This window comes from Nicotiana sylvestris, chromosome 5 (assembly GCF_000393655.2).
Source record: "Nicotiana sylvestris chromosome 5, ASM39365v2, whole genome shotgun sequence".
Classification (NCBI taxonomy): Eukaryota; Viridiplantae; Streptophyta; class Magnoliopsida; order Solanales; family Solanaceae; genus Nicotiana; species Nicotiana sylvestris.
Window position 1 is genome coordinate 1,539,332 of NC_091061.1, and position 70,529 is coordinate 1,609,860.

At 33.8% G+C, this 70,529-nt stretch overlaps 9 protein-coding genes and 1 non-coding gene across 14 annotated transcripts in view; 3 read left to right on the forward strand and 7 right to left on the reverse strand.

The window, feature by feature from the left end:
• The window catches only part of LOC104236751 (pyridoxine/pyridoxamine 5'-phosphate oxidase 2), a 3,692-nt gene extending 1,163 nt beyond the window's left edge, over nt 1-2,529 (reverse strand). Inside the window, exons 1-7 of the mRNA XM_009790742.2 lie at nt 2,377-2,529; nt 2,224-2,273; nt 2,074-2,131; nt 1,528-1,560; nt 1,221-1,316; nt 388-552; nt 243-306 (exon numbers count right to left, since the gene is read on the reverse strand). Of these exons, the coding sequence (XP_009789044.1) occupies nt 243-306; nt 388-552; nt 1,221-1,316; nt 1,528-1,560; nt 2,074-2,131; nt 2,224-2,273; nt 2,377-2,469 (559 nt within the window). The 5' untranslated portion in view covers nt 2,470-2,529. The remainder of the gene's footprint in view (nt 1-242; nt 307-387; nt 553-1,220; nt 1,317-1,527; nt 1,561-2,073; nt 2,132-2,223; nt 2,274-2,376) is intronic.
• Nucleotides 2,530-15,388: 12,859 nt separating this feature from the next.
• On the reverse strand, nt 15,389-17,217 carry LOC104223890 (protein LEAD-SENSITIVE 1-like). Its single transcript, XM_009775417.2, has 2 exons — nt 17,053-17,217; nt 15,389-16,293 (listed from the first exon to the last, which is right to left on the reverse strand). Exons 1-2 carry the CDS (start codon nt 17,147-17,149, stop codon nt 15,623-15,625), a joined length of 768 nt encoding a protein of 255 aa, XP_009773719.1. The 5' UTR covers nt 17,150-17,217; the 3' UTR covers nt 15,389-15,622.
• Nucleotides 17,218-18,684: 1,467 nt separating this feature from the next.
• On the reverse strand, nt 18,685-21,096 carry LOC104223889 (protein LEAD-SENSITIVE 1-like). Its single transcript, XM_009775416.2, has 2 exons — nt 20,932-21,096; nt 18,685-19,547 (listed from the first exon to the last, which is right to left on the reverse strand). The coding sequence occupies exons 1-2, from the start codon at nt 21,023-21,025 to the stop codon at nt 18,862-18,864; spliced, it is 780 nt and encodes a 259-aa protein (XP_009773718.1). The 5' UTR covers nt 21,026-21,096; the 3' UTR covers nt 18,685-18,861.
• Nucleotides 21,097-26,122: 5,026 nt separating this feature from the next.
• Nucleotides 26,123-30,783, reverse strand: LOC104223887 (ATP synthase subunit delta, chloroplastic). Of its 3 annotated transcripts, none has more exons than XM_009775414.2 (3): nt 30,041-30,782; nt 29,237-29,342; nt 26,123-26,145 (listed from the first exon to the last, which is right to left on the reverse strand). In XM_009775414.2, the coding sequence occupies exons 1-3, from the start codon at nt 30,686-30,688 to the stop codon at nt 26,138-26,140; spliced, it is 762 nt and encodes a 253-aa protein (XP_009773716.2). In that variant the 5' UTR covers nt 30,689-30,782; the 3' UTR covers nt 26,123-26,137. The 3 variants fall into 3 exon arrangements, with proteins under 3 accessions (XP_009773716.2, XP_070030266.1, XP_070030265.1); XM_070174165.1 differs by lacking the exon at nt 26,123-26,145 and adding an exon at nt 26,495-26,864 and having other exon boundaries at nt 30,041-30,783; XM_070174164.1 differs by lacking the exon at nt 26,123-26,145 and adding an exon at nt 26,495-26,870 and having other exon boundaries at nt 30,041-30,783.
• TRNAF-GAA (transfer RNA phenylalanine (anticodon GAA)) lies at nt 27,416-27,488 on the forward strand. Its single transcript has one exon. It is a non-coding gene; the product is annotated as a tRNA-Phe (tRNA).
• LOC104223888 (protein yippee-like At4g27745) lies at nt 27,860-29,221 on the forward strand. The gene is made up of 2 exons (XM_009775415.2): nt 27,860-28,132; nt 28,871-29,221. Exons 1-2 carry the CDS (start codon nt 28,037-28,039, stop codon nt 29,096-29,098), a joined length of 324 nt encoding a protein of 107 aa, XP_009773717.1. The 5' UTR covers nt 27,860-28,036; the 3' UTR covers nt 29,099-29,221.
• A 1,035-nt stretch (nt 30,784-31,818) lies between the features above and the next one.
• On the reverse strand, nt 31,819-37,604 carry LOC104223886 (ATPase GET3A-like). Of its 3 annotated transcripts, XM_009775413.2 has the most exons (8): nt 37,148-37,604; nt 35,293-35,414; nt 33,968-34,118; nt 33,438-33,548; nt 32,809-32,947; nt 32,556-32,671; nt 32,288-32,327; nt 32,094-32,197 (listed from the first exon to the last, which is right to left on the reverse strand). In XM_009775413.2, exons 1-8 carry the CDS (start codon nt 37,412-37,414, stop codon nt 32,184-32,186), a joined length of 960 nt encoding a protein of 319 aa, XP_009773715.1. In that variant the 5' UTR covers nt 37,415-37,604; the 3' UTR covers nt 32,094-32,183. The 3 variants fall into 3 exon arrangements, with proteins under 3 accessions (XP_009773714.1, XP_009773715.1, XP_070001854.1); XM_009775412.2 differs by lacking the exon at nt 32,288-32,327 and having other exon boundaries at nt 31,819-32,197; XM_070145753.1 differs by lacking the exons at nt 32,094-32,197; nt 32,288-32,327 and having other exon boundaries at nt 32,550-32,671.
• An 867-nt stretch (nt 37,605-38,471) lies between these two features.
• Nucleotides 38,472-41,226, reverse strand: LOC104223885 (serine/threonine-protein kinase BLUS1-like). Its single transcript, XM_009775410.2, has 2 exons — nt 40,603-41,226; nt 38,472-39,319 (listed from the first exon to the last, which is right to left on the reverse strand). The coding sequence occupies exons 1-2, from the start codon at nt 41,203-41,205 to the stop codon at nt 38,672-38,674; spliced, it is 1,251 nt and encodes a 416-aa protein (XP_009773712.1). The 5' UTR covers nt 41,206-41,226; the 3' UTR covers nt 38,472-38,671.
• A 1,701-nt stretch (nt 41,227-42,927) lies between these two features.
• Nucleotides 42,928-46,250, reverse strand: LOC104223884 (F-box protein PP2-A13-like). The gene is made up of 3 exons (XM_009775409.2): nt 45,896-46,250; nt 45,079-45,197; nt 42,928-44,181 (listed from the first exon to the last, which is right to left on the reverse strand). The coding sequence occupies exons 1-3, from the start codon at nt 46,211-46,213 to the stop codon at nt 43,758-43,760; spliced, it is 861 nt and encodes a 286-aa protein (XP_009773711.1). The 5' UTR covers nt 46,214-46,250; the 3' UTR covers nt 42,928-43,757.
• Nucleotides 46,251-69,449: 23,199 nt separating this feature from the next.
• LOC104223883 (shaggy-related protein kinase epsilon-like) overlaps nt 69,450-70,529 on the forward strand; it is a 4,371-nt gene continuing 3,291 nt past the window's right edge. Inside the window, exons 1-2 of the mRNA XM_009775408.2 lie at nt 69,450-69,794; nt 70,340-70,529. The exon at nt 70,340-70,529 is cut by the window's right edge and continues 65 nt beyond it. Of these exons, the coding sequence (XP_009773710.1) occupies nt 69,735-69,794; nt 70,340-70,529 (250 nt within the window). The 5' untranslated portion in view covers nt 69,450-69,734. The remainder of the gene's footprint in view (nt 69,795-70,339) is intronic.

Genomic DNA, 70,529 nt, shown 5'->3' on the forward strand with positions numbered 1-70,529 from the left:
CATCAAATTTCTATAATGTAATGGTAGATCGTATTACATATGAAACGCTGTATTTTAGTTTATTTAGTCAAATAGAACAACGTTCCTCTCAGAATGATGTCAATAGTACTAAAAAGATTCATTACGGTCCATATGCCAATAGTATGATTGGGGTTTTGAACCAGCAATAGTTCAAGCATAATCCATGGGATGACAAATCAAATATCATGGGTTGACTCTATTTTGTGTCCAAAAGTTCTCACCATTGACACTTTGTCCGGCCGTAAATGACAGCCTGTCATTACTCTTCAAATTCAGATAATCAACCTGTAAATAACACAAATACGAAAAAGTTACAGAGGTGATATTCTCGTCTGTGCGAATTACATGAACAGGGAAAACCCGCACCTTCTCAGGGTCCAAAATTAGAAGGCAGAATGCATCAACTGGACCAGCCGAGGGATCCAATGAATCGTGTGATGGTTGTTCATCTAGAGAAGGAATCCCTGGAGTAAGCCCCAAATACTGTAGTCTTGATCTCACCGAACCAGCAAACCAAGCTGCCTCTCTTTGCTGAATTGTTCTTATCAGAATATAAAGAAGAAAATATACTATTTACTAATAGAAAAATTGAGGCAGAAAGTTTAATTACTGTGTCAAGTTGATGAGTCAGTTCTCTATTTTATAGAGATCAACACCACATATAGTGAGATCTCTGCTTTATACTATCAAAATCTTTACATATACATCGCATCTCATTACTTGACCGGTTATGAAGCTAATGTCGTTTGAAGTAACTGGCATTGTCGATCACTTTCTAAAATATCCAGGACTGATGAAGTAACTTGCTTTTATGCAGTCTTGTACCCGGTTATGCTGATTATATTCTTAACATTTGGAATTAACGACAGAATTAAATGCATAAACTGAACAATGAGTTTTGCAGATAATTCAAGGATATCTAGCGCTGAAGTATGCAAACAATAAATTTTGTTGAAAGCGCCGCTACTATTCCACGGTGAAACGAAAGAAATCTTAATACAATCAGAAAGGCATGGTAATTCGACATAGCCAAGTTCTGAATGCATTGGAGCTTTAGCACAGCTTAAAACCGGAGAATTAGGCCTTACTCCAGATAGAGGCATGTTTTAGGTATATTACTTGCAGAACAAAAACAAATTCATGAACTCTCATAGGAATAGGTAAAAATGCACGACATGGTAAAGATTTGCTGGAATTACCTTGAGCTTATCTGGGTCAGAATTTGATGCATCAATCATATCTACTCGTCCATGAATTCGGAATTGTTCCCAAGTTTCAGTGAAATACCAGCATACCTAAGTCATTACCAGATTTTGTTCAAACGACGTTGGAGTAATTACAGAACATTTCAGTTTTTGCAAAAGGTCGGAAGGGAAGCAACTCTGTTGTGCATTTACAAATCAAGCACTAAGGCCAAATTGACAAGCCATAAGAAAAGAAGGAGCTGAATCATATTATATTTATCCTCAGTAACACTGAATTAAAAATGTTCAAAACTTCAAATACCTCTGCGAATGGGCAATGCTTAAGTTCTTCAATCTGCACTGGTTCAAGTAAACTGGCATCAGTTCTAAGCAAGATTCACAACTTAAATTGAAAAAAGAAACTAAACAATCATTTATACTCCTTCCGTCCCATTTTATGTGACGATTGTTTGTATGACCATGGACTATAAGATATTTATGTGATTTATGTTAAATTAATGATAGTAGAAGATAATATTAAAATTTACCGAAAAGCTAGTTTGACAGAGATGACATCATGTTAACAACAACAACTATTATGTCCCAGTCCCAAACAAATTGGGGTCGGCTATATAAATCCTCACAACCATGTTCCCTAAACTCCGCCAGTGAGAGCTTGCTCGCATTCCCAGTAGGCTGACAGCCAGCGTAAAACTAGATAATTCATAATTAATCCTCACAATACAGATACCATCATATTAAAGAGTTTTAAACTTTGAATAGTTTATATGAATTCTTGAAAGTAGCAAAAGTTTATAATAAAAAAAATTAAAAAGGGTGTCAAAATTTTAAACTTTTTAATACAGACCTTGCGGCTTCGTGAGTCAGTATTAATTTGAATCTTGTTAGTACCATCTTGAAACCCTCTGCAAATAAATAAAAAAAAAAAAAAACTCAATGGAATGGAAAAAATCTCTGAATTTAGCATTATTATAAGCTTAAAAGGCTGAAAACGGACCTGAAGACAACAGTTCGATTAGAGGGTCGGCCATTGGATCCAACAGTTGCCTAATAATAACAGAAGCAAAATTAGATCATAAAGAACTGATTTTTTGGTAAATTCTATTTAAATAATTAAGTAAAATTTGGAACAAAAATGAAGGGATTTTACGAGCTGAAAGTAGGTGGAATGCTTAAGATGGGAATTGGAGCTGAGGGACTTGAGAAGAAGCTGCTTCCATGGCGCTGTTGCAGAGCTACTCATTTTCGGATTATTTTTCCAAATTCTGAGGAGAATTTTGTATTTTTCAGGGAAAAAGAAAATGGTAAGAAGCAAAAATATTATCCGGCTATTTTTTTAATTGTAGCATTCAATGTAAAATAATTACTCCAAGATGGGTTATTTTTGAATTATTATATAATAAACTAATATTCTTATAGGATTTTTTATTTAAATATTTATATAGGATATGGCTTTCTATTTCTTTTATTGGATATGGCATAATACTCATTTCAATTTTTTTTTAAAAATTTATATCTTTTATGGAGTATAACTTTTTAAATTTATTTAAAGTTTTTTCTTGGCATATTTTTTATTTAGCTTAATCATGAATACGTACAGTATATTTATTAGTTTAGTACATTTGAGGGAGTGAATTATGGTCTGTTAAAAATTAGTCGACTAACGATGATTTTAATTGACTAGATCGAGAGAAGAATATAAAATAACAATGAAATGAAAGAGAATGACAAACAGCGATTTTATACTGGTTCGGTACCGGTGTGGTACTTACATCCAGTATCCCTTGGGTCACAAGGGTTCCCTTTAGGTCTTGATAATATTACACCAAGGATGGTTTTGATTCGTTCACCGCCAACGAAGTATAGCAACAATGAAACTCTAATAGTGACACAACTCTCTTTTATATTCTAGCTCTTCCTATCTTTTGAGACACTGGTAAACTAAAGATTACAGTGTGTAGGCTAAGAAGTAGACAGACTTAGAAAACAGTGTGTGTAGTTGCGCAAGTCTTCCATTTGAACTTAGCAAACTTCTTATAGGAGAGAAAAGAGTCGTTGATTCTTGATCAAAAATAGAGGCACGAGATCTTTAAAAGGATTTTGACCTAAAGGGTGCCTCTTCGAATCCTGCTCTTGGGAAGGACCGGATTCGATCGTGAATTTCCTTATCACAACTTTCATTCACGAGACAATCAAGCCTTTGATTGAGCTTAATCAAGGATACTGAATATTTGCTGGCAATAGCTCCTTGATTTGTAATCTGATTTCCTTGATTAAGGCCGAATATATCTGCAGATTTTTTATTCCTTCTTCAGATCCATTGATTTAGCAATCACATCTTTCGATAGCTTCTCATTGGTTTTCTTTCCTTTTGATGATTCCTGCAAAACAAAGTAAGTGAACATTATCATCATTGAAACCTTGTAATCTATATTATATTAAAAGGAGAATAGTATGCATTGTGGTTAAGCCAAGTGGCAAGCTAAAATAAAGCCACTTGACAATTGTAGGACAACATTAATTATTAGAAATTATAAATGGAAACATAATTAAAGGAAGTAATTTAATGAATCTTATACATAATCCAAATATATCTTAGACAAATCTAATCTCTCTCTCTCTTTATATATATATATCCATATATATATATATATATATATATATATATATATATTGATCCACTCATAGATTTTCTTCTAAATTAGCTAGAAATATGGAGGTAAAAAATTAATTAAAAAACTGAAATATAAAAAAATAAAAATATAGAAAGACGTAAATTGAGATAACTTATGACTATTTATACTTTGAAGTAAGTTTAAATATAAAATAAAACTTATTTAAGATATTAAAGATTTATTGACTTCAAAAATTAAAAAAAATCTATATTATATTAAAAGGAGAGTAGTATGCATTGTGGTTAAGTTAAGTGGCAAGCTAAAATGAAGCCACTTGGCAATTGTAGGACAACATTAATTATTAGAAATTATAAATGGAAACATAATTAAAGGAAGTTGTTTAATGAATCTTATACATAATCCAAATATATCTTAGACAAATCTAATCTCTCTCTCTTTATACATACATACATATATATATATATATATATATATATATATATATATATATATATATATATATATATATATATATATATATATTGATCCACTCATAGATTTTCTTCTAAATTAGCTAGAAATATGGAGGTAAAAAATTAATTAAAAAACTAAAATAGAAAAAAATAAAAAATATAGAAAGACGTAAATTGAGATAACCTATGACTATTTATACTTTGAAGTAAGTTTAAATATTAAATAAAACTTACTTAAGATATTAAAGATTTATTGACTTCAAAATTAAAAAAATTCTAGCAGTAAAATAAGATCTTACGTAAAGTATAAAGTTATTTATAAGATAAGAAAAAACTTAAATATTATATATATATATATATATATATATATATATATATATAGATACCATTTACACCAGGATCAGGGTAGGCGGGCGGTAGACCGCACGGCCATCCAGATCTAGTTGCTTTAGTACCTTTAAAGGTTGGCGGTAGTCCGCACGACCAATAAGGATTCGAAATATACAGCAATTCTATTATAGTTTAATGACTGTATGGAAGGATCTATATCCTTTTACCCAAGCAAGGGGCTTGTCTAGGTCCAATACATACTCTTATTGAGCCCATGTGTCTAGCAGTTTTAACTATGAAAGGGATAACCCTTTTGACAACTTCAACGGGCTTTAATGTCACAGCTGGGTAGACGTAGCCACTAAGGCAAAACCAATAAGAGCAGTACCAGAACCGATTGTACCACCATCTTGGAACCAAGCCAAGAAACTATATTAAAATTCCTTTATATTTTGAAAGAGTCTAGATTCTTCATGGTTAATATGCAAGAGAAATTAGTTCTTCAACATAGATATGAATTCGTTTAGCTGGACATAGTCACGGCTAGGGAGAGAAACTAAGTATTTCAAATACTAAAAAGAAAATAAATATGTACCTTGAAGACCGAGAAGCAAGGCCCTGAAGATGAACTGAACTTCAAAACTTTTATTAATCTTCAACTGATTTACAAACTAATAAGCTAAACTTTACAAAGGGAGTTGAGAGAGAGAGAGAGAGAGAGAGGAGATAAAGTAGAGAGAGAGGGGGGGTTTCGACTCTTCCTTCTTCAAATGAAGAAGTCGTCTTATATAACAAAAAAAAAGGAATCTAAAATAGTAAATTGGGTCCCACATCTGGGTCCCTACACAGTGTTTCTACTGTTTTTGAACAGTGTTTCTACTGTGGATGAACAGTGTATCTACTGTTGAGTGGGTCCTGGCGGCTGGTAAGCTGTCAAGTCTTCTTCTTGTCCAAATTGTGCATTTGTTGGAGGAAATCTTCCACCTTTTCTATATCTCTGTCAGATAATATTATCTCTGGCTGTATTGGTTGTGTATCTTCTACGAGGTCATCACCACTTGTTTCACTTCGCATTGAAGTGTCTGATTTTTCGCACTGATCCAGTGACTGAAGCAAGTTTCTTTTCACTTCTTCTAAGTATTGATTTATCAAATCAATTTTATCTCCTTCTTGAATCGAGATTCTTCGAGCAATATGTTTAACTGTGCTCTCTTCTATTATCCTTTTTTGAGGGGTCGTTATATATAATTGGATTTGTGTTTTGATAGAATCCAATAATTCTTGTCCATATTTTGTTTTGGGATCAGTCTTCATCAATTTGTCCCAAAAATTATTGTAAAATACCCTATATAAACAAGGGATTTGTTCTTCTGTATAACCTAATTCAGGAGTCCATTTATGAATCCAGGGGATAGAGAATTCAATAAAGAAGTAGATTTGATCAATTTTTTTCTAGATAACAGATATGATCTGTGTGATATAACTCGGTTAGGAACGACGAAACTTTTGCCCATTCTTTGTATAACTTAAGGAATGGTTCAGACAGAATTTTTGTTGTGGGACCGTGGTATGACCACCAGTTTAAAAACCAGTTAGGGATAGGTCCTGTAAAAACCTTTGCACATACTTTGATAAACCAAGTATGTTTATGTCTCTCATCATTATAATAAAGCACCCTATCAAATGCTTGGATATAATCCCAATAAGTAAAATTCATACGTGATTTATTAAGACTTATCTGTCTTTCTTTCATTGTTGAAATCCCCCATTCTTCAACAGATATAATTTGTTTGATAATGACTTTTGAAAAGTTATAAACGTTTTCATTTGTGTTATAACCCGAAAAGTGCTGAAATTCTGCACTTCCTGTACTGATTAAGATAGTCTCATAATAAGTGCGGGTTTTATATGATTCACCCGGGTAGTATAATCCATTAATCAGATATCTCTAGAATATTTTCCATGGTTCTTCTTTTCTCTGAATCTCAGAGTTTTCAAGGAGAAATATCATTTCTTTCTTTGGTAATTTCTCGTATGACTTGATATCATCGTTGTCTTCTTCTTTAGCAATTGAAGCAAAAGTATCACTTTGCTTTTTGGATGTCAAATAAGCCTGCAAATGTCCATATAAAGGACTATCTTCTGGAATATCTTCCAGATGTATAGAATGTCCTGATGATTCACCTGTATGAGGTACCTTTGAGTTTATCAAACTCTTTTTTCCTCTTTGTATTACTGGAGAATTTGATGAGGATCCGTATGACGATCCTTGAGAGTAAGTCCTACTAGGGGAAGATCTTCCCCTACCTCTGCCCCTGGTGGCCCATGAAGGGTCCATTCTGCAGAAATAGCAAGTCATTATTAATTAAAAAAGATATCATAATTCTATCGCCGATATAATCTTGATTGGGAAACTCATTTTCAATTAACTGAAGAATATTAGTAACTTCATTAGAATTAGAGTAATCTTCTTCAATATTATGAATAGTGTCAGCCATAACTTTATCAAGTATGAGTTCCTTTAAGTCTCTGTTTAAATTAATCACTTTAAGAATAGTGATCAATACCTTATCATCAAATAACATGGTATAATAATTCATAATTTATTCTAAATATTCCCGGGATAGAAAATCCGGAAGGGAATTATCAATTCCTTTTTTGTATTGTATTTCAAAATCAAAAGGCGCCAGCTGAGCCTGTCATCTAGCAAATATTAATTTAGAAGCATCGTGCTTAAAATCTTTGTCAAACATATATTTAACAGATTGAGCATCAGTTTTTATCAAAAACCTTTGGTTATATAAGTCGTCTTGAAATTTTAATACACATTTAACAATTGTTAACATTTCATGTGCCACAGTAGCGTATTTCTTCTGGGCTTCGGTCCATTTACCAGAGTGAAATCTTATTAGGTATTCACTCTTATTGTTGGGATTTACTTGTTTTAAAATCCCTCCATAGCTAATATTAAACGCATCTGTCTCGATAATCTTTTGCCAAGTAGGATTAGCAAGGGTTAAACAAGGTAGAGATTTAACATGCTGGTTAATACTTTATACTAACTCAGTATGTTGGTTAGTCCAAGGGTGTCTATGATCCTTCTTCAGCCTATCGTATAGAGGAGCTAGATCTCGTGATAAATTTTTATAGAAAGGGGATATATAATTCAGACTTCCCAAAAATCTTTGTAATTGAGTCCTGTCAGTAATAACATTAGGAAATTTCGAGGCAAAATCAATTGATCTTTGTATTGGGGTAATTTTTCCCTGGCAAATATTATGACCTTAAAAACGAACATTCGCTTGGAATAGACTCATCTTTGGTTTAGAAATTACTAAACCGTTTTGTATAACAATTTTCTTGAAAATATCAAGATGCTTAATATGCATCTCCAAAGTTTTAGAAAATACTAATATGTCGTCAATATAAACGATGATAAAATCTAAATAAGGGTTAAAAATATCATTCATAATTTTTTGAAATTCAGAAGGGGCATTTTTCAAGCCAAATGGCATAACATTCCATTCATATTGTCCAAATGGAACATTGAAAGTAGTTCTATAAGTATGCTCTTTAAAGATTTGAATTTGCCAATAACCAGATTTTAAATCAAATTTTGAAAATATATTGGCGTCATATAACCTAGATAGCAAGTCCCTTTTATTGGGGATAGGGTATCTAATCCATTTTAGATGTTTATTTAATGGTTTATAATTTATAACTAAGCGAGGAATACCTCTTTCCTTTTCTGCCGCATTATTAACATAAAAGGTAGAACATGACCGAGGAGATTTTGAGGGTTTTATCAAACCCTTTTGTAACAAATTATCAATCTCGTTTTTGCAGAATTCAACTAGTTCAGCATTCATCTGGCAAGGTCGAGATTTAGTAGGAATATCATCCTCAAAGAAGTTTTCTTCGTAAGGAAGAGTTACAATATGCCTTTTCCGGTTCCAAAAGGCACTAGGGTGATCAACGCAAACATCAACAACCATCTTTTCAGCAATCAATTTAATCTTTTGCTGAACTTTAGTAGACTGTAAAGTGTCGAATATATTCATGCTAAGAATTTCTAATTGTAATGAATCAACATGCCTTTGTTTCATATTAATCAAGGCATTAATATCTCTAGTTACGGGATCTGTAACAAAAGAATAACTTATCCTTTTATCTTGATAAGTAGCAGAAAAACCATGTTCATCTATATTAGTGAACGGATAAATAGCATTAATAAAAGGGGTTCCAAGTATAATTGGAGGGTATAACTGGTTTTTAACCAAAAAGAAGAAATGAGGAATACAGACTTTATTTTGGCAAATATGAGTATTTGGCAGTTTGTACTCTATATCTAAAGCATGACCAGAAGCGGATTTAACCAAATGAGTGGTCTTTTGAAAATATTTAGTTGGAATTAATCCTTCCTAAATGCAGCTTACATCTGCACCACTATCAATCATAACTATATCAGTTATAGAAAAATTATTATCGATCAAAATAGTACATTTAATATACCATTTATGTGCAGTAATAATTTGCATCATATCTAAAAACAAATCAGATTTTTCTTTAGTTAAATCAGAAATTTCTTTTCCTTTATTATTTGAAAATTCAGAAATTTCTTTAGTCGAAAATTCAGGTAGAGAATTATTTTTCTCAATTTGAGTAATTCGGTGATCGCAAATCATTTGATTTTGCTTAAGAGACTTAATATCCCTTTTCAACTTCTCAATTTCTTCTTTTAAATCATCAAAAGAAGTATCTCTACTAGGCGTACTGGACTTTTGAAGTCGTCTATTAATTTCAGATAAAGAATAAGGTGCAAAATGTTCAAATTCGTTTTTGTATTTTTCAACAGATTTTGAACTACTAGAACTAGAACTTGCGGCTAAATTAATAATTTTTTCACGAAGTTTTTCATTAGTAACTTCTTTTAAAAGTTCTATTACATTATCAGATGTAATAGTTTTTATATTTAGATTATCAAATTGTGATTGCAATTTATAAAATTCGTCACTATCACAAGTACAAATATCACCTTTGCAAGTAGTGCAGGAAGTATCAGCATTATTATTATTATCAGAAAAATCAATTAACTCAACTTCACCTTCAGATTCAGTCTCCGAGTAATAGTCAGATTCTGATCCTGAAGTGTATAACAAGCCATAAACCTTGTCGTGTAACTCATCATCGAGTTCAAAGGTTTTTAGCTTTTGAAGCTTGCAATTTGGAGAAATATGACCAAACTTTCCACACTTATAACACTTAATATCAGCGAGATCTCGTTTAGATCTATTCTTCGCAAATCGAGTGGATTTCCGATGCGCTTTTCTAGTATCACATTCTTCCTTAGGCCTATATCTAGACATCTTTTTCTTATACGGGCTATCCGGGTAAGGATACCTAGATACCTGTTTTTCTTCTTCCTACTTTGAGTAGAAGTTCCTGGTAAACTGAACTGGGTACATAAGTCACCTAATTGGGATTTTTCTTTAAGCTTATCAATCTTAAGCTGTCTAGAAAGCCTTAGATCATTACACAATTTCAATCCTTCTTGTGTACAAACTCCTATAAGCTTACCATAGGTATAATTATTATACAGAATCTCACCGCAACTACCCTTTAACACATCCGTTACTCTTTCAGCAAATAAGGAAGGGAGACCGTCTATAAACTTGGCTTTCCAATGCTCAAATTTATTGTCGGGTAGTTCCATAACTCTACTCATAAAAGTGTCTTTATATCATCTAAATTCACTAAAGGTCTTACATCTAAGTCCATTAAGTAAGGTTCGGATGGTCTGATGATTTGAGGTAAATCTACCATTGAAATGTTCTAAGATTGTAAGGATAAGGGTATAAACTGCATCTTCTCTACCCATTACTAGAGCCATACCTATGTTATCAACACCTTCGTCGGTTGCCGTAGCATTAATAATGAAAGCTTTTTCCTCTACAGATAAATGATTATCCCACCAACCACGAAGTTGGCCAGTAAATCCTGCAATTATCATTTTACAAATGTTTCTATCTGTATTTTTAACACTTTTACAGATAGTCGAATACATAAGCATTCTATGTACGAGAATGGTTAATTGTCTATCAGTAATACCATCAAGATTCCATTCATAAATTTCGGAACCGTTATAAGACGTATTAGTCTGATTCCAATCTCGTTCCTCAATCAACACATCTTGAGGAGTAGGACGGGGATAATAATAAGTCTGCATCCTTGGTTTGTCAGCATACCTATGATTTTGTTTAACAACTCCTTTGAGTTTATTAAACTCTGACCATGTCTCGGTTTTATAATCAGAAACGGTTTCAATTTTATCAGCAAAAGTTTTCGATAAATCAATAGGCCTAATATTTAAACCAGAAAGCTTTTTATCTAAAAGCTGAGCTAAGTCATCAAGAGATTTAAATTTAAAATCCTGAATCTCAGGAGGTCTTTGAATATGAGTAGGAATAGCTTGATCAACTGTTTTACTTCCTGAAGTGGAGGCAATATCAGTTGGTCCTTTCTTAGTACCCATTTCTTTTATTAAAATAGTCAAATCATCAAGTTTTTTATCAAGAGAACCAATATGTTCTCCTAAAATTTTTACATATAAACCCAAATAATTGTTTTGAGAAATCAATTTATTAATTTCTGCAATACTAATAGCTGCCACATTATCATCAATAAATTTTTGAAAGGCAGTGAAAGTAATACCAGTATTATTAGGTAAAATAAAGGGAGCCTGAGGAGGATAAATTGCTTTAGTAATATTACCACTCCCGTCTTTATAAGATCTTTCTAATACCTTTATATAAAGAGGTAAATAAGTTGTTATAAACCAAGGAACAAAATACATAATTTGATTATGCAAGGCACAAGTTTCATAAAATTCTTGAAATATATTATATTAAAAGGACTATAGTGAGGCATGACATTAAGCCAAGTGGCATATTTAGAAAATGTCACTTAGAAATAGTACATGGAGAAATACTCTAAATAGAAATATTTTTACTTAGTATTTTTAAGACATAATCTAAATAGATTTTAGACAAATTTAATAAGGATTAAAACAACTTAGATTTGATCAAATTTAATTTATGGTAGAAATCAATTAAAATTGACTCACATTCTTATACTAAATAAATTTGGATAGCTTTCCAAATATAATTATTAACTAACCACTTGATCTGCTTTCTTTCATTTCATAATTTTATTATTTTTAGAAATAGTACATGGAGAAATAAAATGATAGTGAAAATATTATCATTAGATATAATGTGTTCAAACAAATAAGAAATTAACTTTTATGATTAATAATAAAATGAGTGTGGTAGAAATAGATATTAAATTAAACAAGCTAATGAAAGCCACATAACAATGTAATAATATTATGTATTGAATAATAGAATAGCAAAAATAAGGAATAAATAGAGAGAAATTAATCAAAACTTTCATCATAAAGAAAAATGATAAAAATTATTTAAATTTGAGATGAGAAAGTTGTTATTTATCTATTAAGAATAAGAAAGATGATATTGTGGATAATACCACACAACTTATGTCTAACAGATAAAATAAGAACTTAAAAATATTAAAAATAGTGTGAGAATATTTATGCTAAGAATTAGTTTAGAAAATAAAATAAAGTGAAATAAAATACTTAAAAATACTATTGATAAATTTAAAAAAATTAAGAATTCAAGCAATATTTTTAAAATAAAATAGATATTTATTTTAAGATTAAAATATTTCTAAATTTATCTATATTATATTAAAGGATAGTAATTGATAATAATACTAAATAAAGTGGCAAATTAATTAAAAGTCGTATAAAACTGTGATAATATCATATATTTGATAACATAATAGCAAAAGTAAAAAAATAATTAAAAATTAAATATTAGAAATGAAAGGAAAAGACTATTTTGCTTAATATTAGAAAGTTCTTAAATTGATGATGAGAATGCTCAAACTATGGATATGACCACCAAAAATTAAAGTCTTACTAGATAAGAATTAAAATTTTAAAAATATAAAATAAATATCTAATATAAGTAATTTTATTGACTAAAATTAAAAGTCAAATTTTGTATCTTGAAACTAAAAGAGATTTTTTTTATTGCATGTAATACAAGAAATAAATATAAAAAAACTTAATAGATTTGGAATATAATAATCAAGGAACTTATATATTAATATTTTATACTAATCAAAGTTACAACTTAAAGTCAAATATGATATTATTTTGATTACAGGTAAAATATTAATTAAAAATTTCTTAGTAGGGAAGAGACTGTATAAAGAAAATAAAATAGATATAACGTGAGAATATATTAAATTAATTTAAAATAAAATAAATTAAATAATTGAATAATATTCCAAAGTATTATTTATAGATTTAAATAGTAAAATAGTTTCGAGTAAGAGGATAAAAGCGTGAAATATTTTAAATTTCAAGAATAAAAAAATAATATTTATCGATAATTATTAAAAGGATAATAATTAAAATATTAAGTCAATTAGTAAGCCGAAAAACTCAAATGAAAGTATAATAATATTAAATAATAAATAATTTAATAATTATAAGCAAAGAACAAAAACAATTGTGTAAAATTTAAAAGAATAAGACTTATTTAAGCTTTAGACCAAAAAAAACTAATACTGAGAATTTTATTAAAATAATATAATTTAATATGTTTAAACGAGACAAATCACCACATGACATAGTTAGTAATTTTTAATATTGATAACGAAATGAAATTCAAGTACTAAAATTAACCTATTGGATTATATAAATATAGAAAAAGAAAACAGGTTATCCAATATGAGATTTGCGAAATGGTTTCATGTCTTGCTTCTTAATTAATATCTAATGATTATCTATAAATTTTATCTAGAAGGTTTGTATTTTAAAGTTATTTATACATAATCCAAATCACAATCCGACATGATTTGTGCAATCCGACAACATTCACCAAGTGCAAAAAAAATCTTTTGATACATTACTATTCTTAAATGTGCATAATTATGAAAATCTTGAGTTTTATACCCATGAATCATGATGCCAAAGTTTAAGGCTGCTCTGATTCTTAAAATAAAACAGCAGACGTAATTCATTTTTAGTAACTTTATTCTCCAATCATCGTAAAACAGTGGAAGAATTTCTTTTTATTTTATGGTGGAAGAATTAAAATCAAAATAATGTTGTAACCTGTAGTGCAGCAGGTGATCATAAATATTACATGAACAATTTGTAGGTAATACATAAGTAATATATGTTTACAACAGGATCTCCAACTTTAAACAAAAAAGGATCCTGCTAATAACTAATAAGCGATCAATCGAAGATCACTTACGCGATCATAAATAATACATGGATAATTTTTAGGTAATGCATAAGCGATTTATGATTGCATTAGGATCTTTCGCTTTCCAAAAAAATAATTCTGATAATAACTAATAAGCCACGTACCTGAGATTATTCGGCGATCATAAATAGTATGGGCAATTTCTGAATAACATATAGGCGATCTATGATTTCACCATAAACCCCCACTTTATAAAAAAATAATCCTGGTAAAAACTAGTAAGTGATCAACTGGAAATCGCTTAGGCGATCATAAATAATACATGGGTCACTTCTAGATAACACATGGGCGATTTATGGTTTCTCCATAATTTCTTACTTTATAAAAAAACGATCTTGATAATAACTAATAACTGATTAATCGTAGATCACTTAGCCGATCATAAATAATATACATGCCGATTTAGATAACATATAGATGATCTATGATTTCATCAAGATCTCTCACTTATAAACAAATAATCTTGGTAACTAATATACGATTTACCGAAGATCACTTAGGCGATTATAAATAATACATAAGTTATATTTAGATAACGCATAAACGATCTATAATTTCTCAAAGATCTCCCACTTTACAAAAAGCTATCCCAATAAAGCAAATAAACGATCAACCGGGGAGATCACTTAGGCGACAATAAATAATACATGAGTGATTTCTAGATAACATATATGTGATCTATGATTTCACCTGGATCTTCCAATTTATAAAAAATGATCAAGGTAATAACTAATGAGCAATCAACCAAAGATTACTTGGGCGATCATAAATAATATATGGCGATTTCTATATAACACATAGGCGATCTATGATTTCATTAGGATCTCCCACATTATAAACAATTGATCCTGGTAATAACTAATCAGCGATCAAACCGGAGATCACTTGAGTGATCCACTACACCAAACTTAAGAAAATCAGAAGTACACTCATCTTCCATATTTTTACCTACTGAAACCAGAAAAAAATAATATACTAATCAAATGTACATTCACCCAAAACGTCAACAATGAATTACTCTAAAGTTATAAGTATGAATATCCAAATATATATATTTACATATATACTTGAAGAAATATTTCTTAATACTTGCCAGAACAATGGAGAATTGGTTCACACACTTGCTTCTGCACACTAGAAGATGTTGAGGAGCTAAAATCACTACAACCAAATTGTTGAATTTAACGATCAAACTCAAAAGAGTAAAGATCACTAAAACAAATAATAACTATCAACTTAGAGCAAGATCATTACCTTTTACACATGTATAACCAAAGAGTAGTTTGTGGATAGTATGTATGATAAGAAAACTACACATTATATATATAAAAAATATAAAAAATGTAGCCCGGTGCATTAAGTTCTTGCTATGCGCGAGGTGCGGGGAAATATCGGATCATAAGGGTCTATTGTACGCAGTCTTACCCTGCATTTCTACAAGATGCTGTTTCTATGGCTCGATCCTGTGACCTCCTGGTCATATGGTAATAACATTACCTGTTACGCCAAGGCTCCCATTCAAAACTACACACTATATGTTACACAATACTGACTTTATCATGAAGTGATACAATATCAAGAATACTTTATATGTTAAGACAATGAGACTGATGTCAGCTTGCAGTTCCCCTATTATAAGCCTCATGTTCTACAATCTCATTGCTGCTTCTGCAGCCAAGTTTTACTGCAAGTTCTTCAACTGCTACTTTGACAACATCACTTCGAACGCCAATGTCAGTCGCGTATCTGCTCATACAATACATTCCTGCTGTTACTGTGGCAACACCAACAGGACTAGGAATTAGCAACTTCAGAGGTGAGGAAAGAAGCGCGGCTAAAGGAGCGCCAACAACAGAAGAAGCTTGTCCGCTGCTTCCAACACCGAGTCTATCAACTGTCACAAGACCTGTTTTGCAATACAACGCAAAGTCCTCACAATTATTTTGGAACACATCATAGTTTCCGAATCCATTTTGAAGAAGATACATTGCTCGGTGTATGACTGTCTCCCGAGGGTCTGATGCTGCAGTAGTGCAAGTGCCTCCTCGCACTTTGGTAAGGAAAACGGATGGGCTTACTCCATACTCGAAGATGTAGAGTGAACCATTGCGGAGAAAGCAATCCAGACAAGAAAGAACGACGCCACTGTTAGGTAGCTTAAATCCACAATCAGGAAAAGTTGGACATGAAGAAGAAATGTCTGATATTTCCTCAGCAACATCAGAAGAGCCAGAAGTCTCGATACGGTTAAAATGGACCACTTTGCTTCCACCAACAAAAATGCCTATGAATACAATCAGATTTCTCAGAAGACTTAAGAGTTGAAAAAACAGTACTGGTATTCAGCAGAAAATTTGACCTCACTATTCAACACTGGTTCAAGTAGTGCGATAAGTAAAATCAATATAAACAACATGGACTTGTACATTTAGTAATTGCAAAGAACCACTTGGAAAATATTTTCTTCCCCTTTTCTTGCAAATTTAGGGGAGGGAGGAGTGACTACTTTTCTGATCAACTAAGAAACAACAACAACAACTACTACTACTACGCGAGGGGAGCTAGCACAGGAGTTACGGGTTCGTTCGAACTCAGTAACTTTGTTCCAAATCCGATATTTGTCTTAAGAAATCCATTGAATATGTACAAATTTTTAATTTATAACCCAATAACTTAGACGGATTAGAATACCGAACTCATAAGCTTCAAACTCTAGGTCCGCCTTTGATCACTCAGTCCTAAATAAAGTTGGGATCGGCGATATGAATCATCACTTCTTTCTTTTTAAATTCAACTCATATCATCATCGCGCCAAAATAAAATAAAAGTGGTTGTGAAAATGAGGTAGCGTTTTCCTAATTTGAGGGCCAAAAAATCCAAAATAAACAAGCATATCAGGAGCTACTTAACTTAACAATCCCAAATCAATCAAATTAAGTGCAATACAGTAGTAATATTTATGAGAAAAGATAAATCTTGACTGTCAAAAACCAAATGAAACATTAAAAAGAAGAAATCAAAGATGGGGTAAACACTGCATTACCATGGTGGGAATAAGCAAAAACAGCTCTGTAAGTGTAAATATGATCTCCTGCTTTGATCTCATTCTTCTCCACTCTATTTGTCAACAACCCCATCATCTCTACTCAACTACTCTGTTCTTGAAAATACAATGTACTATTTTGCAAATGTTAAATTATACATGCAAATGGACACATTTCACCGTTTCTTTATCCCTGTATAATAATAACAAAATAGAGAAAATGTGTCTGAAACTGAGTGGTTCACCGAATGATTTGCTCAACAACAGTTACCAATGAAAAAAAATTCTGTCTTTTTCATTTATTAAATATTTGTTTTCACCTTCCCTGGCTGGGAGTTTGACATTGATCCCTAACTAATAGTAGTAAAAGAAGTATTCTTTCCGTATCAATTTATATGACACACTTTAACTCGACACACAATTTAATATAAAAAAAAAGATGTTTGCGACTTATGGTCTTTTAAAACATAAATGGTAAAAACTTTGTCGGGCCATAACCTTTGTGCGGCTATAACTCTCATTAAGTATAAAATAGGTGAAATAAAAAGTTTAAAGTTAAATTATTTTCAAACATATTGTTCTTTTTGGAACGAACTAATAAGAAAAGTGTGTTAGTCGAACAACTTGCTAAAGATGATTAAATTAGCCAAACCATAGTATTAGGGGGATGGGTTTGTAGGAAAATAAATTACCATACACCTATGATAGGAACAAAGGCGGAGCTAGGATTTCAAGCTTATGAGTTCGGAATTTTAATTTTTTTAAGTTACTGGGTTCTAAATTAATATTTATACATAATTATTAATGAAATTTTAAAAGGCGAATACAAGGTTTGAACCAAAGCTACTGGGTTGAACTTGTAGCCGGCTTTGTGGCTCCGCCCCTGGATAGGAGGACTTCTATTTACAGTCGGTCCTATTATCTTCTAGCTCCAGATTGAAGCAAATATCATAATATGATTTGTGATTTTCTTTTTCTTTCTTTTTTCACCTTTTCATGGTTGATGCATCATGATGTTCTTGCACCATTGGGCAAATCATCATTTATTTTATATTCTTCCACCGCCACTAGAGACGGGATGGTCTCAAGGATCTCATACTCGCACATGTTCCACATATGACTATCTCGAGTTATCTGGCTTGAGTTAGACAAAGAGAAAAATAGCTTATGTCACATGTGGCCGACGTGCTCCACATATGACTATCTCGAGCTATTTGGCTTGAGTTAGACAAGCAGAAAAATAGCTTATGCCACATGTGGCCGACATGTTCCACATATGACTATCTCGAGCTATCTGGCTTGAGTTAAACAAGCCGAGAAATAGCTATTGCCACATTTGGCCACATATGGCTATCTCAAGCTATCTAGCTTGAGTTAGACAAGCGCAGAAAAATAGCTTATGCCACATGTGGCCACATATGACTATCTCGAGCTATCTAGCTTGAGTTAGACAAGCTTAGAAAAATAGCTTATGCCACATGTGGCCAATGTGTTTGAAATATGATTATCTCGAGCTATCTGGCTTGAGTTAGACAAGCAGAAAAGTATCTTATGCAACCCGTGGTCAGTCTGTCTATTGCTTGCTTTGGGGGGGGGGGGGGTTCCTCGATCACAACTTCTCGCTAAGATAGATGAATGTAAAAGTTCAGATTTCCTGCACTATATCCTTAGAACAAGATCATTATCCTTACACACATAAATAACCAAAAAGCAGTTTCTGGTTATTTATACGCTATACGCTAATTAAATACGCAACTTTCATCATAAATGTACAATATCAAGAACATTTTATATGTAATACTACTGATGTCATCTAGCAGTTCCCGAATTAGACGCCACATGTTCTGCCATCGCTCTTTCGTTGCTGCTACCAAAGCCAAGCTTCAATGCAAGTTCTTCAACTGCTACTTTGACAACATCTTTTCGAACACCAAAATCAGTTTTATATCTGTTCATAAAATACATCCCCGTCGTTACTGTGGCCACACCAACAGGAGGAATTAGCAACTTCAGAGGGGAGGAAAGTAGTGCAGCTAAAGGAGCGCCAACGACAGAAGAAGAAGCTAGTCCGCTACCTCCAACACCGAGTCTATCAACTGTTAGAAGTCCTGTTTTGCAGTACAGAGCAAAGTCCTCACAATTGTTTTTGAACACAAGATAGTTCCCAAATCCCTTCTGAAGTAGATACATTGCTCGGTGTAGGACTGTTTCTGGAGGATCCGACACTGCAGTAGAGCAAGTTCCCCCTCTTACTTTGGCAAGGAAAACAGGTGAGCTAACTCCATATTCGAATCTGTGGAGTGAATCGTTGCGAAGAAAGCAATCCAGACAAGACAGAACGACGCCACTGTTAGGTAGCTTAAATCCACAATCAGGAAAAGTTGGACATGATGAAGAAATGTCTGATGTTTCCTCAGCCGCAGCATCAGAAGAGGCAGAGGCAGAGGCAGAGACATTGTTAAAATGGACCACTTTGCTTCCACCAACAAAAATACCTATGAATACCATATTTTCAGAAGATTTAATACATAGAGGAGTGATACATAAGTTTTATTGTACCACCAAGAAAGATAGAAAAGTGCGTGGTAGAACAACAGTAACAACAACAAACCCAGTAGAATCCCACAAGTGAGGTCTGGGGAGGGTAGTGTGTACGCTGACCTTACTCCTACCCTAGTAAGATAGAAATCTGTTCCGATAGACCCTCGGTTGTGGTAGAGCAACAATAATAATAACAAACCCAATCGAACCCCACAAGTGGAGTCAGGGGAGATAGTGTGTATGCAGACTTTACCTCTTACCCTGAGATGGTAGAGAGGCTGTTTTCGATAGACTCTCGGCGGTGGTAGAGCAACAGTAACAACAACAAACGCAGTGGAACCTCACTAGTGGAGTTTGGGGAAGATAGTGTGTACGTAGACCTTACTCTTATCTGGGAAGGTAGAGAGGCCGTTTCCAATAGACTCATGCTGTGGTAGAGCAAGCAACAATACTTAATTAATTAAAATCATAGCTTAAGGCTGCATTTATAAGATGAAGTGGATTCTCGTATGGTTAATCATGTTACTTTGATCAGCTAGATTTCAGTGTGTAATTAAATGATTTTCATGCTTTCACATGTAGTGCACGACCTATATAAACTGAATGCCAATGAAAGTACTGAATTTATATATATAGCCGACCCCAACTAGTTTGGGACTGACGCTTGTTGTTGCAGTACACATATGAACCTCCATACATAGAAAGTCGGCTACTCAGGGCTCAAACACTAGAATTTTCATGCTGATTTCAATAACTATATCAAAATTCCCATGCAAGACATCAATTTAAGCCAGATATACGTATGAACCTCTATATATACAAGTGAGCTACTACCGAGTTCAATATTGTTTGAAACTTTGAATCCAAAATCACACACAGGCCATTGAATCAAGCTATTATAAACATATGCTATGTTTGCTCCGATTCTTTAAAAATGCCACAGTGCGTGTCGGATCCTCCAGTAGTAGTGTATTTTTGGAGTATCTGATACGGGTGCGGCAACATTTTTGGAGAGTCCAAGACTCCAAGCAACATAGCACATATGAGCCTCCATACATATAAATTAAGCTACTTGTTCCTCAAAACTATCGCGTCTAGACTTTAAGGGCGTGGTGGCCTAACCATCAAGATCAAGTCGGGGCCTAAAAGATCAAATGGAACAATATATAAACAAGTAAATCCCTGATGCAGGTAAAATGTTGCCAATTTGAGCGCCAAAAAATCCAAATAAAACATATCATGAGCGCCTATTCCACGAGAAAAGACAAATATTGACTGTCAAAACCAAATGAAACATTAAAAATGAAATATTACTGCAGCCTGTTATGATCATATTACCATGGTTTGTGTAAGCAAAGGCAGTTCTGTAAGTGTAAATATGGTCTCCCGGTTTGATTTCACTCCTCTCAACTATGTTTGTCAACAACCCCATCTTCTCTGCTCAACTGTTCTATTCCTAAAGACAATGTACTTAGTAAAAAGTCATTAGTATCTTTTATAATTTCCACTGCAAATCTTTTGATTAATAATATATGCAAGTCAACACATTTCAAAGTCTCTTAATAATAACAAAATAGAGATATATACGTGTCCGAAACTGATGGTTTAACGAACGATTTGCTCAACAACTATTGGACAGTCCGGTGCACAAAGCATTCCATATTCACAGAAGTTTCGAAAAGGGCCGCACCCCGAAGGGTGTGATGTAGACAGCCTACCCTACCACAACCATTGTTGGCTGCTTCCACGGCTCGAACTCGTGACCTATAGGTTACATGCAGACAACTTTATGGTTGCTCCAAGACTCACCTTATAATGAAAAGGATGGTTACGTTTATCCTAATGATTGCTCAACAACTGTTACCAATGGAAAAAGATTGATATATTTATACTAATGAAATCCGTGACATGAAGATAAGTATGTATGTTTGGTCTTTTTTATTTTTAAAATTTAGCTATATATTCTATGTCTGTGATTACATGGATTCCAAGCTACTAGTAGTATTAAACTTTTTCAGAGGTTTTCTAATGGGGAAGTAGGTAGCCTTCTAGCCTTGACAAATTCAATCTTATTGCTCCATTTAGCAAAGCAGTATTATACTACACAGTGTGCATCTTACATTTTTTATATATGTAAAATGAGAGGATTAAGCGATCATATTCGCCAAAAGATGCAAATAGCGCACATTAAGTATAAAATAAGAGAGATTCTTGAGATGGTTTAGTCATGTCTTGCGTCGACCTTCAGATGCATTGGTCGAAAGGTGAAACCATGGTCAGTGAAAGTGTTAACATAGAAAAGATAGACGTAAAATCACATGAAAAAAGTTTCGAGAAACCTATAATCTCTTGGAATCCATCTAGACATAGTAAAAGATTGGACACAATAGAAGAAAAAGATTTATATAGACGATAACAATTAGTTGAGAATATATTTTACTTATCTAGTACATTTACTTTAGGTCCTATGCTTTCTAAAGTAGAGTCTTTTAACTATCTTAGAGATTTTTGTGCAAGTAGAAAATATATAAAAAAAAATTAGTACTTTTATTTTCATTTTTATTTTGTATAAAGTTGTCCCGAGATGAATTTAAATGGAGAATGCGGTCATTGAGAATTCATATATCCGTCTTTAATTTATTTGGGATTGAGGCATAGTAATAGTAATTGTTGTATTTCCTTTTCCAAATGATTCTCCAATAATTTAATACATACTTCTCTACTAAATGTAAGGGCCAAAAAATACAAAATAAACATTGAAAGCATATAAGTAATAGGTTTAACAATCTCAAAACCAAATGAAAAAAATAAAAAGAGGAAATTAAAGATTACAGCAGCAGCCTATTGTGAATTTTACCTGTCGACTCTGTTTGTATGGACGTTTCAACAACTGTTACCAATGGAAAAAAGATGTACTATATATTATACTAACGGAAAATACATAAGTGCCTCTGACCTATACCTAGATTACTAACTACACACTCTATTTTTGCGGGGATTTTTGTTACCCCTAAATTATTTTAAAGTAAATTATTTGCACCCTTAAAGCTGACGTGACAGAGTGTGTATTTCACTTTCCGAGAGAAGTAAAAAAAAATGATTTTCAGATTTTTACTTTTACTTTATTACCATTTTTTCTTACCTTTTTTTTTCCTTTTCCTTTTCCTTTTTCTTTGTCTTTTTCTTTTACTTTCTTTTTTCGTTTCTTCTCTAATTCCGACGAATATTCATTCACCGGTGACTTTGTCTAACCATTTTTCTTCCATTTATTTTGTTTTTCTTTTTCCTTTTTTTATCCTTTTCACACACAAATTAAACTCTCAAAAAGATCTATTCATAAGCAAAGCAAAATACACTCAGATTTGGCGAAAAAATTCATTATCAGAAAACCTTCTTCCCCGCTGAAAAAAATTGAGGTATTGAAATATTAACTGGAAAAAGTCTTCTCAGCTTATATTCGTTTTTCTTTCTTTTGCTCTTTCTCCCACACATAAATTACACCTACAACAAAAAAATCTATATATATAGCACACTTAGATCGGGATAAAAATTTGTTGCCGTAAAAAATAATCTCCTTGAAATTTCAACGACCACCATTTTATGTCGTCAATGACCAAAACAAAAAGAAAAAAAATGAAATAACAAAAAAAGTGATAATAATAAGAAATAAGAAAAAGAATAAAAAAAGTACTTATTAAATATACACGTGGTGGTACTGCGTGTAATTCACCACTTGTCAAGAGTTTGGTTGTCTAATTTTAGGGTGGTATTTATTCCATTTAAAAAAAGTTTAGAAGGCTAATAAGATTCCCGTAAAGATAAAATGTGTAATTGAAAATCCGAGTATAGGTCGGGTTACTTATGGCATTTTCCCTTATACTAATAAAGTTCTTTTTCTTTTTCAGCTTTAGCTATTGTGAGAGACTGTTAATTTTGGAGGAAATATGTTAAGGGGTGAAGACAAATTACTGTAGTAGAGTAAAAATGGCTGGAATTTATACTGGTTTGGTTTCTGACTTTGTGGGGCTATGATTTTTAGTCTTCTCGGTCATAATTAAATTAATAGCAAAATTAGAAAGGAGTTTCTAATAGGTTGCTTATGTTGGGGAGTTAGGTTTATTTTATTTGATCCTACTTGTTTTAATGCAAAGTAAATATCATATCTGGTTTATTGATCTGATCTATTTTAACCCCGTCAAAATTTGACCAATACGACTATTTGTCACCTCTATATTTCTTTTTTTCAATTTAAACCTTTAAACTTCTCATTTTACCTTTATTAAGACGACTTATAGCTATACAATAAATTTTTTTATGAAATAGGATTATGAAAGTATTATTCTAACAAAACTGTGTTGCTAGCATAAGTTGCAAGTCAACCACATTAGTTCAGATAATATGGGTTTTAAGCTACTAGTATTAAAATTTCAGAAAATGACATTGTGTAGCCGCAGTAAAAATAATAGCCGAAAAAATATATATAAAATTTATATTGTTTTGTATATATATACATTTTGTATGTTATATACAAAAATTATACAAGTTTTATACATTTTTCGCCTACCAAATATAAATAGTTTTTGGCTCGGGCTAAAAGTGATAATACCCCTTAAAATTTTGAGTAAAAAACATAAATAGGCAAAATTTAAGAAAGTTTTTCACAAACCTAGCGGCATCACGTATTTTACATACATACCATTAAATAATTCATTCCCTAGCAGATAGCTTTAAATCTTGCACCTAAAATCACGCAGCCAAAGCATTTTATTACCTTAAGAAAGGTTAATTAAGTTACATTATTCAAAAAAGACTTTGTACTTAATTATTACTCATATTACATTATTTGGTTATTCCCATTTACAAAAAAATAAACTAACAAATCTGGAATATAACATGTATAATAATATACATATGGAAGCCTAGAATATAATCTCATAATTGTGATAATATACGTTGTATAAGTCATGTATAAATTGTAATAAACTATGTACAAATTCTAGATAATTTATATACAATATAAACCATGTATAAATTAAACCAGATAATATACCAAGTAAAAATCACGTATATATTTATATATTTTAACATAAATTCTCCAACCATTGTATATCTTTATTGTGTATTAACATTAATAATAATGAATATATATATATATATATATATATATATATATATGTATGTATATATATATATATATATATATGTATATACACACACGTATACGTGATTATGTATATATGTGTATATGCATGATATAATGATGATATTTAATAGTATATGAATTCAATAAAAATTCTAATATGTTAATAAACACAACATAATAACAATATTTAATAGCGTATAAATCACAATGGTATTCTTTTAGAAGAAATATGGCATAAATCAACGAAACAGAGGGAAATTTCTTTGAGATTTTTGGTATATTTTGGTTTATGGAAAGAGAGAGAAAATCTGGAATTTTGTTTTTTGTTTTTTGGAAGAATCTAAAATATTATTAGTCTTGTCTCTAAAGTGTTTCCTTAAATATAGGATATTTAAGACTGTTTAATGGAAACAGTTTCTTTAATACTGGCCTTTTGGCTTTTAAATGGGATTCCCATTGTAGCGGCATTTAAGCCGTTATATATATATTTGAATAATGTTATATGTGTAATAAAATTTGCTATTATTGCAATAAATAAGAAATACTATTAGTTGTGAGAATAATTTTTGTAAAGAGATTATTCAGGTAAAAAACTCTAAAATTTTCGAAGGTTTTTAAATTGAAAGTAGATATATTCCCAAGTCATCCATGACCTCAGGAAAAGGGAAGCAGGTAACTAGCCTTTTGGCCTTGACAAATTCAAAGCAATATTATACTACATAAATTTTTTGCATCTTAAATTTTTTTAAAATGTATTCATGAGAAGGCCAAAATGAGAGTAGCTTGAAGTGATTTGGTCATATCTTATGTCAACTTTCATATGCATTGGTGCGTAAGCCGTGGGGAAGCCAGAAATATTTCTAAGTGTGTTCAAATTTAAAAGAAATGAAAGAAATTCTCCGACAAAAGGTATTTAATATATGTAATATATCTCTAAAACCTAATATTTTACTTATATACACAATGTAATTTTTCAACAAAGAATGGTCAACTGGCCACCCTTAAGGTAATGTAACTTCGTCCATGCGCGTAAGGGTGAAATCATGATGAATGAAGGTATTAAAAAGATAAAGTAAATTAAAAATTATATGAAAGGAAGTTGTTTTGAAATACTTATAATCTCTTGAATCCATATAAATTTAGCCCAAATATATATAGTAAATGAAAGAAAAGTAAAAATTGCACGGGGTGCCCTATTTGATCGCCCTCATTTAACTCATACCTATTTTTTTTAAAAGTTTTAATTTGTACCCACTTTTTAAACAACTTCAGCCCCTTTTCTCCTTCTCATTCTCCTCCTTCGTTTTCTTCTTCTTCTTCTTCTTCTTCTTCTTCTTCTTCTTCTTCTTCTTCTTCTTCTTCTTCTTCTTCTTCTTCTTTCTTCTGTTGTTGTTGATGCTGCTATAAAACTTCAGTTCATGGGGATGATTGCCATAAGTATGTTTATCAGATTATTTAAAAATAAATTATAAATAATTACGTAAGTTAGTAGACAATAATTTGTGAATATTTCCACGTACGGAAAGTTTAAGGTCACACTTAGTGATACTTTTTATGATAATTCTGTTTATTATTAGTATGGGATTAAATTTTCATTCGGTTATTGTATAGGTTAAATATATATAAATGCATTTTAACCTGTTGTGCTAAATCATTTATCTAGTTTTTTAAGTTACTAATTCTACTTATGATAAACTTATTATCTGTATAAAAAATCAATTACATCATAGCATAAAACATGCTGAAGTTCAGCAAATATAGAACAAAATTTCAGCTAAAACATGTTGAAGTTCAGCAAATAGAGAACAAAACTTCAGCTACTAGAATGCTTAAGTTCAGCAATTACAAACAAAAACTTCAGCAAATAGAGAACAAAACTTCAGCTACTATGCTTAAGTTCAGCAATTACAAACAAAAACTCCAGCAAATAGAGAATAAAACTTCAGCTACTATGCTTAAGTTCAGCAATTATAAACAAAAACTTCAGCATACTTGGTTCAGCAATTTTTGCTATTTCAGGCCCGTCTACTAGAATGCTGAAGTTTGCGTGATTACCTTTGCTACTTCAGGTCCGCCTACTAGAATGTTGAAGTTTGCGTGATTGTTTTTGCTACTTCAGGCCCGCATGCTGAAGCTACGTGAAAAAGTGAGTATGCTTGTAATTTTTTTTGCAAAGCGGACATAAGTTAAAACGTGACCCAAAAAACGGGTATAGATACAAATGTCCCGAAAGAAAAAGACGGTATCAATTAGTTGGGAATATGGTTTAATCATGTTAGTACATTTACTTTAGGTCATATGTTTTCTAAGAGTATCTTAACCCTATCAGATTCAGTAGCAAATATACAAAGAGTTTCGAGTATTTTGATTTTGTACAATATTAGTGTGAGATGATTTTAAAAGGAGAAACATGGTTTATAAGAATTCATATAGCGGTTTGAACTTGTTTGAGATTAAGGTGTACTTATTATTGTTGTTGTATCTCCTTTTTTTAAAATGGTACTCCAATAAGTTAGTTCATAGTTTCTTTTTTGAGTTTTAGAAAATAAATAATATTAATAATTATTTAATATTCAGATTCAGAGACAATATCTTAATATTTCATCTTTAAAAAGACAAAGGTCTTGGTATTCTCAGTTGTCCATAACAAATTTAAATTTTGTGCAGACTGCAATATCAGCGGGGATAGCTCAGTTGGGAGAGCGTCAGACTGAAGATCTGAAGGTCACGTGTTCGATCCACGTTCACCGCAATTCATTTTTGCCTATACTTACAGGCGGAATTTTAATCGTTTTCTACTTAAATTTTGTCATTATTTCAATTAATTAGACTAGAGGAGATTAAATATAAAAGTTGTTATGAAGAGAAATATACAAATATAACTTTTTAATGATTTAAAAGTTCACAATAGCAACGTCATGGTGCTATTTTTATAAAAGAAATTAAAGTTTATGTACGTACTTGTTAAGGGAAATTAAATATTGATTACTGAATCCTATCCTTATCAGCACCTAATTATTTTATCTAATGTTGGTTGATTACAATCTACTAGTTAATTAAGAAATCTTCAATCAAGCATTTCAATATCTTATTAATTCTTTCATTTTCATTTCATTTTCAGTCTAATTATTGATGCCAGCAACTTGAAGAAAGCTTTTGCTTCAAGCAAACAACAAATCTTTCTACAAACAAATTCATTAACTATTAATCACACTTTTTTTTTTAGTTAATCAGACTTATTACTTGATCCCAATTCCAAGATCCTCCATTTTTGAGAGACCACTTAATTTTTTCTTACAAATGGAAGAAGGATTAATCGGTCCACGGATATATAGTTGCTGTAAATGTCGAAATCATATTGCTCTTCATGATGATATTGTCTCCAAAAAATTTCAGGTTATGAATTTTCTTTCACTTAATCTCAAGCTTTTCTTCTTCTTTTTTTTCCTTTTTTCTGTTTGAACTTGACGGTTCAACCTTTAAAGCTCTTGTGCTCTAAAACCATTAAACTTTTGAAATTTATGAGTTTAGAAGTTAATATTTTTTAAAATTTTAGTGATCATTCACATTTGGCTATTGTTATTGTTTTGTTGTTTCGGCTTTCTTTTTTATCTTTTCTTGAGCCGATGGTCAATCGAAAATAGCCTTTCTACCTTCACAAGATAGTGATAAGGTCGGCTTACAAACTGTCCTCTTCAGACCCCACTTTGTGGTATTACACTGGGTTTGTTGTTGTTGTCGGCAGTGGCAAAGTCAAAGTTTTACCAAGAAGATTCAACGTTCAATATATATATACATAAAACAAACTTTTGATAAATATGGTGTGATTTTCTGGCGAAGGTAGTAAAGGTGAACCTCGTACTCCCCTGTCATTGGGTTCAGTTGAACACATTAAACCTATGTTACATCTGTCTTTGTTTATGATGAGGTTCACTCTTTTAGGTTCTTATGCTGGTTCAATTACAATTTTGAAATTACGAGTTCAACATTTGAAATTTTTTATAATTTTAGTAAGTAATTTTTTTCACGTATATATCACTATGTTTTGTGCAAAAAAATATTGAGTTCAGTCGAACTTATTGGACTCGTGTTATGTCCGTCTTTATTTATGACACAATATTTTGTAAAAGACAGGCAAGAACAGGGAGAGCTTATTTGTTTACACATGCCATGAATGTAGTAATAGGGCAGAAGGAAGATCGACAACTAATGACTGGTTTGCATACTGTGGCAGATGTTAAGTGTTCTGATTGTGGAGAAGTTTTAGGATGGAAATATGAAAGAGCATATGATGAAAGCCAGAAATACAAAGAAGGAAAATTTGTTTTCGAAAGATTTAAGATTGTAAAGGATAATTGGTAGCTTAGGTGGGGAATTTTGATGTTGATTTCACATATTTTAAGTGTAATTATGTGCCTAATTGGAAAATTTGTACAAAGAATCTGAACATTATTTGTTTGATAAATAAACTTTTTTTGTTTCCTACTCGGTGTTCGGTACCTGCATTGGGGTCGACTAAATCCAGATTCGCGTCAGCATGTCCCACATTGGGGGTAAAACGCTCCCTAACAAAGGCGACTTCATACCCAGGGCCCGAACCCGAGACCTATCATTAACGATGAAAGAGTATTTACCACTCCACCACAACCTCGTTGGTTAAAAAGCATAGGTAGAACACTTTACACAAATTCTTTTAACACATCCCAATTTCATGAGCAACTCTTTACATGACATGCCTCTTCAATGTTTGATCACTTTTCTCGAACATAGTGTATCGAATTAACCTAAATAATCACTTACTCAATCACTTAAAATTAAAAATAGTCGGCAGATGTATAATATATGTATAATTGTGTATGATCAGCACATAATTTATGTATACCGACCAGAAAAAGTAAATGGCGAATTCAGCCGACTACTTGTGTAAAGTTTTCATTCTAAGCAAAATACTATAATTGTACATTTTTCATAACTATACAGTAACTAGAATCAAAATATTACACTTGACCATAGTTTAGAGCATTTGTTCATAAATAAATGGCGGATTTAGATTAGACGCCACATATTCAACACAAAAAAAGCAGTCCGACGCACAAGACATCTCACGTCGATGTAGGGTTCGGGAAAGGACTGCGCATGCTACATATTCAACACATACACCAAAAAAACTGACATGCATGTAAAGAGCGGAATTCACTGACTTTAAATCTTGAATTTATTAATATAGAAGAAAATTAGAAAGTTAATTAATTATAGAGCAAAGGAACGTGACCTTTTCTTATTATCAACAACCAAATGTCTTACCTTAACCTTCACTTTTTCAGCCCCACTAAGTTCTTGTACTTTCTTAGCTATTCCAAAAACTTTATCTTTCTCCATTTTCACATCTGATGAAACCAAAACCACTTGTGTCCCACAAATCTGATCATAAATTCTTTCAAATTCCATCAACACTTCATTTACTATCCCCACTTTATTCTTCTCCACTAAAAGCTTCAACAAGCCCACCAAGTGTTTGTGAAATTTCCCCTTAGACAATATCTCCTTAAGAACATACCCTTTTTCTTTATCTTCCAAGAAAACAAAAGGGACTTTTCTTAGCCATTTGGACAGCTTAATAACGTCCCTTTCAAGTGTTTCTAATGAGTTGTTGGACTTAGCTATATCGACTAGTGCTGCAGCATAACCACTTGAAGCTCTAGTATGAGTTGTTTGATGTCTTGAGGAGGATTGTTTGAGTGATAGATTTCTAGATGGAACAGTAGTTGGGATATTGAAAGTCTTGGTCTGGATAAAAGAGTTGGTTTTGTTTAAGATTTTTGAACTTGGTTTAGTGAAAGTAGGGAATAAGTGGTGATTTGGAAAGTTGAAATGAGATGAGTAGAGGTCAGCAGAGTTCCTACGCAGAGTTGGAACTTTGAGTGAAGAAACTGAGGTGGAGAGAGTATCCATTGGAATTAATTTGGTAAGGAATTTTTTGGAAAGGGAATGAAGAATAGGTGAAGAAGTGGAGCAGAGTTTCTTAAAATTGTGGTGGGAATTAATGCACGAGACACACAAAAGAAACAGGATAATTTCTCAGCCACCAGTTGACCAAATGTCAAAGCTAGCTTCTCTTGGGCTTTGTAATTCCAGGCTATGAATTGTACTTGTCTTGCCCAACAATAATTTTGCTCAGCCCATCTATAATCTGAAGATTGATAGTTATGGCCTGATATGAGACTTACCAAATGCCAAATCTTTGGGTGGGCGTGTTAGGACCGAAATAATAAGGTGTCATGCGGGAGCTAGTAAAGCAAATCTTGAACGATGATAAATCGGACAGTAAAAGATAACCAAAAGAGACATAAATATTTAACGTGGTTCGATCAATTGATCTATGTCCACGGCGGAGATGAGCAATCCACGATATACCAGAGAAAACAAAATATCGATAGAACAACCTCACGAAGAGGCAAACACAAGTGACACACTAACACTTGTCCGGTAAAGTTCTCCCCCTAAACACGACTCTCAAACCCCATATGGCTACATTGTGAATACTACTGAATGAGAAGGAAGAATCTTTAATTTATAGAAATTCAAACATTTTCCTAAAAAAAGGACTAGCCAAACATGGAAGAATTGTAATTTTTTTCTACAAAAAGGAAAACCCAATTATGGTAAATATATTGTCCTTTCATTAAAGAAATAGGAAAACTAAATATGATAAGAAAATTAGGACAACACCTAACAGGGGAGGGGGAGCTAGGGGCGAAAGGGGGTTTGGGCAACTCCCTTTGCCTGAAAATGACATTATTTATATATATATATATATATATATATATATTAGATGTTGAATTCCCTTGGCATCTTCACGTGTTTACTTTTTTTATTTTTTGAATTCCCTTGATGAAAATCCTGCCTCTGTCACGGCCTCACGAGTGGGGGTAGGGGGTGTGTTGGGGGGGAGGGGTTGACACCAAGTTGCTGTGGAGATTGTGTGCAGAGTGTAAAATATCATTGGATTACATAGAAAGAATTTTCCTATTGTGTATTTGGGATGCCCAGCTCTGGTCGTATGAGTTTGCTCACATTGTCGGTGTCAAGCTTGGATAAAGGTTACGACGGGCTAACAACTAACATAAGACTAGCCAATTCATGTAAGCTAGATTCATTGGCTTCTGAAAGGCACATAAGAACTTTTCTAAAAAAAATGAAACAATTATATATCATGATCCTCTCAAAGAACACAATAATTTGTTCAATGACACTATTTCCCTAACATTGAAAAGTCATTCTAGATTAAACCTGATTTTTCCCTTTCCTAATTCTTTCATATTCTGCTTCAGCATCTTTCAACTGTTCTTTCAGTTTAGCTATCCCACTCTCCAGTTCTTCCGCTGAAGCTCGGACACGAGAAGGTCTGTACGGTGTTAGAAAATGATACTTGAATGCTTTCAGCGCTTCAACACCACAAACCTATCAACAAAAGAACTTAGTAATGTGAGTTACAATTGGTTTGACAAGAAATGTACTATGTACGCAGACCTTATTCTCCCCTCCCCCTACCTTTAAGAATGCAGAGGAGCTGTTTCCGGTAGACCCTCGCCTCAAAAACAAAAGGGAGAATAGAATCACTTAAATATCATCAACTTTTATTTCAGGAATAAATCAGGAATATATGATCTAACATGGTCATTATCCTCTTCGAATGCATCAAAATAAAAATGAAAAGAAAAAGAGAGGTACGTTAACAGAGACGAATCCAAAATTTAAACTTGATGGCTTCAAAACTCGTACTTTTGAAGTTGTAATATCTACATGAGTATCTTCATACCTCTTGCGGAAGTAAAGGCAGCTTGGTAATATTGAAGTCGTCATATAACGTGTAGAATTGATCCAAGTATTTTTGTTGCATCCGCATTCTAGCTTTCAGCAACTGGGATTCAACAACTGAAAACAGTCATAAGTCCATGAATTATGTTTTTTCTTGAACAGGAACAAGTTATCATAAATAAAGTAAGATAGAAGAAGAAAAACAGATAGAGAGAAACAATGGAGGAATCACAAGATGAATGAGACTTGTGTACCTTCTACATCAAAGAGGACTTGGTTAATTATGATGTTGTGTGTATCAATCTCAAACCTAGTGAGTTCTTGAACAAGTCTTTCAGTCTCATATAGAGAGAGGAATTCCGGAATGCAAACACAAACAAACGTCGTCATTTCCTATAAGAAAAGTTGTGTTAAACTCATAAGCAGAACTCAAAAGTTAACAAAGAACATTCAGGAAAGTTAGTATTTAGCCATTAGTAAGAATCACTATAAGGAACTTTACCTAGCCCTGCACAGGACAACAAATGGTCTTACATAAACTGTTATTGAAACAATAAGGTTCAGATACTACATGACCCTCTGAACTCAAATTTTCCCTGATTTGTTAATTTCCGCAGGCCTATAAAAATGCATGATGCTATGAACTCTCGACTAGTTTTTGTCACTATCGTACCCACCCAGTATAATCCCACAAGTGGGGTCTGGAGAGGGTAGTGCGTACGCAGATCTTACTCCTACTTGAAAGGTAGAGAGGCGGTTTCCGATAGACCTTTGGCTTAAGGAAAGATGGAAATAAAGCAGTAGCACAACCCACCCAATAGTTAGTGAATATAAAAACAAGTTAATCGTAATAACAAATGACTATTACAAGGAAAACTCTTACCGGATCCTTAAATTGTCTGTTCACTTGTTCAATAATATCTCTCATGGCTTCAAGCTTGCCTAGAATTGCATCCTCACCAAATTCATCGTCAACACCAAAGAGACGAGTCATCTGCAATAGACAGTACTTTGTATTAATAATAGACATACAAAAGCATATCATCCACTTCCTACAATCCGGGTTGAACTTTTAGGCTTGCAGACAGAGGTGGACCTATGTGTTATGTTGAGGGGTCACCAGACCCTGTAAACTTCGGCAAAAATCTTGTATATATGTGTGTATACCTTAAAAATGGTTAATATGAATCACTTGGCACCCTGAACGCTGAAAGCGTTTAGGGGGCACTGATTGAACAGAATATTGTACCCCGTCGTATTAAAATTCTAGGTCCGCCTCTGCTTGCAGATGAAATGAACAATCATTTTGCACACATTTCCAGTAACCCCTTATAACCCAAAAAAATCATCTCTATAGATCTTTTCAGCTGCTTAAAAGGGGAAAAAGTGGAATAGGAACAGGTGGGGTGTTACCTGACTCAGCATACCACCAAATTTGCTCTTCAAACTCATTATTTTGGCGAGCCCTTTCTCTAGTGTCGATGGGAACTGTAATAACCGGAGAGTGTGTCCCGTTGGTGCTGTATCAAACACTATTACAGAGTAATCCATTGTTTGCACCAATCTACAAGGGAGCAAATCAAACGAAATTCAAGTCCAGATGATAAAGAAAACACCAGAACTGTAAATATAACCAGAAAACAGTATATCTATCATAGAATAATAGTTTAAAAGCACTATCAATGTACCATAACAAGATGTAAGTTAGCAATGAAAAATGTTAGAAAGATGATTAGCTGTATAGGATTCTGATGTCCAGGAAAAGAAAAGGCAATAATAATCCAGTTTCACTTATAAATAGTAACATGTATTATTCCGAAGTGGAACCTCCTTCTGCGACTCAAAATATCTTTACTTTGAACCACTGCCATTGCCCTGGTTTTAGTCATAGTTTTGCCTGATAAGCGACAGACAACTTGACCCCATTTAGTGAGAAAAATACAAGTAATCTCCGTCATCTCTACTTCTAAAGATTCAATATATGATTCTACTTAATGAAGTAGCTCAAATGAGCTGCCCGACAGAGGAAAGTTGGCTATTTTTGACTAATATACTCTAAAAAACTCGAATTCAAAGCTATATTGTGGACTTCCTTGTATCTTTCTGCAAAGTAACTGAAATTATGAAAAATAAGGAAAAAGGGTCACGCAGCTAAGAGACACTATAAATTGAGAAAGAAGCAAATGTTTAAACGAGTTAAGACTTGGGCACAAAATCAACCAGTTTACAAGCTGCACGAAAGATCAACCAAGACAAAATTCAAATCAATCTCAAAGTTTGAAATTGAGTGTTTCTTATGGAATGCATCACCAAAGAAAGAATTTTTCGCAGCTCATGTAGTAATGTAAGGTGTAGCATTAACTTGCTGATACAGCTTTCGACCTCATAATTGTGGAGGTGATATCTTAGTCCTGTCCTTAATCTAGATTAAGATCTAATGCTGAAAGTTTAAACTCAAGCCAAATGCCTAAACTCCTCTTAACATCAGTTGAAATGAGTCTAAAAGAAACGAGAAACCTGAATCTTTAGAAAACGAAAAAATTAGTTGCAATGATCCTCTTCAAGTTGCTTGATATACTTTGTATTATCTCCAAACATCCTTTTTTCTTCCCATACGTTCAATCGACTATACCACATTGTATATTATCGTTTAGGAATCACATAAGACTTAACTTATTTTTTAACATCTTTTGGGGGGAGAGGAAGCTATAATCTGATTTATGTGCCCTGTCACTTACTTTAGCATCTCTGCGAAACTCATAGCTTCATCAATTCCTGGAACTGCATTGGCCAAATCCGAGAAAAAACCGTCCACTCCTTCTGAACCACCTTCTTCATTCTCTATAGTTGGATCAACTTCCTAAAGAACACAACTTCAATCATAAAAATCATTACCCCATAACAGCACATCAGAACAGAATTGACCATAAACTGAAAATGCCACAAAATTAGATTATCATACAAATAGTGAAGATCGCTCTTTGTAATCACTGAAATATAATTTAAACACATTATACTCAGTAACAACGAGTATTGATCAAAATTTAAAAAGGTCAAACTTCAAGTCCAGATGAATACTTCCTTTACTTCCCCTCTTTCCCACACACCACACACCTCCGCACTCAAAAAGAAGTAAAAAGAGAAATCAATCTTTGGATACCATTTTCTGTTGTTTGGTTGAGTATAAAAGCAGGTAACAAATGGTAATGGTACAAGGTGCATGATACTCTATACGCCGTTAGCGTAAGAGAATTTCGACATCATCATTGTTATCTAAAAGATAAGTACATGTAGCTACCCATACTAAGTGATATAGTTACCAGAACAAAAAAGGGGTACAAAAACAACTTAGGCAACCAGCTATAACATGTTTAATTACATGGATAATGTAAAAAAATCTTTACACTATCTGTCAGTGGTGGAGGTAGAAGCCGAGCTACGGGTTCGGCCGCACCCAATAACTTTTGCTCAAACACTATATCTGTGTTAAGAAAAACATTAAATGCGCATAAATATTAAATTTAGAACCTAGTCATTAGCACTTGAAGTCGTCATTCTAAAATACAGAACCCATAAGGTCGAAAACCTAGCCCAGCCTCTGCTATCTATATGTATAAGTTAAATTCTAAAGTCTAACGTCAATGTTTGGATAATAATTCCGAGTATTTAAAGTTGGAGTATTTTCAATCCATAAGTGAAAAAGTCATGTTTGATGGAACAAAAAAATTCTTCTACAATAGAGGTAGATCCAAAATTTTGAACTTTATGCGTTCGAGTTCGGGATTCTATCACAGCTCAACAACAACAACATACCCAATATTATACCACACCATGGGGTTTGGGGGTAGTGTGTACACAGACTTTACCCCTACAGGTCTGTGTACTTATTTATCCCACACCGTGGGGTCGGGATTCTATCACAGCTCAACAACAAAAACATAACCAATATTATCCCACATCGTAGGGTTTGGGATGGTAATGTGTATGCAGACTTTACCCCTACTGGTCTGCATATTTATTTATCCCACACCGTGGGTTCGGGTTTCTATCACAGCTCAATTACAACAAATCCAATATTATCCCACACCGTGAGGTATGGGAATGGTAGTGTGCATGCAGACTTTACCACTACAGGTCTACGTACTTATTTATCCCACACCATGGGGTCGGGATTCTATCACAACTCAACAACAATAACATACCCAATATTATCCCACACCGTGAGGTCTAGGGAGGGTAGTGTATACGCAGACCTTACCCCTGCAGGCTGCCTACTTATTTATCCCACACTGTGTGGTCGGGATTCTATCACAGCTCATTTGATTTAAATGTACTTATTTAGTGAATTTTTTAACACATAAGCCAAAGCTACTTGTGGTATGGGTACACTTTGCCCTCCCCATACCCCACTTGTGTGATTTTAGTAGGTTGTTGTTGTTGTTGTTGTAAGCCAAAGCTACTGGTTCGGCCTAATCCACGAGTCAGGTAACAAAACACCAAAAAATGTTATGATCAAGTGAAAACATTATACCAAACACACCTAATTCAACAAATAAACAAGATCCATAGGAACAGGGAGTGAGAGCAAATTACCATGGCGTATAAATTGGTGAAGCCATTAACGACGGTAGGAGTTTTTGCAAAACGCTGTTGAAAAGCATCGCTGAGATTGTGAGCTGGATCAGTAGAAATTATGAGAACAGAAGATCGGACCTGAGAAAGAAGGATTCCAAGAACAGAACTGCATGTTGTTTTCCCAACACCACCTTTTCCACCTACAAATACCCATTTTAATGTATCTTGTTCCATTAAATTCCGCACTGTTCCTTCTGGTATTTCTTGATTATTACTCGAAGCCATGAAATATAAACTAATCTCTTCTCTTTAGAAATTGTAGTACAACAATAATTTGGAAAGAGGGAGAGTCCAATTATAGGAAATGACACTGTTTATATAGTTGATCACTGGCTAGTGGTAATTAAGAAGGGTGTAAGGGATCTGATTTTGATACATGGAGTTTGTTTTTGATGATTCATTTTTGAGGCATAAAATTATGGCAATGTTAAATCTCCAAAAGTAACAAAACTGATAACCTCAATTTATTGTTTTAATGAATTGCGTTTAACTCCACATTTTTCCTTTTTTAGTTTAATTATTTTATTTTCACCCTATTTGTGACACTTATCTTAATTCGCTTGCGTGAGCTTGCTCATATTATCTTTCGATTAAAAAAAAGGAAATTATAGTAGATTTGGTAGATTGATAGTTATTCCGTCCGTTCACTTTTACTTGTTCACTGTACTAAAAATATATTTTCCCTTTTACTTGTCCATTTTAACAAATTAAGAGAAAGACAATCTTTCTTTTTTTTTTTTTTTCTGTTTTACCTTTGTCATTAACTACTTATTCCCAAAATTATTTCTCAATACTTTTTGAAACGCTATTATTATTTTGGGTAAAATTATAAAATATATACTTTATTTATGTTTTTTAAAGACAAAAGTGAATAACTCAAAATGAACGGCGAAAGTAGCACGTGTTAATTTATAAATTCTAGTGATATTGTGATACGTGTTTCCATAAAAGCCAACTGATTTGTATAATTCCATTATCTTTAGATTTTAGAGATGTTGTTATTTAAGTTAAAATTTCAAAGATCTTTTTTTTTTTTTTTGAAAAAAAAATTCAAAGATCTGCACACTCGCTTGATACTACACGAATCATTGTTCAGAGTTAAGATAAATAAGCCATTAATGTTACAAAAATCATTCTCCATATAACTAGATGAATAGTAAAAATAAATGATTTTTTCCAAAACAGAGATTAAAAAATTAAAAATTGTAGATCCCATATATGAGTAAAGAAAGTTATCATTATATTTATCATATATAGAGAACCAAAAAAAATACGTAAAAAATAGAATCACTAATGTATTATTAAAACTCAGATTATTTCCTGCTTAAACTATCCTCAAAAAATTGTCACATAAAACCCAACAACAATATAACTAGCTTTTACACATAGAGAATTCAGTCACAAAAAAGAATATAGCTAGCTATCATCAATTATACTATATGAATATAAATGCCTAATTTTATCACCAAAAAAATCTTCAAATTAATCATCAGAATCAGAATCACTAGTTATTGGCTTTGGATTCTTTGCATGTAACACTCTACGTTGAAACCAATTCTTGTCCTTAGCTTTCTCAAAAAATGGTTGCCTTAATAGCCTTTCCACATTTGGCCTTTTTCTTGGTTTTTTAGCCAAACAATCCAAAACCACATTCTCAAATTCTTTAGAAAATAGCCTTTCTTCTTCTTTCTTTTTTCCAACTTTCTCCTTAAAATATCCCATAACTCTCTTCATTTTCCCTTTTTTATCATTAATTTCCTCAACCAAATTATCACCCTCTTTCTCTTTTCCTAATTTCAATTTATCCTTAAAAAATCCAACAACTTTTTTCATTTTCCCATCATTTTTCTCTTCTTCTCCTTCTTCTTCAATTGGATAAGTAATTTCCTCAAATAAATCTTCTAATTTTTTTGGCAATTTTTTTGACTTTCTTATTTTGTTGATCATATCATCAAAATCTTCACGATCACTTACTCTTATATTTCCATATGCTAATTCCAATGCTGTAATTCCAACTAACCAAATATCAGATTTAACACTATAGTCATTCTCAATATCATCAGAATCTTCATATGTATAATAAATCTCTGGTGCAGCTGCCCATGCAGAAATATTAGTTAGACGTGGTACCTGTTGCAAAATTAAATTATATATTTAGAATATAAATATATATAAAAAAAAAAAGGTAAAGACTTTTAACTTAGTAGGAATTTGAACATTATTTGCAAATCAAAAAATTGAGAATAACAGAAACATAAATAATAATAATAATAATAAAAGGGAACAAATCAAACTTTAAAATATTAATATGCAATAGTACCGAAGAGGAAATAACATTCACATTTTCAATTCTAAATATTTTTTTCAATTTCAATAAAATATTGTCCAAATGAATATTATCAGAGAAAAAAAACTAAAGTGAACATGCTTAAATAAGAAAGACCCACTAACCACAGATTAATGACATATTTTTATTACTATATACTATCATTTTGACTAACAAATTGATAAAAACAGAAACTACTCAAACAAACAAAAAAATGGAATAAATCAAACTTTGAAATATTAATATTCAACAGTACCAAAAAAAGGAACCATGATATTAATATTCACATTGTCAACTTCAAATACTCATTTTTTTTTTTCAATTTCACAAAATATCAACCAAATGAGTATTATCAAAGAAAACAATAAAGTAACACTGCCTAAAATCTAAATAAAAAATTCACCTCCTACCACAATTTAAGCACATACTTTATTATATCATTTTGACTAATTAACAGAAACTACTCAAATAAACAAAAACAAAAAATCAAACTTTGAAATATTGATATTCAAACTGACGTTCTTGATTAATATTCACATTTTCAACTTCAAATACTCTTTTCTTTTTTTCAATTTCACAAAATATCAACCAAATGAGTATTATCAAAGAAAAAAATAAACTAAACATGCCTAAGATCTAAATAAAAATTAAAATAAACTGAACATGCCTACGATCTAAATAAAAATTAACCCACTAGCTATACAATTTAAGCACATAATTTATTATATCATTTTGACTAATTAACAGAAACTACTCAAATAAACAAAAAATCAAATTTTGAAATATTAATTTTCAAATTGACGTTCTTGATTAATATTCACATTTTCAACTCCAAATACTCATTTTTTCCAATTTCAACAAAATATTATCCAAATGAGTATTATCAAAGAAAACAATAAACTAAACATGCCTAAAATCTAAACAAAAAAGCCAATCTACTAGCACAATTTAAGCACATAATTCATTATATCATTTTGACATAATAAATTCTGTGGAAAAAAAAAAAGAAACTACTCAAACAAAGACCAAAAAAAAAACAGAAATAAATCAAAATTAGAAATTCTCAAACTGAATATTAATTACGTACCGAAGAGTCTCCAGCATCTACTTCTTTATTCACTTTGAATTGAGGATCAGAATCATAACCAGCAGCTTCAAAAGCCAATTTAATCTCAATTTCCCCACCAGCCTTAGAATTATTAACAAAAATATTCCCAGCATTGAAATATTTATGAATTCTACCAGAATTATGAATATCCAATAAACCAATTAATGCTTCTTTAAGTGCAATAGCAATACAATCTTCAGGCAAACCATAGTAAAAATTTGAAGAAAGAATATAACGTAATGATCCTTCAGACATATATGGTAATCCAACTAAATATCCATTATCTTCAAATCTACGTATAAACCAAGATTCAATATTAATAATATTCCGAGTTGAAATTTTCCCTGTTGCAGTAAAACTTGTTCCAATATCTGGATTACCTTTTCTCAGATATTTTACTGTAATATAACCAGTAGAAAATATGTTGGTATGTTTATCACGTGAGAAATATACAGCTTTGTATACAAAATCTAAACCTGAAGTACCGATAATTTTTTCGAATAAGTAAGTAATATCAGTGTTTGGATCTGTGATTATTCTTCCAACTTTTGGACGATAAGCTCTTGTGGTTCTTCTACCCATAATTTGGAGAAAAAATTTCTGGGATTTAGGGTTTGGTTTCAGGTGAAGAGAAATGAAGAAGAAGAAGAAGAAGATGAAGGGTTTATAGTGCATTTATATGAGTAACAGAATCAAGAAGTTGAGTCTGAAAAGCCGTTAGAATGGCGCGGTTGAGTTCCGTTTTTCAGTTTTTTTTAGCTTCTCTTAAATTGGGGGGGTGGGGGTGAGGGGGTGGGGTTGGGGGTGAGGGGGTGGGGGTAAGAATTTGTTATAAAGTTTGTTTAAAGGGAAGCACTGACTTAGTTTTATGTGAGTTTTAATTCTAATTAGTATAAAATATGTCCAAATTTGACGCTGGAAATTTAATAGGTTTACACTAATCCTGTTAATCGGGCCGGGTTGATCGACCCGTTTTAAGCCCGGTTCGGCCCAGCACTGTAGCATATTGGGCGGGCTGGGACGGGTTGGGCGGGGAGCGGGTTTTAGACGAACACATTTTAAATACCGGTGTACCAGAACCCGCTAAGCCCGCTAACACCGTTAACGGGTTGTTAACGGGCTGTAGCCCGTTAACGGGTTAAAAAAAAATTAATTTGTGTACCGTTGCTAACAAAATTTAATTAAAAAAATAATAACTAGCACAGCCTGCCCCAGTCTGTTAAGCTCGAATCCGAACGAGCCCACAAAACCCCGCAAATTCCTAACCCGCTATCAACCCGCTAACCAACCCGGTCCGTTAACGAATGGGTTGTTTTTTTTTTGTTCGGGCCCGTCCCAGCCCGCCCGTTAAACACCTCTAGTTGACACTCTTAATAATCTAAACGTCATCATTCATTGTGAAATATAAGGAGTAATCAATGTTAAATATTTCATTAGGGGTATTTCAATTATTTAACATATAAATTTTTAAACAAAAAAGATTGCTCGGTGCATAAAGCATGTCGCGTTAACGCAATATACGGAGAAGGGTGGTAGCACGGGCCACACCTAAAGATTGTATAATGTAGGCAGCCTACCTTGATGGAAGCATCAGTGGCTGATTTCACGGCTCGAACCCGTGATCTATAGGTCACGGAGACAACTTTAATTTACCGTTGTTCCAAGATTTTCCTTATAAAATTTTCAAACAATAGTATCAATTATTATTCTAAGGCTTTTTTTGTTTTTCAATATGTGTTCGCTATTCGATTTCGGGTCCCGACTAGTTTAGATTCGCAGCGCTCACTAAAGGGAAAAACACTTATTATTACAATTTCTTTTTTCATTTTCTGAGTTGGAAGGATAATTTTATAGAAGCCAACTAATGGTTAATGCAAATGTAGTTGAATTTCACAATGTTGACTTATTGACATATATAATAAGAGAAATCAAATTCACAATGTTGCTTCTCAACATTATATTTCTTGACTTTATTACCTAGCCATGATTGTACTGGATCCTTTTTTTTAATTTTAATATCTTTTTATAGAATCAACCCAGTAAAATTTTAAGTGTCTAGATATATGTTCAAGTTTAAAACTTGTCAAGACTGTAGTTAACGAATTCTTTTCTTCTAATAGTCTAATTAAAATTTTAGATAAGATAATCACACGTCGATGGAATTAGAAACACAAAAATATTCAAAAATATTACTATTTTGGAAAATTACGTGTTAGAATATACTAATCTAGAGAATTTACACGCAATGGAATAAACTCCTCAAAACGTTTCATCAATTCTTTGGTGTCATTAAAACTTGAACCATGAACAATTCTAATTTCTTTTCCATTCATTTTAAAGGGAACTCTTGCTTCTAATTAAGCCTACAGCTATATATTTATATTGGCAAAGTTTCTTTTAGATTTATGTACAGGAGAAAATCTGAAGCTCGAGACTCCAAATAGGAACTAGTACTGGAACAAAAAGGGTAAAACAGAAAGAAACCAGAAAAACAAACTATACACACTGATTCCACTCCTAGAGCAAAAACATTCTGGCCCCCCAAAGATCATATGCCCCTTCTTTTTATAACCGAGAAATCCGGAGTGTCAGTGGTCGACAGTTCAAAACTTGATGGATGGTGAACCCGTCCTTTTACGTTTCTTCACTTTAATATCAATATCAAGCTTTTGTCTATGACAGATTTTGAACCCGTGACATGCGCTCAGCCCACTCATCAAGATCATATGTCCGTTTTTCTGTAATCGAGAAATCTAGAGCGTCAGTGGTGGACGGTTCAAAACTCGATAGATGGTGATCCGTTCTTTTACCTTTCTTCACTTAAATACCAATATCAAGCTTTCGTCTATGACAGGTTTTGATCTCATAAGATATGCCTAGCCCACTTATCAAGGTCATATATCCCTTAGCTCTTTAGTAATCAAGAAACCCAGAGCGCCAGTGACGGACAGTTCAAAACTCAATAGATGGTGAACCCGTGCTTTTACCTTTCTTCACTTAAATACCAATACCAAACTTTTTTCTACGATAGGTTTTGAACCTTTGACATGCACCTAACTCACTCATCATGCGATGTGCTCTTACCATTAGACCAAAGCCCTGGGACAACAGATCATATGTCCATTATGAAACTATCAAGAAGATCTCAACTCTTTTGCTAAAGTAATCGGACATATTAACACAGAATCTACACACAACCCCCCTTTAGTATGTGTACAATCAATCTGCATCAAAGAAAATTTTAAATTTGTCATGGCCGCGGAGTCCTTAACAACAAAATCTCCCACATGGTGGTGCACCCAAGTTCCTACATTGTCTAGATAACATTTAGACATGGCACATTGATCATCAGACGCCGTTAACTGGAATTGCACGGGCTTTAAATCCCAGCCGTGAACTTGTTCAGTGTTAGTGATGACTCGACGTCCCAACCTCTTGGTAATTTTGCCAAGCTGAAGTCTAAAGAATACACTATATGTTCCTGCAGGGAATTGGAATTCTAATTCGCCATCAACTTCAACCCACCAAATTTGTTGAAGATAAGCGACAGTCCCGAATCTACATTAAGAATAAGAAAAATAAGTACCCAAAATTAGTTACAATCAACTTTACAAAAGAATTAAAAAGGGAGAAGGATCAAGTTTGTTCCTATACTCATCGAAATTGAACAACTTTGTTATTTAAACTTTTAGTCTAATATTACCATGTTGTTAGGAAAAAAAATCTTATTTTTTTGTCCTTGACCCCTAATGGAGGCCGAACTTGAGGGTAAATTTAGATCATATTCAAAAGAAGTGAGGCAAATTTGAAACTTATTTAAGAATTTGGAGAAGTGGGGTCCACTCAATTTGTCTTGGAGCTTCGTTAAAGGCAAGGGAAAATACAAGATACTCTCTTCGTCCCAATTTTTGTGGTGGTTTGATGATTTTGAGAGTCAAAAGTTACTTTAATTGTCAATTCAAATATAGAATCTTTATGTTTTTTGAAGAAAAAAAATTACATATTTGAAAATTAATAAAAAGTACTATAAGTCACAATGATTAATAATTCAAAATATTTAAAAGACATGAAAAAATTACGATCAAATAAAAATTCGTTTGACTCTGAAAATATGAACATTGCTATATAAATTGGGACGAGGGGAGTATTTACTAACCCAGGCATATGAATTCAATAAAGTGTAATGGATAAATTTTAGACCTTTTCCCTTTAAATGGCCTTCTTTTTGTAATTTCATTAATGTTTATTATATGATTATAAGGTGTAATTCCATATATATTATATAAATAAAATTAAGAGGTCTGTATCACATGATAAAATTGGATATGTATAGCAAAACAGATCATTATCACAACCAAATAATTGTTTAGCTTTCATTAATCTCAATAAAGGAAGAAAAAAAAAACTCAAAAACAACATTTCTAAGTACATAAAATAACAGGTAAATTAACATACCTTGATTCGTCGGTCGGAATATGATTCCAATATCTCCGATCATCAATTCCGGTAATCGTCATTCCTTTAGCTGAAACTGCCAAACAAACCCCTCCATTATTCTGGTCAATCCATACCTCCTGAATTACCAAAAAAAAAAAATCAATTTAAATATTAACCATATTTTAATAAAAAATCACAAGCAAATGGAAAAAGGACGGCCCGGTACTTAAAGCATCCTCTTCACGCAAGGTCCGCGCATCAAATTAAAGAGTATGATGTAGGACCAGGGGCGTATTTAGGCCTAAAATACGGGGCACGTGAACTCATGGTCTCTCTGCCAAACTAGGTATTTTATGTACATATTTTGGTTCAAAACTAAGTTATTTACTTTGAGGAACGGGGATCAATTCCCGCTTAATACATTTTTTCTTCTTTCTTTGGTGATGCACCCATGTTCTAGAAATTCTAGATTCGTCCTACCATAATACTAGCATTAGTAGCTACTTTCACTGCTCGAACCTGTGACCTATAGGCTATGTTACTCGGACTCTCCGAAAATGTCTCTGTGTGTGTGTCGGATCTTCCAAAAGTAGTGTACTTTTGGAGGATCCGACACGGATGAAGTATAGGCTATGTTGCTCGGACTCTGGAAATTATCTGTGCGTATGTGTCGGATCCTCCAAAAGTAGTGTATTTTGGAGGATTCGACACGGATACAGTAGTACTTTAAAAAATCCCTCAACATAACCTATAGGTCATACGGGCACAATTTTACCGTTGCTCCGATATACGCTCCCCTTCATAATCAAATGAAAACAATGTCAAAAAAAAACACCTTTGTGCCAGAATCAAAAGAACTAGGCCGGGAAAGCTTTGCAAAAATGTCCTTTTTGGCCATGCCTGCAACACTCATGGCCAGCAATTCCTCGAGAATATACTTGGAGGGCAATTTGGAATCCCAAATAAAATCCGCAGAAGAAGCGGCCGAAAAGGTCCGATTAAGACGAGCCAATTTGCAAATTTCTGGTGGATCCAAATAAGAGAGAATAAGAGCAACACAAGCTTCTGGTATATCTTCAAGCTTAGTTTTTAATGGCGGATGGTTTGAGCCATTAGCAGAGTTTGAGTCAATGGAAGAAGCGTTAGCACCCATGAGAAGGAAAAGAGAAGGAGAGAAAATGTATAAACGAAGAGAAATAATGATTCTTTTTTATAGGTGTTAAATTTTAGGACCTTGTTTCAGACCGAAGGTTTATTGAAAATATTTTTTTTATTCGTACAAAGTAGAAGTAACGTTGCATACATATTATCTTCTTCGGACCTTACTTGCGTATAATATTTTTATAATTTTAATAAATTTTTTAACATAAATTTATACGAGAACAATATTGGACGAACCTTATAGGGTACCACTCTACATCAGTCTCTAGTTTTTGGACCTTGCGTTTATAACTACACAGTATACAACTTGTTTTACACCATAAATTTTCAAAAAAAAAAAAAAAAATGTCTGATCAAACATTGCGAAATAAATTCGAACGAAATGGATAGAATATTTTGTAGGCAGTACGAGAAAAAAATACTATTTCGTCCGTTTCAGTTTATGTGAACTTATTTCCTTTTTGGTCTGTTTCAAAAAAAATGATCCCTTACTAAATTTGGAAGCAATTTAGCTTAAACTTTTAATTCTACCCTTAATGAGAAGCTTTTATAACCACACAAATCTCTGGGGGCCATTTTAACTTGTTTAGGACCACAAATTCCAAAAGTCTTCATATTTTCTTAAACTCCGTGTCCAGTCAAACATGTTCACATAAATTGAAACAGATGGAGTATATAATTAATGTCGTGTTTGATTGACGATATTAAAATAATAAGATGTGCATCAATAATGAGGAAATTAACTATCGGCTTAATACATAAACAAGACCTTCCAACTTGGCCTCAATTGACAAGTATGCCCTTCAACTTTGAGTGTGCACAAGTAGGCACCTCAACTTGTCTTCACTTTGTCCGCTGAGCTTCATTTTACAAAATGATCATCTAAACACCTCCAAAACTTATATGCCACATCAATGCTATGTCAGCATTTGTGTTTACGTGTTCAACTTTATACATATATTGAGGTGCCTATTTTTGTACAACTAAAGTTGGAGGGCATACTTGCCACTGAGGCTAAGTTTGAGGGCATGTTTATGTATTATGCATTAACTATTTAAAGACAAAAACGTCTTTTTCAAAAATAAGAAATCCATGTATATATACTAATCTTTTCTTTGTTAATCACCACATAAATTAACCAAAATTAGTATGTGCACCGAATAAATGTTTTTTGTGAAAAGACAAGAAAAGGGTGGATGACTAGGATGTGGAAAAGAGGGGGAATTCTTATCCAATTCGCCATTGATTGTAGGACAGGTCGTTACGCGCTGTTAAAGTCGTTAGTGACACGTAATGATGATAAGCAGTCAGCTCGATACGTTGTTGCACTTATCAGGTATTTTGGTTGTTTTTTCGTTTCCAGGTATTTTGGTTTGGATAATTGTGCTTTTATTACACCGTATAATTACCACCAATTCTCACCAGTGTAATTACACTCTTACAATTACACTCAATTTCATGTTGACCAAATAATTACTTGGCCAAATAAACATGTCAAACTGTGTAATTACACTCAATTACATCTAAATCCATTGTGGCTTTCCAAACAGGCTCTTAATCAGAAAGTGTCACCGTGTCAACCTCCATCCCCTTATGAATGTAGGTTAACTGACTAAACATAACTCTCATGACGGAGGGTGGGCGGACGGGGTGGCTCAAGCAAGACTGACATGCTTCTAGGTTAACAAACTTATGAAGAATGAGTGCATATGTCACCTTAGGCGAATTCCACATTAGAATGGAGAGAAACGTGGAGAGATCTAAATGACATAAAATAAATTCATATGGTCGGGATCGACGATGCCGTAGCTTAAAGGACAAATATGCAAGGTATATATTTTGTCCAAAGCGAACAATACGTGTCATGAGTTTGTGCTGTGACACCAAATCAATTATACTATTTTGTTCATGTATATTTCTATTTTGTCATCTGACTTTTATCGATTAACGTTTAATTTATTAGCTTTCACATTACACTTGATTATTTCGATCTTGTTATCTATTCTATACTCTCTTTTTTTTGGGTCCAATCTGTTCTATACTATATCTGCCCCTTGCTCCTACTTAAAAGGTGATTGTAATTGCTCATTTTAATTTATTCCTTGGATGCCGAAAACCAAATATATTTTGCCATTGTTTTATCCAGATGTTCCAATAGCTGGAAGCCAAAATAATTGGCAAGAAATAAAAGGAATCTTTATACAAATTGTAAGTCGGAATACTGTTTACTTTATATAAATTATAGGTTAATTATATATGATTATATGCGTAAATTATACATATACTATTATATATTCATAGTTTATTTCAGTTTAAGTGATTGAGTCGACGACTATTTTAGTTAATTTTTCATAAATATATGATGAATTAAATGAGCATAAAATAGACAAAATGTATGTAGGTCTAGCTAAATTCTAAACTTTATATAGTGGATACAACAACAACAACCCAGTATAATTTCACTTAATAGGGTTTGAGGAGGATAATGTGTACACAGACCTTATTCCTATCCCGGGGTAGAGACGTTGTTTCCAAATTTATATAACTTTATATAGTGGATATTGATCCTTTATTCAGATGAATAGGAGGAAAATTTCTTATGGTGTCTGGTCATCAATAAACTAAACATAAATATTCAAGATGGTCCATCCTTTCCTTTTCACATTTACACTTTATATTCCATTAGAGAAAAAGGTACTAATTTTTTATTAGCATTAAAAAAGTTATTTATGCCTTAATCACTCACCACAAGTTAGTAGTTTTGTAGCTTAAATTAATTGAAAAGCAACAAAGTAACATTTTAATAATCCCAGTTGAATTTGGTAATGAGTCAGCAATATTGCTTATTGGCCACAAATTTCTTCTGATCTCATCCACTAATACGTAACGAGTTGCTGGAACAAATTCCAATTCACAAATATGCTTGTGGCCAGAGGCGAATTTTGAATTTAGCTCAATAATTTCTACCATTAAGGTTCTTAGCATTAAATTATTGTTAGGTAAATTAAAAATTCAAATAAAATTAATTTGGTTTTTTAAAGTGCAGTTCAATTATTCACGATGTTATTACGGAGTTCCACCTTTTTAAGTTTAAAATTTATAATATAATTACGAATTCCAAAAATAATTTTTCGATGACTTTTGAACGTGTGACTATGTTTTAAAGCACAAACCGAAAGGGAAAAAAAAAAAGAATACTCCAAAGGCTCTTTTCTTTTTCATTATTTTTTGTTTCTCCCAATTGCTTCTATGGAAGCTTTGTTCTGATTTCTGACTCCACACTCAATTCTGTCTAGAATTTGTTTTTGAAAAAAATCCAAAAGGAAAAAGAAACCTTTAGCTTCATAATTGTTAATTTGACTTAAACGCATATCGAATTGAGCTAAATGTTTCCTTGATATCAGCAAATAGAGAAATGGTTGTCTAGTGCTTTGCGTTAAGTGTCCCGCAAAGGGGTGGCAAAATTGTTAAAAGAAAACAGTTAATCACCCATATTATTCACTAAAAATGGGTTGGATAATGAATTATTTAAAAACAAGTCAAATATGGATAAGAACCATATTATGTTTAACCAATGGATAACCGATGGGTTTAACTTTTATATTTGTAAAGCCTCAAATTGGGAGTTCCTCAACTTTGGAGACTAAGAATTCTCCAAAAAGTGATCATATTCAAGAAGTCATAGATAATATGGCTACCTATATTATCTGCTGATTAACTCGTATTAAATATGGGTTTTTCATTACTCGTTTCGACCCGAACCATATCCGATCCGACTCGCCGTTTGTCACTCCTACCCGCGATTAATTGGGGGGAATGAGCTATTTTCTCCTTATATGGTATTGGACAATACTCATCTCATGAGTTACCTTTAGGGTTGAGTTAGACACAATTTTTTTTCGTGCGTGATACGAGAGCAAGATTTCATCCCTATTCTTGGTTCTCAATGTTGGGCGACACACACATTAGATATGCAGTCCTAGGCATACTTGTATGTTTAAATATCCTATACTGGTTGATATAATGAGTTGTTGTCCCCTTATAAAGTTCGAAAAAATACTCACCTCGTGAGCTAGCATTTGAGGTATCCATATGAAATGCCAAACTAGTCGTAAAATAGTTTTGTATGCTTTGTTCACGTGTGGCCCAAACTGCATTTCATTTCAGCCCATTGTTTGTGACTTGGAAGAAAGTGGTGAATGGTGGGGAGCCTCATTTACATGGATGCGTTGGCACGTTGCATAATTAATGGTTTAAAGGATTATGCTCTAACAGGGTAAATTACCATAAAAGTGTGTTATGTGTGAAAGAACTCCCCCTCCCCCCCTTTCTCTTTTAGCAACTTGTATCATGTTTCTTAGCTCAAGAATACGACAGTTTGAGCTTCCTTCCATGATTTTAGAATGGTACAAATATATTTGATTTCTGTATAATTAGGATAGCCCCGTGCACAAAGCATCTCGTGCTTGTGTAGGATCCGGGGAAGGGTCGCACCTAGGTGTTCAAATTTTGAACACCCTTTGTCAATGGACTGTGTAAGGGTGTTCAAAGCCTATTTTTTAATCAATAACAAGTAATGTTTTACCTTATACGTAGTATAATTTTTCGGCGAAGGATGTTCAGTTGAGCACCCTTGGGCCAACATAGCTTCGTCCCTGGCCGCACCCCAAGGGATGTGATGTAGGTCGCCTACCCTGATGTACGTATAAATGACTAATTCTATGGTTTTAGCCCGTGACCTATAAATTACGCGTTGACAATTTTACCGTTACTCCAGGACTCCCTTTCAATTTTTCTACAGAGTTAACCTTCCGTTTTATTTCCTTGTGTTGATACCATCTATATAAATGAATTTCTACTTCTATCAAAAGAATTGATAACCGTAAATTATATAAATGATTACCATTAGAGGATAACCTTGTTTTTTTTATATAGATCATTCTCTATTTTGAGAATTATATATAAAAAGTTAATATTATAAAAGAAAATTTAAGTGTAATTAATTAGAAAGTCTAAAATGGGATTTGAGGATGGAGAAAGGTAAGTAGCTATCAGCAATGTATTGGTGGAAAAAAGACATTACACATGAAATATTAGTAAGCTGACGAAGAATTACGCGTGGAACAACGGTATAGTGACAAGTGACACTCTCAATTAATGAAATTAAGAATACAAAGAAGGTGTGCGAGAAACACTCACGGAACAGTACGAAGAAGAGAACCAAGCCCGACAGTTGTCAAAGAAGAGGCGTGAATGAAATGAATAAAGGTTAAAAAGAAGGGAAGGTACACGAACCAGAAGTAAATAAGGAAGGAGAATTAGAGCAGTTATAAGGAATCTATAGCCATAAATATGTCAGGTACGATTATCTATGGTAATAGATAATCAATACAATTAATGCCTATAATGAATTCAAATTAAGTGTGAAAACCATTATGATTGTACGCTCCTATATAAGGATAAAGAATTTCATGTGTAAGGGCAAGTTCCAACTACTATTGAAATACATTCTATAATTCTCTGTTTTATCAAAGTTTCCAGCCTTGATTTTAAGGATTGATTGTCGATTCATTCCTTCTTTCTCTTTGTTAATTTTCTCTATTACTTCAATTATTTTTCTAAAAGATTAGTGTGGAAGTGAAGTAAAACTTGGTTATCAGTAACCCGTTTTCTTCTAAATATTGACTTTGACTGAAAAATCTATTTTTTGGTTATACAAATTAGTTCTGTTACCCAAAATTTGATAATCTTTTCACTTTCTAAATTCTTCTTTCTGACAACCAACTATGTCAACTGTTAACGACAATAACCAGCTGAACCCACAGGAGGGAACAACTCCACCATTCCTCTCTCCAACAGATCCCCTCGATAGTCCCATGACGAATCATCTGAAAGATCTACATCACGCGCTAATGATCAACAAGGGGACGAACAAACTGTCGAACAAGACGCTCTAAAGCAATTGATTGCAGAACATGTGAATAGTGCTCTTCAAGCCTTTGTTAGGGGATTATCTAATGCGCTACAAACTCCTCCACTAGTCAATACAGCAACGTTAGAAAACCCACGCTCGGGGCTCGACAATTCTGGAAGTGGAGGAACTTTCAATGAATCTCGTGATGGAAGGTCAGGTATACCGAATAATTTTGATTTACAAAGTTTGGTACTAACTTTGTAGAAATAGTTGAAGGAGCAAAATGATCGTATAGAGAAAATACCTGGCCTGCCGCCCGTGATCAAAGGGGTAGATATTGATAAGTATACACAACAACCCTGGAAGCCAAGTACAGCACCTTTGCCGATTCCTAAAAAATTTAAAATGTTTGATATTCCAAAATATGATGGAACAACTGACCATCGAGATCATGTAACTGCGTTTACAACTGACGTGAAGGGCAATGATTTAAGCAAGCAGGAAATCGATCAGTTTTGGTTAAAAAGTTTGGTGAAACAATCATGAAAGGAGTATTAACGTGGTATTCTCTTTTACCTGAAAACTCTATTGATTCTTTTGTTGAGCTTGTAGATTCCTTTATAAAAGCACATTCGAGAGCTTAGAAAGTTGAAAAAGGGACGGAAGACATTTTTAAGGTAAAACAAGGGAATACAGAATTACTCAGGGAATTTGTAGGTAGATTTCAACGGGAGAGGATGATGTTACCTCGAGTACCTGACAACTGGGTAACTATGGCATTCGCAAGCAATTTAAACGAGAAAAGTTCAGAATACACGAGGTGGCTGAAGGAAAGTTTGCGAGAATTTCCAGCAAAAACTTGAAACGATATGTACAACAGGTACAACACAAAGCTGTGGATAGAAGAAGATATAGTTGCACAGTCAAGGGTTGATGAAAGAGCATGATCGAGACATTCAGAATCAGAAAAAGGACGGGAAAAAATAGGTACGAGCATTACATGGAACCTGTAGGGCGACTCTCGATCTAAACAAGAAAACATACGATTTGAATCGAGATCGAGGCAAAAAGATGTGAGTTCTTCATCTTGATTCGGAAAGGAATGGGATGCACGACACAGCGACTCCAATACACATGCGGGGATTGGAGATTATAGCTTTAATGTCAGCATCTCCGAGTTAGTAGCTGTTTTAAGAGGTATTGGAGATAAGGTGCGGTGGCCTAAAGAAATGAGATCAAACCAGAGCAAAAGGAATCCAGATTTCTGGTGTGAATTTCACAACGATCATGGCCATAGAATAATAGATTGTAGGTTACTACAGGGAGAAGTCAGCATTTGTTGAAGCAAGGTTATCTAGCTGACATGTTCAGCGAGAAAGGAATACAATCATATATGAAGAACATGCAAGAACCCCCGAAAAGAAGGAGTAATCCAGCGTTAAGCTCCTGGGGGGGCTATGCATATAGAAGGAAGCAAAAGAGCCAAAAAGGTATAGTTCAACCTGAATCAAAAACCTTAAAGAAACCTTGAATATTTCGAAAAGGTGTGAATTCGTGAAAAAGATGCAAGATATTCCATATTCCTGCTAGTTTTAGGTTAAGGACAAAATTTAGTCACGGGATAATAGATCCAATTTTGTATTTTTAAATTTTTTTACAAAAAAAAAACAGTTATGAAAGTGTTGTACGAATAATTATGAAAATGATGACGAAATTTATTTAAAAGTTCAAAGCATAAAACTTCCTCAAATTATTTCTATGTTTGCTTCATCTTTCATATATTTACACCAATATAAAGTTGAGACGTCATCTTCATTAGTATCGTTAACATAAAATGGTTCTCTTCTATAAAAACTTATGTTTATCAAAGTCACGGATTGCTAAAGCGTTTTTATATACAAGGAAAAAGCTTAAATATCAAATAGCAGAACAAACGGTAAAAGCAACTGAAACATTTATACTAAGCCTTGGGAAAAACAGGGGTATTAGTTTGTCACTAAATACCAAAAAGAAGACATGGGTAACCAAAAAACAACCTTTCAAAAAGTTGCTAAGCTAAGAGAAAAACAACACAAGAAAAATCCAAATAAAAGCTAACAAAAAAGCAGGAGAAAACTAAGGAGCATCATCAATGGGAACATCATCCACGGGAACATCATCAACGGGAGAAGAAGGATTAACTTGAGAAGAAGAGGCTTGAACATCAGCCCCACCAGGAACAAGTCCATCTCCATCACTCTTGGGACCTTTGTCTTCAGGTGAGGAAAAGTTTTGATGTTGCTGAGTTTTGTCAATTGCTTCTTTATCCCTAGCAATCTCAGCATTAAGGTCAAAACCCTCCTGGTTGGCTTCAATTAGAGTCTTGAGGCGAATGTTTAAGAAATCCCAGCTCACATCCAACAATAATTTATCCTCAAGAGTCTCATAATCCTTCTCCCACTAGTCAATCTCAGCTTTCAGCTCTTCTTTTTCTGCTTCAAAGGAGCAAGAGAACTGAATCTTATCTGTAGAGGTGCAGAGAACTTCCAGAACTTGAGTAAGTGTTTGAACCAACTCTCCCGCATAAATTAAGGAGTTCTTTCAAACTCCTTATTTCTTCAGTTTCCTTGGAAAGTTGTTCAGCAAAAGGGGACTTAAGTATATCCTTGTCCTTTCCAACCTGGCTAGAAGAAGCTTTTTCAATCGCTAATTCAGCGTAAATCACCCTCATTTGTTACTCCAAAGCATTTTTTTCTTCTGCAATGACTTCTTTTTCCAGATGAAGACCTTATAATTGATCCTTCCAGATATCATCCTCGGTGTGCAATTCCATAACTTGCTGGTCTGCCTGAGAAACTCTTTCAATAAGCTCTGTGCCAATCAAATTAATTTGCGAAAAAGGTAAAGGAGGAAGAGTTATGAATGAGGAAGAAAGAATAAAGGAAATATAATTAAGCTTGTACTTTCAAAGAAGAATGAACAATGTCATTCATTAAAGTTAGTGAGTTATGGCCTTCTAACTCTTTTTTTCCACGGAGCCTAGCAGAGGCTTCAACCACACATCGACTTGACCAGATTTTCTCAATAAGTTCCTGCCTTCAGTAGCCTCAATAACAACTCTTTTTATTTCCCTCCTGCTGCTAGAAGGTCCGGCCTCTGCAGGAGAGGCAACCACGGAAATAGTAGACGGAGTAGAAGTAGCCACAAGGGTAACAACAAGAGTAGCATCAGGTAAAGATAATGAGGGTTAATGGAAACTGAAGCTGGAAGGAAAACAAGGGGTAAACCCGAAGCTTTGAGCGAATAATCTATCAATAGAACTTGGGGGGATCAACATCATCTTCATCAGAAATTACCAAATGAGCATAATTCTCTGGTTCATCCGTGAGTCTAAAAGGAATTGAACTTGATGGAAGGTCATGAGAGGAAGGAGTTTCATTATCAAAAACCACACGTCTTCTGACGTGTGGCCTTTGCATCAAAGAACCTTCCTTTGTTTCTTCCTCATCATCAGAGTCACGAGCTCCGTCAATTTTTCAATTTGAAGAAGAAGCGCTTAAAATCCGCTCATGGGCAAGACTCACGGAAAGCCTGGTTGACGGAACAAATGCGAGACTAATGCCACGAATAGCAAACCCTAATAAAAAGAAAAGAGAAGGATGAGGAATTCTTGTATAAGCAAGGAAGAGAAAAAGAAGAACAATAAAAGTAAAAAGTATCGTGTGTTTTCACCTTCCAACCGAATTTTTGAGAAAGGTATTTCCAAAATCTTTTTTTCATAGGCGCAACAGTTAACATCTTTTCTACCCAAGCACAGAATTGGGGATTTCATCAAAAACTTACATGGTTACTGAAAATTTGGAATATGATTACATGAAATTCTTGAAGATATATAAATAAATAAAAAGAGAGAAGAAGAAAACTTATGTGCAAAGTTCCATTTCTCCTGGAAAGGCATGCTTTCTTCACCCACTAATCCACTAGTGGGAGCAGCAACAAAATGGGCATACAAGCTAAGGTCCCGATCATCTTCAGGGCTAACCAACACTCTCTTACTTCTAGCCACGAGAGAAAAAACTCCTTCACAAAACAATTTGGGGAGTAAAGATGAAGAAAGTGCCAAAAAGTGAAAGGCACAGAAACCAGATCTGATAAATAAAGAAGACATGCAACAACCCTCCATACTATGGGGCCAATATGGCCAAAACACACGTTGAAGTGATGATAGAACTCAATGATTACTGGATCAATAGGTAGATTAAACCCTAAAATAAAAGGAAAAGTGTAAACAAAGAAGAAACCGATATGATAGGAAGTGATTCTCTGGTTGGCACCAGGGACTAAAACTGAAAAATCAGGTTTCCAATTACATTCTCGTCGAACCAGAGAAAGGAGACCAGTAGTGATTAAACTAGGGTAGAGATCAACAGGATTGAGGGATGTTATAGAAGAAACCTAATTTCTCATGGTTAGTTACAAAAGAAAATTCTTGGGGAACAATCTCTGCCACTTTGGGTTCACGCACATGTTCATTTAAATCTTTATTCCTAGAAGAAGATCTAGGGGTTATAGGAGCCTTAGGTCTAGAAGAAGATGTCCTAATAGAACTACTTTGGGAAGAAGAACCACGAGTAGATAATGAACCAAGGCTACGAAGTCTACCACCTCTCCTACTTCTAGTAGGGGCACTAGAAGTAGCAAGTTCATCAACAATCACAAACTTGCGAGGGTCTGGTGTTGTCGAAGATATGATTATTCAAAGAAATATAGAAGGAAGGGTGCAGAAATACAAAGAAGGAGTAATGTAATGGATACTGAAGAAGGAAGACTCCAAAAAATTAAATAAGAATGGAGTATTTATAAGAAGACACGGCCATCGTTAAAGTTGGTCATTATGAAGCGCCATAATGGAACCGTCACTTCGTGACTGATGCAGCCATAGGAAAAACCCTAAAAGCACTAAAGAACTACAGATCCAATCGTCAGAAGCCATGTGGCATGGACATTAAATGGATGTGACATACGTCACATCGATTCTGTAGGAGACATGATGATACTCGAAAAATGACAGCAAAGAATTCCCGTCATAAAATCTTATCACTTCTCGAATATTCAGTTGAGAATATTCAAAAAGTGGAGGTATTATCTGTATTAGTGGAAAAAAGACATTACACATAGAATATTAGTAAGCTAACGAAGTATGACACGTGGAACAACAGTATAGCGACAAGTGGCACTCTCAATTAATGAAATTAAGAATACAAAGAAGGTGCGGGAGAAACACCCACGGGACAATACGAAGAAGAGAACCGGACCTGACAGTTGTCAAAGAAGAGACGTGAATGAAATGAATAAAGGTTAAAAAGAAGGGAAGGTACACGAATCAGAAGTAAATAAGGAAGGGGAATCAGAGCAGTTATAATGAATCTATAGCCATAAATATGCCAGTTACGCTTATTTATGGTAATGGAAAATCAATACAATTAATGCCCATAATGAATTTAAATTAAGTATGAAAACCGTTATAATTGTACGCTCCTATATAAGGATAAAGAATTTCATTTATAAGGACAAGTTCCAACTTCTATTGAAATACATTCTATAATTCTCTACTTTATCAAAGTTTCCAACCTTGATTTTATGGTTGATTGTCGATTCATTCCTTCTTTCTCTTTGTTAATTTTCTCTATTACTTTAATTATTTTTCTAAAAGATTATTGTGGAAGTGAAGTAAAACTTGGTTATTAGTAACCCGTTTTCTTCTAAATATAGACGTTGACTGAAAAATTTATCTTTTGGTTAAACAAGCGATAATACAGAAAGCAATTTATAAATTTTGTTTCTAAAATACGATTTGTAAACAAGTCGTAACTTATAAATCGCATTCTTAGATTGCGAATATATTGCGTTCATTAAATACGATTATATTTTGAAGGTTAACAGCCTATATTTCCCTCCAATTTCAAGTACAGCAAAATAAGGCTTTAGGAAGACGAGTTTCGTCTTCTTCGAGCTTCGAATCATTGAAGTCACCAATCGAGTACAGAATTGGCATCTTCTTCTTTGACCATATCATCAGGCTTGTTTAACCAAAAATTAGGAATTTTGGTCAAAGCTTTATTTTAGAAGAACTCGGGTTACTGATAATCAAATATAGAACAAATAAAAGAAATTGACTTTAATGATAGCAAAATGAGCAGAAGAAAGCAAAGTAAATTAGTATATCTAATATTCTCTCATTTTGTCTTTTTATTATCTTGAGCTTAAGGTCTTTCAAAAACAGTCTCTCTACCCCTTCGGGGTAGGGGTAAGGTTTGTGCACACACTACCCTCCCCAGACCCCACTTGTGGGATTCTACTAGGTTGTGGTTGTTGTTGTTGTTGTTGTATAATGGAGTCATTATGGACAATTAATGGCATTTAATGTAATGTTATAATTGGCAATCATAACTATTTCGATATAGATTTTATAATGTTTTCCGTAATTAATGCCTATTAATTACCAATAATACGTATCTAAACCCCTTTTGCTATTTAGGTTCTCTCTTTCAATGCCTTTTTGGAATATCAAGAGGTTCGAACGCTTATCCCGTGCCTGTTAATGCCTCTTCAATTATTCCTCTCCAATTGACACTCTCTTACTGATCCATGTGTCAAGCCATGTCAGCACATAATTAATTTGATTTTTCCCAATACAGATAGTCCCCCACTTGCCATTTATTCAGCAATAGAATATTTGGGAAGTGGATCTCATTAAAGCAAAAAAATTTGCCGCCATTATACCTTCTCTAAAACTGACGCTTCATGTGTCACTTCCATTTAATGCTCGTGACACATGGCATCCTCTGATTAGATCTGCAACTCTTCAGCATCTTTTAGGGCTTTATTGCGGCTTCATTAATTACGAAGCGACATTTTCTATCATGAGGTTTCCATCATCATACCTTTTCCTTTGACGGTTGCTTCTGAGTATAAATATAGCTTTTGTCTTTGTCTTTTTCATAAAAAGTTACCTATCTTAGAATATTAATTCTTGTTTTCTTCTTCCTTTTACGACCATGTATTCTTCAAACCCTAATCCTCGCAGAGTCCCCATTGTTGATGAACTTCCTCTTGGTACCGTTAGAAGCAGAAGAGGGGGAAGATTGCGTAGCTTAGGATCTTCATCTATACGGGGTGCTTCTTTACCCCCAGTGAGTTCTACTCCTCCTTCTAGAACTAGGGGTTCTCTTTCTCATAGACCTTTTTATCTAGAAGTAAAGATTCGGGCGAACCGGTGCGTGAGCCTTTAGTAGATGGGATTGTCCCTGCTAAACTATCTTTTTTCACTGATAGATAGTCGATTAGAAACCAAGTTTCTTCTATGTTTTCTTTAGATCATGCTGATGTTTACCCTTCTCAATTTATCGAAGGTTTGATCTCGATTGTTCCTAGGGATTGCCATTAGAGATCTAATTTCCCTATCATAATTCCTAATGCAAACCAAAGAATTACATCTTACTTGACCGTGTTTTCCTTTGTGTATACATATCCCTTTACACTGAATTTTAAACCTCCAATTGACCATGTTATCATTGAGTTTTGCCATTTTTTCAATGTTTGTCTAGGACAGATTGGCCCCATTGTGTGAAGGGTTGTTGCTTGTTTAAGTCACTTAGCAAAGATGGCTAATTTGCCTTTTACTTTCTTCCATTTGATCCATCTCTATTCTCCTAAGCTTTTCCGACATGGGATCTTCACTTTATTGGTGAGAAGTAAAATAGTGCTAGTTAGTCTTGAAGATGACAAGGACCGTGGCTGGTATGCCAGGTTTGTTACTAGAAGGACCGTGCTACTCCTCCTTCTAGAACTAGGGGTTCTCTTTCTCATAGACCTTTTTTATCTAGAAGTAAAGATTCGGGCGAACCGGTGCGTGAGCCTTTAGTAGATGGGATTGTCCCTGCTAAACTATCTTTTTTCACTGATAGATAGTCGATTAGAAACCAAGTTTCTTCTATGTTTTCTTTAGATCATGCTGATGTTTACCCTTCTCAATTTATCGAAGGTTTGATCTCGATTGTTCCTAGGGATTGCCATTAGAGATCTAATTTCCCTATCATAATTCCTAATGCAAATCAAAGAATTACATCTTACTTGACCGTGTTTTCCTTTGTGTATACATATCCCTTTACACTGAATTTTAAACCTCCAATTGACCATGTTATCATTGAGTTTTGCCATTTTTTCAATGTTTGTCTAGGACAGATTGGCCCCATTGTGTGGAGGGTTGTTGCTTGTTTAAGTCACTTAGCAAAGATGGCTAATTTGCCTTTTACTTTCTTCCATTTGATCCATCTCTATTCTCCTAAGCTTTTCCGACATGGGATCTTCACTTTATTGGTGAGAAGTAAAATAGTGCTAGTTAGTCTTGAAGATGACAAGGACCGTGGCTGGTATGTCAGGTTTGTTACTACCCCTACTGTTGGTTTAGTAGGTGAAGAAATGTTCTATTCCCTGAAAAGTGAAATTTTGCACGTAAGTCTTGCTTTTGCAATTTTCCTCTTTTTTTATTTATTTGAAAAAGGTTTATTTTTCCCGCGGTTGTTTAACTTTTCTTTTTTTTTCAGCAGCCATGGGAACTGTTGACGAGATTCCCAATTTCTATGGTTGGGTAGGAAAGTTATTGTCTGTTGCTCCGATGGAAGGTAGATCCTGGAAAAATCTTTCACACCGGTTTGGTTGGAAGGTTAAAACTCATGGTAAATGCTTTACTTCCCTCCTTTTCATATTTTCATATAATTCTCCCTTAAAATTTATTTAACCCTTCTTTTTATCAAGGTTTCCCATACGTGGTGTTACTTCTGAAGTGGTTTTGGCTTCCAGAGTTTCTTTGGAAAGAGCTCAAGAGATAATCTTGGGTTCTTCATCGAAAATGAAAAATGATGCAACTCAGAATTCTAGGGAAGAAGAGGAACATGATGAAAGTTCCTTGGTTAAAAGGCCTCAAGCCAGAAGACGCATCATATCAGATGATGAAGCGACTCCTCCCCGTTCTGTTCCTACAACCGAGTCTGTTGATACCACCTTGGTGAGCTCTGATGATGATACTCATGTGGTAGCTCATGACTCTAGTGATCAACTTTTTTTCTCGTTGGTTTGATGGTGAGAACTTGGATTTAGTTTCTGATGAAGTACTCTTTGCTTCTTTTACCATGCCTGTCTCTGTGGTGAGTTCTTTTCTAGTTGCTACTGCTACTGTTTCTGCTCTGCCCCAAGTAGTTATAACTTCTTCTAAAATTCCCACTGCTATCGTCCCTCGTACTGAGGTTGGTTCTTCGAGTGGAAGCGGAACAATGAAACAGATTACCATTGAGGTCCCTGTTGATGGTAATCTTTTGAAAAAGTCAGGTCGGGATGACGTATGGTTGAAACCTTTGATCGGTCTAATTGAGAAGTCTAAGCTCGAGAGTCACAACTCTTTGACTTGGATGAATGACATAGAGCAGTCTTCGGTAAAGGTATTTACTTCTTTTTACACTTTATTCCATCCCTCTTTTATTTAGGTTCTTACCCCTTTATTCTCTTTTAAATCAATCTTATTGGCATAAAGATGATGAAGAGGGTTTCTCATACGGAGCAATTAATGCACGATTATCATATTGAAGCAGACAACTGGAAAGAACAATATGAAAACCTTCAACTTGATATAGAAGTGTTAGAAGAGAACAAATGCACCTTAGAGCAACAGTTGAAGGTTTTGACTTCAGAGTTAGTGGTTGAGAAGGCTTCCTCAAATCAAGCTGGCAATGACAAAAATCTCCTCGAGACATCATTTTCTGAGCAACTCTCTAAAGCCAGTGAAGAGATTAGAGGGTTCAAGGCATTGCTAAATGAGAAAGAAGTTTACGCCAGTGAACTTGTGCAAACACTTACCCAAACCCAAGAAGATCTTTGTGTGTCTTCTGATAAGGTCAGGTTTTTAGAAAGTTCACTTGCTCATCTGCAATCTTCTTACGATGTTGCTTTGGCCGAGAATGAAAAGCTTAAAAACGAGATTGATAAATGGGAGAGAGATTATGAGATCCTTGAGGACAAGACTGCTATTGAAGTGAGTTGGGCTGTTTTAAACACACGCCATGATACCCTTATGGAGGCTAGCCAAGAGAGTTTTAACTTGGATGCTGAGTTAGCCAAAATAAAAGAGACTATTGAAAAAATTCAGCAAGGCCAAGATTTTCATTCTCCCAATGGCCGATACTCCTAAGCATGTTGAAGATGATATAGGTACGATGAATGTCCCAGTTCCTTTAAATCAAATCGAGCCTACTAATGATGCTGCTTTAGACTCTTCTTCTACCCTCCCCCCCAGTGAAAGTTTTAAGAAGTTTAACTCCTTTTTTTTATCTTGGTGGAATGTGGTTTTATCCCTGGTCCCATTTGGAGGTTTAATTTTTTGGAAATGACAAGTCCCCAGACCTTTTCGGGGCATTTTGTAAAAGTTACAATCAGTTATGACTAAGTTCGTATTTAGTCTAAACTTAATATTATGAAGTTTTTATTTCAACTTAATTATTCCGAGTTTCTGTTTTACTCGATTTGCCTTATTTTATTATATAAAATCAAGGTCTTGCTTTTTAATTTATGGGCTTTCGTTTTACCCTTTTTGTATTTTTTTTATAAAATACTTTATTAACTTCATGTATCTTTGAATCAGACATGAAATTATAAAATAGGGCCCTTTTATATACGACACTAAATGAAAAAGACGTTTCAACTTCATAACGGTGTAAATATACGAAAAAGAAATAGGAACACACATGTTTCTTGAAATAACTTTGATAAAGTTTTCATTTGAACTTTTTCAAGTTTAAATAACATCTTACATGTATTCAAATATCTTCTATAACTTTTTCGTAACTGTTTTCTTTACAACAGATTTGCAAAAAATAAAATCTAAGGTTTTTTTTTTATAACACACGGCTAAACATTGCCTTTAACCTAGACATCATAATATTTAGAAGGTTTTTTTGACTGGCTTGTGTTATTTGACTTATGACTTTGCTCTGCACTTGATACATTTGATGAGTAGACTTTTGGGCTTGACTTGAATTTATCTTGAATTCAATCTTCTTTGCCTTCTTTATACATATGTCCTATGTATATTATATAGTCCCCCAAGTGTTTGAGCTTTGAAGTATGAAATCTCCAGCACTTGATTACTCATTCCATGCGGTCCTTTTCCTGAAAAGGAAAAACATATCGGACTCAGAGGTACGATTTTAGATGAAGACTGCTTAACACTTTTAAATTTCTATCAGAATAGTTGTAATCCTAGACCGAGAATTATATTTTTTTCCACGTGTCTTGCAGGTCGTAATTCATCATTTAGTGCGGGCTATCTTTTTCCCTATCATCTAAAATCATTAGTAAATTTTTTGCAGAGGGTACCTGCCCGTGGATATTTCCTTTCCTTAGAAATAATATCTCTTCAGATGAACAACATTCCAATGTGAAGGTAGAATCTTGTCATCCATTGTTTCCAGCTCGTATGCTCCTTTTCCTGCGATCCCGTGAACATTATAAGGTCCTTTCCCAAGTTGGACTTAACTTTCCTGTATTAGCTGCCCTCGTTGATTTGAAAACCTTACGAAGTCCCCAATCTTGAAATATCTGAGACGAGCTTTCCGATTATAGTATCATTCCATAACTTGTTTTTGCACTACCATCCTTATTAATGCAGCTTCCCTCCTTTCTTCAAGTAAATCCAGGTTTATTCGCATCTCTTCTTCATTTGACTTCACAGTTGCTTGTGTATATCTCGTGCTTGGCTCTCCTATCTCGACTAGGATTAAGGCTTCAGCTCCGTATACAAGTGAGAACGGTGTTTCCCCCATACTTGTTTTTGCGGTTATGCGGTAAGCCCACAAGACTCCAGGTAACACATCTGGCCAATTGCCTTTGGATTCCTCCAACCTTTTCTTTAGATTGTTGATAATGACATTATTTGTTGATTCAGCTTGTCCATTATTCACCGGATGATAAGGCGTTGAAGTAATCCTTTTAATTTGTCAACTCTAAAAAAATTCTGTGATTTGTGTGCCTATAAATTGCGGGCCGTTATCACATACAATTTCTTTGGTATGCCGAATCGGCATATGATGTTTCGCCAAATGAAATCTCTGAACTTTTTTTCTCGTACCTGTTTAAAAGCTCCTACTTCTACCCACTTAGTAAAGTAATTAGTGAGTACTAGCAAAAATCTTACCTTGCCTTTAGCTTGTGGTAGTGGTCCCACGATATCCATCCCTCACTTCATAAAAGGCCATGGTGTAATGACCGAATGTAATAATTCTGTAGGTCTGTGCATATTGTTACCGTATCTTTGGCACTTGTCATATTTAGCCACAAAATTTTTCGCGTCTTCTTCCATTTTAGGCCAATAATAACTAGCTCTAATCATGGTTTTCACTAAGTATCTTCCTCCCGCATGATTTACACAATGAACCTCGTGTATTTCTCTCATCACATACTCCGTTTGAGAGGGTCCGAGGCATCTCGCTAGGGGGCCACCGAACATTTTACGATAAAGATTGTCTTGCTTTAAACAATACCGAGCAGCTTTTTTGCAAAGTGCTTTAGCTTTTTTCGTATCTTCAGGGACAATTCCATACTGTAAAAAAGTGACAATCTCGTTCCTCCAATCCCAAGTTAAATTATTGAAATTTACCTCGTTTTTGTCTTGATCAAGTACTGAATGAAATAAATGAATTACATAAGCATTTTCATCAATTGTCACTTCTGCCGCATATGCTAGAGTAGCTAGGGCGTCTGCCTCGACATTTTCTTCTCTTGGTATCTGCACAACCTTCCAGGTTTGGAATTGCCGAACCAGATTACGTGCCTTTTCCAGGTATTGCTACATTCTTGCCTCTCTGGCTGTATAGGTCCCCAACATTTGGTTAACTACGAGCTGTGAATCACTTTTGATTACGACCTGTTCTATGCCCAACTCACGTGCCAGTTCTAAACCTGCAATCATAGCTTCATACTCTGCCTCATTGTTAGTAACAGGGTGACATTTTATGGCTTGTCGTATGGTTTCACCCGTAGGTGGTACTAAAACAATTCTTAGATTTGCTCTTTTCACATTCGATGAACCATCAGTAAACAAAGTCCAAGTTCCTGGATTACACCTATTGAATGCCTGTAGTTCTTTTTCTGCTTCTAGTTACATCCCTTGGCTAAAATCTGCCACGAAATCTGCCAACACCTGTGACTTTATTGTAGTTCTAGGTTGATATGTAATGTCATATTCACTCAACTCTATGGCCCACTTGGCTAACCTACCTGATAACTTGTGTTTATGTAATATCTTACGTAAGGGATAGACAGTCACTACTGAGATGGGATGACATTGAAAATAAGGTCTTAATTTCCTAGATGCCATGATTAATGCAAGTGCAAGATTTTTTAGATGAGGATACCGATTTTCAACATCTAATAATGACTTGCTAACATAATAAATTGGAGCTTGTTTACCTTGATCTTCACGAACTAAAACAACACTCACCGCTACTTCTGAAACAGCAAGGTAGATGAGCAGTTTCTCCCCATCTTTTGGTTTCGCAAGCAACAGTGGATTTGACAAGTACACTTTCAAATTTTTAAGCGCTTGTTAACATTCCTCAGACCATTCGAACTGATCCTGTTTTTTTAGAGCTGAAAAGAACCTAAAGCATTTTTCTGATCTATGATCGTACCTTGAGTTATCTTGCTTTGAGCGCGAGTCTCTTCCTGCTGGTCCCATGTAGGGCTCGTACTTGTTTTTACCGGACCTTTTTTCAGTTTCAGCACGTCTTGAACTTACCCTCTCATTTTTTTGAGACTGAGTAATGGTATCTTCTTCTATCCACAACTTTATATTATATCTGTTGTAAACATCATTCCAATTTATTGTTGGAAATTCATGTAGACTTTCCTTGAGTCATCTCGTGGCTTCTGAACTTTTCTTATTTAAATTACTGGCAAAAGCCATAGCTGCCCAGTTATCAGGTACGCATGGCAACATCATCCTTTTACGTTGGAATCTGTCTACAAATTCTCTGAGCAGCTCCGAATCTCCTTGCTTTATTTTAAAAATATCCTCCATTCTTTTTTCGACTTTTTGAGCTCCTGAATGTACTTTGATAAATGAATCTACAAGCTCAACAAAAGTTTTATAGAATTTTCGGATAAAAGAGAATACCATATTAATGCTCCCTTAGTAAGTGTTTCACCAATTTTTTTTACCAACACTGATTCAATTTCTTGTTTGGTCAAGTCGTTGCCCTTTACACCAATTGTGAATGCAGTCACGTAGTCTAGTGGATCAGTTGTCCCATCGTATTTTGGAATATTGGGCATCTTGAATTTCTTCGGAATTGGTAGAGGAGCAGCACTTGGCTTCCAAGGTTGTTGAGAATATTTGTCCATATCTATTCCCTTGATTACAGGCGGTACTCCAGGTATTTGCTCTATGCAGTCGCTTTGCTCCTTGAGCTGTTTCTGCAAAGTTAACACTAAATTTTGTAAATTAGAATTAACTATGTCACCTGGTTCTCCATCACGAGACTCGTTGGGAGTTCCGCCACTGCCTGAATTAACGAGTTCAGAATGAGGGTTTTCCAAGGTGTTATTATTTGGAGTAGGTGTTGGTGGTGCAACTGGCAACTGGCTGGTAAAAGCCTGGAGAGCGTTATTGACCTGTTGAACAATTAATTTTTTAAGAGCTTCATCGAGAGCTAGTTCATTTGCAACTTTGTCACTTTCATTTGATTCAGATCTGTTTGGAGTCCCCTCTCGTGATTGTCGCTAAGAATGTTGTGGCGAAGGAGGTGAGGTTCTGTCATCTTGTTTGTTCAACTGATATTGTGGATCTCCTTGGAGTGGTAAATTTTGCTGGTTATTGTCGTTGATATTCGACATGATTGTCGTTGATAAAAGAATCGATTTGGAAAGCAGAAGATTATCAGATTCCTAGTAACGGAACCAATTTGTTTAACCAAAAAATAGGAATTTCGGTGAAATCTTTATTTTAGAATAACTCGGGTTACTGATAATCAAATATAGAACAAATAAAAGAAATTGACTTTAATGATAGCAAAATGAGCAGAAGAAAGCAAAGTAAATTAGTATATTCCAATAGTATATCGTGTCCTTACAAATGTTCATTCTTCACCTTTTATAGCTATTTTTAAGTAATACGTTTTTTTCCTCTCATAATGGAGTCATTATGGACAATTAATGGCATTTAATGTAACGTTATAATACTGTTTCAATACAGATTATATAACGTTTTCCATAATTAATGTCTATTAATTACTAATAATACGTATCTAAACCCCTTTTGCTATTTAGGTTCATTCTTCCAATGCCTCTTCAAAATATCAAGAGGTTCGAGCGCTTATCCCGTGCCTATTAATGCCTCTTCAACTATTCCTCTCCTATTGTCACTCTCTTACTGATCCATGTGTCAAGCCATGTCAGCACATAATTAATTTGATTTTTCCCAATACAAGGCCCAGATATATCCTGCTTACATTAAAAGCTTATCGTATCATATGGCATCATATCGATATGTATCTGGACTGAAATCAAATTCATTAGCAGTGCTCTCAGGGATCGTTGCGCTGATTCTTAAAAGCAAGATGGAGATATGCATGCTTGTATGCTAGTATGACAGCTTCTTTGGAAAAATCACTTTAACGGTTAACTAATTGATGTAATATAATTGTCTACTTTCTATGGTTGAAGTTATTTTCGTTGAGTAGTTTTTTTGGTTTCCTGCTCGGTGGAAACCTGGTGTCCGGTATTCATATTAGGGCTCGACTAAATTCGGATTCGCGTCGGAAAGTCCCACATTGGGGGTAAAGCGCTCCCTAACAAAGGCGACTCCATACCCAATGACTCGAACCCGAGACTTCTGGTTAAGGATGAAGGAGTACTTACCACTCCACCACAACTCTTGTTAGTTTTTTCGTTTAGTAGTTACTTCTATTTCAAGTGAGCTCCGATATCTTTATCTTATTTGAGAAGTTCGAAAGATCAATCTTTTCATCTGTCTAAATCTTGATGGATAAAGTTAATCAGTGGTATTTGTGTCGGTGGGAGATATTAGGTACCAGAGTGTAGCCAGTCTTATATTGGTACCTGATTCATTTGAACCCAATACTTTTGATGCTAAACATAAATTATTTGTAAATATTCATTTAAATTGCAATAAATAGTAAATATGAACTCATAATTTTAAATACATAATGAGTTTATTGCTAAAAAACTTGAGATTGAACCCATAGTGAAACGACGAGGGTGTATACTAATCATCGTTTTTCTGATGTAAAAACTTTTATACAGGTACATACATGGGTATTTGCATATCAAGAATTTCAAAGATTAACGGCTGAAAATTGAGTTTGATTGTTCAAATCTGTCACACTTCTAGTCTGGTTGGCCAAACTTCTCTTTGGCCAAAAGTGTTTTTTTTTTTTTTAATACCAAAAACACTTTTGACCAAAAATTGAGATGTTTGGCCAAGCTTTTGAAAGGAAAAAAAGTGCTTTTGAGGAGAAGCAGAAGCAGTTTTGGAGAAGCAGAAAAAGTAGCTTCTCTCCAAAAATACTTTTTTGAGAATCACTTTTGGGAAAAATATACTTAGAAGCAGTTTTTTAAAGCTTGAGCAAACACTAATTGCTGCTCAGGAGTGCTTTTCAAACTAATTAGCCAAATACAAACTGTTTTTCACCAAAGTACTTTTAAAAAAATTACTTTTAAAAAAAACACTTGTTAAAATAAGCTGATTTTTACTCTAATAAATTCACAAGTCGTCAACAATATTTTGAAGTTTGAACGGAAATTAATAATGAGAGAAATATAATGCAATCAATGTGATGTCACATCTAAAGTGCACCAATTTTCTTTTCCTTCTTAATTGTTTCTTAATACTAAAATATTTTCTGCAGATAAATTCCCTACCTAGGCATTCGTACTAGGTGGCTTATAGTATAATAATAAAAAATAAAAAATATATTATAAATAGGATTGTTCCTTTTATTATTTAATTAAAATCTAAAGAGTCAAGTCAAATGGTTTGACCAAAAAACCCATCCGGATATTCCGCTGGCACAATTATTGCCCGAATCCGACTATCCCACGCCGTTCGTAATTCCTCCTCCATTTGAAGCCCATTTTCGTCATTTTACACCAAATCCAAAATCAAAGTTTGACTGAAAGTACAAATTAAGAGGATTACTTTGACCGGTTGATTTTTTTTTTTTTTTAAAAAAAAGATATTTATATTTTTCTTTTATCTGTTTTGGTCAGAGCAATTTCGTTTTCAATTTCTCTTCCCTTTTATCTCCTTTTTGTTGAACGCAGAAAGGAGAAGAGAGAGCTTTGTTATTTCTTCATTCTTTTTTGCTGTATTTCGATTCATTGTTCTTAGCCTTCTCACTTTTTCTTCTTCAATTGAAGGAAAATTTCAGAAAAATTTTGTTTCTGATAAAGGAAAGAGAGAGGAGGAGTAACAATTTTTTATTTTAAAAAATCATTTTTAATTTCAAATTCAATTTCTGCTTAGGATTTGGATTCTGTGTAAAAAGAAGATATGAATGTGATGCGACGCCTCAAGAGCATTGCTTCTGGTCGATCTTCCGTTTCGGATCCTGTAATTTTCTTCCTTATGAATTTTAATTTTTATGCCAATTTGGGGGAAATGTTACTTGAATTAGATAACGTAATGAAAATTCATAGCATTTTTTTTGTTGTTTGCCATTTTTTTTGTTTGCTTCGTTTTTTTGGGGGGAAAAAAGCTATAGTTTGGCTTGGTAGTGATAGAAGCAATCTCATATATTAACTCTGTAATTTTTTTGTTATAATTTCTCCATCAGATTAGTAGTTTGCAACGTTAGCTGAAGATAGTTTTTTAGATAAATCATGAGATTTTATTTATTTATTTTTATTTAATTTTTAGATAAATCATGAAATTTTATTTATTTATTTATTTTTATATAACGGTGCCTGGGCTAGCTTGGATAATTCTATCCTATACCTGTTACCTCCCACCAGCGGGTACCTCTACCCACTAAGGATTAGTCATATAGAAAGAAATTTCCTAATGTTTTTTTGCCTCATTTCAGATTTGAACATGTTTTTATTGTTTCTCCTGATGAGATTTAAGTGCAATCTCATTAATTTCTTTTAATTTAATAGGGTGGGGATTTTAGCCTAAAGAGAGTAAAGGTTGAGCAGGAAGTAGATCACAGGGTCGATGGCGAAACTCAATCAGAAGAGCAATGTACTATAGCTCCTAAACAGGATGTGATTTCTACGTCTAGTGAAAGTACTACTACTACATTGAATGTTGATACTAGACCAGAAAAATCTGGATATGAGGAGCTTC

Coding starts and splice junctions, on each gene's coding strand:
- LOC104223890 (XM_009775417.2), bottom strand. CDS start 17,149: ATGATGGGGTTGTTGACAAATAGAGTGGAGAAGAATGAGATCAAAGCA. Junction 16,294..17,052: donor TTTTGCTTATTCCCACCATG/GTAATGCAGTGT, acceptor TTGTATTCATAG/GCATTTTTGTTGGTGGAAGC.
- LOC104223889 (XM_009775416.2), bottom strand. CDS start 21,025: ATGGGGTTGTTGACAAACATAGTTGAGAGGAGTGAAATCAAACCGGGA. Junction 19,548..20,931: donor CTTTGCTTACACAAACCATG/GTAATATGATCA, acceptor TGGTATTCATAG/GTATTTTTGTTGGTGGAAGC.
- LOC104223888 (XM_009775415.2), top strand. CDS start 28,037: ATGGAAGAAGGATTAATCGGTCCACGGATATATAGTTGCTGTAAATGT. Junction 28,133..28,870: donor TTGTCTCCAAAAAATTTCAG/GTTATGAATTTT, acceptor TGTAAAAGACAG/GCAAGAACAGGGAGAGCTTA.
- LOC104223887 (XM_070174164.1), bottom strand. CDS start 30,688: ATGGATACTCTCTCCACCTCAGTTTCTTCACTCAAAGTTCCAACTCTG. Junction 29,343..30,040: donor CTGAAAAAGTGAAGGTTAAG/GTAAGACATTTG, acceptor CGTTAATGATAG/GTCTCGGGTTCGGGCCCTGG. Junction 26,871..29,236: donor TTTAGTCGACCCCAATGCAG/GTACCGAACACC, acceptor TTTTTCACGTAG/CTTCAGCATGCGGGCCTGAA.
- LOC104223886 (XM_009775412.2), bottom strand. CDS start 37,414: ATGGCTTCGAGTAATAATCAAGAAATACCAGAAGGAACAGTGCGGAAT. Junction 33,549..33,967: donor TTGGTGGTATGCTGAGTCAG/GTAACACCCCAC, acceptor TGTCTATTGCAG/ATGACTCGTCTCTTTGGTGT. Junction 32,198..32,555: donor TGCCTTTACTTCCGCAAGAG/GTATGAAGATAC, acceptor TTTTGTTGATAG/GTTTGTGGTGTTGAAGCGCT.
- LOC104223885 (XM_009775410.2), bottom strand. CDS start 41,205: ATGGGTAGAAGAACCACAAGAGCTTATCGTCCAAAAGTTGGAAGAATA. Junction 39,320..40,602: donor TAGATGCTGGAGACTCTTCG/GTACGTAATTAA, acceptor ATTTTGCAACAG/GTACCACGTCTAACTAATAT.
- LOC104223884 (XM_009775409.2), bottom strand. CDS start 46,213: ATGGGTGCTAACGCTTCTTCCATTGACTCAAACTCTGCTAATGGCTCA. Junction 45,198..45,895: donor CTTTTGATTCTGGCACAAAG/GTGTTTTTTTTT, acceptor TTGGTAATTCAG/GAGGTATGGATTGACCAGAA. Junction 44,182..45,078: donor ATTCCGACCGACGAATCAAG/GTATGTTAATTT, acceptor TTCTTAATGTAG/ATTCGGGACTGTCGCTTATC.